The sequence below is a fragment of the Sphaerodactylus townsendi genome, linkage group LG08 (genome assembly GCF_021028975.2).
Source record: "Sphaerodactylus townsendi isolate TG3544 linkage group LG08, MPM_Stown_v2.3, whole genome shotgun sequence".
In the NCBI taxonomy this organism is placed as follows: Eukaryota; Metazoa; Chordata; class Lepidosauria; order Squamata; family Sphaerodactylidae; genus Sphaerodactylus; species Sphaerodactylus townsendi.
In genome coordinates, this window is record NC_059432.1 from 47059237 (window position 1) to 47131325 (window position 72089).

A 72089-nucleotide genomic window follows, 5' to 3' on the forward strand; every position below is an offset into this window, starting at 1 on the left:
GGCTTGAGGCCTGCTGGACATGAGTTTCTAAGCTCCTCCTCTCACTGCAGCCCAAAATGCTCCCTGAACCTCACCGGGGGGCATTCCAAGCTGCAGCAGTAATGGGGAGGCAAGAAAGTCATGCCTGGGGGTGCACATCCTTCAATTTACAGAAATGTTTTGTTGAATTCAAGCCCTGGTCTCCCACTCAGTCAAATTACGATGAAAGAAACTGCCAGGCGAAAAGATGAACAGATGGCTTGCTGAGATGCCAGCAAGCATTTATGACTGTCATAGTGCCCCACTGTGAACAGGGACTTTAAGAGCCTTATTTTGGGGAAAAATATTAATATCTCCAAGAGATTTTTTATGAAGCAGGAAATAGGATCTTGTGAATTACGCCACTCCTGACAAGTAGTGCTAAATGCAACATCATCACCACCACCACATTATAATGGGCTACAAAATATGGGCAAAACCAGATCTTCACAATTGTTCCCAGTTCTAAGACTGGCAGGAAAATTTGTATGCCTGAGCATAGGATTTGTGCAAATGTGGGAAAGGATTTGCATAGGCAGGAACATGGCAATAATAGGCAATATCACACTCCTCTGTTTGTAAGTAAGTTGTCTTACATAGTTATGTCATGGGTTCATGATGAGATAGACATTCTAAAATCTACTGTAAGGCATTTAAGTACACATTCACTGCATTGTGAGGCATTTGTTTCCATGGGAGAAATAGACTAGTTCTAATACACTTACAGTGTCAACTTATGCAGGGTTACTCCATCCTGAGTCCATTGATTTCAGTGGATTTAGTCTTACATAACTCTGTATAGGTTTGTACCACCCAGAATGTGTCTCTTCACCTTAAAAAAAACAAGGTATGCTGTGTCTGAAAATAGGAGGGATAAGCAGTGCTCATAGTTTCAGTCTTTCAACAGCTACTACGAAGCATGCTTACACAGCTTGGTCCATATTTAATTTAAGAGCCAGGGATTTTAAGGTCATGTATTTCTCTAAATTTCAAATTAATTACGCATGTACATTTCATCTTAAGTGAATATTTGGTTACTACAATTCTTGGCTTTATGTTAAGCACCTCAGGCTGCAATGCTAGATATATTTATTTGGGAATGAACTCCATTGAGTAAACATGGAAAGGATTAGTCTGTTTGTCCCATTTCTATCCATTACTGAAGAAGTGAGCTCTGACTCACAAATGCTTATATTGGACTTTGGGGGGTTTTTTTGTTCCATTTATGCTAACAAGTATTACACATGTTTAACAGAGTAGGCTCAGATTTTTATAACCAAACTGAGCATTTTATTATGTATACAAAAAGCTGTAGCACATTATGCTGCCCTATTTATATTGGCAGAGGAAACTTCAGCACAAGGACACTTGTTCACAAGGATGCGGGTTGTCCTATCCTTTGAAATAACAGGGACTTTTAATGCACATGACAGTTTAACAGCTGCAGGAGAGCACACATGGAGTTCCATAGTGAGGCATTAGTATTTCAATTTGTCCTCTGCACATATGATATCCCTGTTGACACTCTTCCACATATCAGTCCCATTCCCATCCCTTCAGTACTGAGGTTCTCACTAACAAAACCTTGTCCCAACTTGATATTACCTACAAATCATTTATATTGAAAGTGGCACCGTCCACTCCAGGCAAAACATTGTTTTCAGTGGCATAAATGAAAGGAAAAGCATAATTTTCCAGTGAGATTAAACAGAGTTTGAAATAAAGCCAGCATAGCATAGTGGTTAAGAGTGTCTGACTCTAATCTGGAGAACTGAGTTTGATTCTCTACTCCTCCACACAAAGACTGCTGGGTGACCTTGGACTACTCACAGTTCTCTCCGAACTCTCTCAGCCCCACCGACATCACAAGGTGCCTGTTGTGAGGGGACAGGGAAGGTGGTAGTAAGCTGCTTTAAGACACCATAAAGGTAGAGAAAAAGTGGAGTATAAAAACCAACACTTATTTTAATTTAGGTTGGTTTCAAGACTTCATAAATCTAATAAGCTTACAGAAGTGATTGTTCACTGCCTTTCTCTTCACTTCAACAGTTCCCAAGTACTCTCCAAGTCAGGATCGGGAACTCTCCAGAGGAATGGGCTACATGTCATGAATGGACTACAGTCATCCTTCCCCTCATTTTTGTATAGGCACCATCTATGAAAATCTTAGCAGCTTACCAAACAATGAAAGAGGTCATTCTGGTAAATCCTTTGTTGCTGCTCTCCCCATGTCACGCTGCTTATTGTTTTGGAGCATCCATTACCTCAGCAGTGAGTTTTAAGGGCTGCGGGTGGCTACTCAGGAGGAAGTGGTAAAAATGTTTCTGCAAACTCACAACTTGATCTAGCCCTTTGGTCCATGCTGCACAGCACAAATAAGACATCCTGAAGACACTTTAAAAAGAACTGTTTTGGTTTTTTCCTACTGTACTGCACAAATAAAATATCCTTAGGACTTTTGAAAAAGAACCCCTCTTGCACAGTGGACAGTCTTTTATTTCTCCTGCCTTCCACCCTCCTTCCCCGGTTGGAATACTTTCATTTGCGACTGCTTTTTTCTGCAGGTGGAGATTCCTTTTTTTACCTCCATTTGCTGCATTTGTTTCCAATGGAGGTTTCCTCTGCTTGCAGCTCATCTGATTACATACATTTCCAAGAATGTAAAATGTTCATGAATAAAGTTTGTTTTCCCTAGTGATCCTGTGCACTTATCTTTTTTCCTTTTCCTTTTTGTTTAGGGGGAGCTGTATTTGAAGCTACAGTGACACAGATAAGAGAACTGCAGTCGCTTGGGAGACTGGTCAACCTCCCATTAAGAAGCAGTGGGTAGACCCAGCTTCCGAGGACCATCTTGAAAAAACAAACAGGCCAGGTCTGCCGAATGCTGCTTAATGAGAGGTAGACCAGTCCTCCAAGTGGCTGCAGTCTATTATCTGTGTCATTGTAGCTATGAATACAGCTCCCCTAAACAAAACAAAAAAGGAAAAAAAGCAGGAATCACACAGAAAACAAACTTTAGTCATTTATACAAGACAATGGCAATCTGAGCTGCAAGCAGAGGAAACCTCTATGGGAAGTAAATGCAACAAATGGAGGTAGCAGAGAATCTCAAGCTGCAGAAAATGGCAGACACAAGCTGCTGTGAAAATGGTAGTAAGTGCTCTTACAGGAGAAGAGGGGTGGAAGGCAGGGAGGTAAAATGTCTCCTGGAAAACAAGTCCCCATCATGGCTATTTTTAAATAAATTGCACTGAGCACAAATAAAATGTCTTGATAATGTTTTTGGGAAAAGCTGTGTGGAATTCTTCAAAATGCTTCTTTTAACATCCTCAAGACATTTTATTTGTATTGGACAGAATGGATCCATGTGTTTCTTCACTTGTAAATTTCCCATTGTGCCAGATTTGATAGTTTTAAACCACATCCTTAGAGGCATTGTAGCAGATGAAGACTTATGGGAGATTCATTTGAGAGAATATTTGTTATCCCTTGAGCAGGTTTATCTTGGCAGAAGGCTACTTTGGCACCAGCACCGGGTCAGAACCGAGATAGAGAAAGAGAGAGAGAGAGAGAGAGAGAGAGAGAGAGAGAGAGAGAGAGAGATTTCTGATTAAGTTCTGTCTTGAAATGACAATAGCAAAACTAGATTTTAAAATATAGATTGAAAGTTTTCTTTCCATCTTATTTAACAAGCAAGAAATATTGGGCATGGACACCATCTCATCTAACCTGTAACCTCAGGTGATCAGAAGTTGCTAGAAATGAATATTAGGCATAAGCTGCACAGTAAAAAAAAAAGATGAATAAGGGAACTTTGGCCCAAATTACTGGAAGTGGACTTCAGTATCAAATATATAAAACAATTTAATTATGAAGTCTATGTTAACCATAGATTTGATTGGACAAACAGTGAAGCAAAGAAACAAAGAAATATCCATGAACTGGAACTGTAAGCCATAAATTTTAGACTGGTATTCTACCTATTGGTATAGTTGCAATAGTACAGTATCTTTAAAATACTGTCAACAGGAATATTATTTATGGATTTAGAATGCCAAATTGGTAGCAAATATATTGTTAATGGAGGCAGTAATTCAATTAACAAATTAGGTATTGCCAGAAAGGATGCCATTCTTGGTCAAGGATTTGGTAGATGACAGTTTTGCAAATGGCTAGATATGTAAATAGGATCCCAATCTACAGGAGTCTCAATGTGCTTGCAGTGGCCATGGCACACCTTTCAGTGGAAAATGCACATGTTTAAATGGGTCTACCCATATATGCAAGAACTTCAGAGTACAGTAAAGTTTTTGGGGTTCTGGATTGTGAAATGGCATTCAGATTCAGCTGCCAAATGATACAATTAGGGGAATGCTATTAACAGAATTGATTAGTGAAAGTTATTTAGTCAAATCATTTCAGAACCATGACCTATTGTAGCTGTGCAATGCAGTGGTACCAAAGAATGCAATAAACAACTTCTTGGTAACAACTTTGTTTAGCAAACACAAATACTAAGGCAAAATTATTCCCTCCCTTTTGATTCAAGGCATATTGTAAAAAGGCAAATAGGCCAAGAACCTTTGCTCAAAAATCCCTTATGTATTAACATATGAAGAATCAATTGATGGTACTAGAAATAAAAATGTGGCAACAGAATTAGAACACAGAAGGCAGTTCCTATTTCATACACTCTACAGCACTGTGAAAAATGGATGTTATTTACTAGTGTGTTTTTTTACAGAAACATAAAAAGAGGCATGTCTCAAAGGGACATTTTTACTTGGATTTGATGCAAAATTATTAATTAATAGTTGAATGTTTCCACAAGCATACCACTGGGTATGCCCTGCATTCTATGCTGTAAAAGGGCTGTGGATGGGAGAAGAAGGATCAACAGTCCACTGCTCCATGCAGAACCACAGAACTGTGCACAAAGGAGGGCTGAACCATTCCCTTTCATTCTGCTTTCTCAAAACTGGGTTTTATCTTCCCATTATTGGAGGTTTATAAAACAGCATTCTGGTCACAGGAAACATTTTTTTCATAGTTTTTAAAATACATTTGGTTGTAATGACTATTTGATGTAAAATTTTTCATGACAAATATTTGTTTTTAAATCTTAGCAGATAATGATTTTCCTAATTTTAAAAATAAAAGCAGATTCAGCTAACTGTTCTTTTGGCATGAGTACAAACCCTTTTAATCAATTATGAGCCTTGATTCAGGACATCTGTGCAATTTTTTCTAAACATGTTCTTAGAGAATCCAGAAAGGACCTTCATTGTCCTCTGGAAAAATATGTTAGCTATTGCATTGTGAAGAGCATTACATTCCAGACTGCTCAGCTGGCTAAGCAAGCCAGAGCACTGCAGACATTAGACACCTATGCTTTGATACAGCAACACTATAGTTATTTTCACAGTCAGAGAACCATTGCAACATGGAAACATTTTGATTAGGAAGAGATGATAGCTTTCTACTTTCATGGTATTGTATGGTTGTACACAGTAGGAAAGGATAGCAAGTGTCCTGGGGAAGAGCTTTCTCTCAGTGCAGCATCTCCTTCCCTGTAAAAACCCACTGATGGACTCTGTTAGCCAAGGCAGTGGTGGTCCCTGTCAACCATCTGGATTGACAATTATCTGAAGGTCACCAAAACCCGCATGTCCAGGGAAAGTGGTCATATTGGAGCAGTACATGCAGTCCCTGAAATGAGAATCATTTGGGTATGTCACTTGTGATGCATGAAGCAATTGCTCTTTGGTATACCAGAGATAAGCGCATCACTAGACAAACATTAAACTAAACCACAATAAGAGGTTCTGTCTTTCTGTTTGTACAGAGACAGAACAACACATATCTAGATTAGAAGTGGGATGATGCTAAATACTAGTGTTCAGATGTCCCAGGTTTACACATAATCAGGTATACCCAAATGAACGCAATCTCAAAAGAATCAAGAATGACTACTTGTTCTTGATTATTCTCAAGGTCACATACTAGCAAATTATTAATTTGCTGTCCCACATCAAAACCAGCACAGAAGTCCAAAAATTCTTGAGTCAGGGAAAAATAGTTGTCTTTGGACATATAACATACCCTTCATCATTACCATACCGATGGACAACCACTATTGGATAAAGACAGGATTTTGCCTTTATGGTCGTACACATTTCATGAAGCTGGTAAAAATTTTGTAGACAAGACTGAATAGCAGTTTTGAACGGCAGCCAACTTTTCTATGAAATTCATTACCCAGGTCACTGAAGATTTCAAAGGCAAGCTTTCCAACTTTTGCCAGCTGATGATATTAAGAGGCACCTGCTACTCTTCCTCCACCTCTTCTCATGATTATTATTCCATAATTAACAAGTGGTTCAGACTGAAGTCTACTCATTTGCCTGTAAAATATTCCGACTTTGTGATTCACTTGTGAGGGCTGATGAATTTATTGAACTTCTTTTAAGGATTTTGTTTATGATGTCCTTCCATGTCTTCTTGTATTGGTGTCGTAACAAAGAGTACACAAAAGGATCTGAAACAGCTTTGCTATATGCCAGACACTTGGAAATGACTCCCCAATGTGCATTGATTGGGACTATGGACGACAATTCTACCAGTCTGTCAAGAAAAGAGGAAATAATGTTACTGTTAGAGCCAGCATTTGAATTAAAGAATCAAGAACATCAAGTATGAGAAGTGACCTCCTGGACTTTTACTCTTTTCAGGGACCAGTCAATTCCTGGAAAATTCACAAGCGAGGCACTGGCCCAACACTATCTTTCCCAGTATCTGGTATTCAAATAAATACTATCTCAGATTTATTGTCGAAGGCTTTCACGGCCAGAATCACTTGGGTGCTGTGTGGTTTCCGGGCTGTATGGCCCGGATATAGCCCGGAAACCACACAGCACCAAAACTATCTCAGATTGTTGAGGTTCCATTTAATTGCCATGGCTTCAAATATACTGATGTGGAAAAGAGCAACCCTACATTTATATCTGCATATTGATATCAAAAACACTGGGAGGGCCAATATATACAAACTAATAGTGCAGGTTGTCTCCATGGTCAATTCCCCACTTCAAAAATAAAAGTAGATACAAACTGGTTTGGTTAGATTCGGGACCTTTTGAGCACGGTTTCATGGTCCCCACTGCAGCTTCTTCCCCCTTGTTCCCAGAAATGCAGCAGCCACGCAGGAGTCGTCACTGTCGGCAGATCAAACGTGTGATCTGCTCAGGGGCTATCCTGATTGGCTGCTGCATTGTGCTGGGGCGGGAATTTTTTTTTTTCAAACTGATGGATCCACATCTCTGTGAGCATGTGCAGAGATGACCCTATGCAGGAAAGAAGAAATGGGTGATTAAAACAAAGCCTCGTTTCCGTGTTGCTTTGTCCCCTCATATCCAAGTGGATACGACGTTTAACATTTCATTGTATTGCCTTTTACTCAGTGGAACATTCAAAACTGGCCCTGCATTGCCTTGTATCCATGTCGATTTCAGGCATGCGCAGAGCAACTCTACGGGGAAACGGGCGATTAAAGGCAAGTCCCATTTCCGTGCTGCTTTGTCCCCTCATATACCCGTGAATATGACATTTAGTGCTACTTTGTATTGCCTTTTACTCAGTGAAGCATTCAAACTGGCTCCTTGTTGTTTCATATAGATGTGGATCTTAGCTCCCCCAAATTTTTTTAAAAGGGCTGTGAATGCTTCGCGCACAGCCCGCTGCGTCCTGATTGGATTGGAGACTCCACGTCACTCGCAAGGGCGGGTAGTTCGAATCTGGATTCAACCCCCCCAAGTTCCCCTCTGCTCCAGATTGACCGCACATTTTTTGAAAAGGTCTACTTCCTTCCAGGGTCTGAAATAACACGTGCTGGGGGGGGGGGGGGAAGCGGCAGAAATGGGATGAATGTGCGTTCAGCACTGGTGCAGTGTGGAGTTCTGCTGGAAACCTGGATATTTGGAGTGACAAGCACACATTTAATCATGAGTGGGGAATCGACCCATATATCCTTGGATACACAATTGCATAACAGAGCCATTGTATGATTTGTTCACTAAAGACAAGTTATTGTTCAAGCCACCACTATCTGATAATTTAGTCTGGATAAAGAGGGCATTTGGAATAATTCTCATAAATAAATAAGTTTAATTACTGATTTAAAATATCCTGCTCATGTCCCTGAAATTAGAGCAGCTTTCAACCATTAAAACAATCTGAGTTTAAAAAACAATAACAGTAAGATAACACAGCTCAGTTCGCATAAAGTTCCTATGAGAAATGAAAAGCTTCCTCAATATTGTATTTTGTTTGTTTTCAGAATGTAAGCAGGCATATGAGACAAAATGGTTTGTTGAAACTGGCAGTTCATGTATATATTGAAGATCAGCTACATGATCTGAAATAGACAGTATTTCTCTTTCTGAATCCTTCCTGAAATTGTCCTAATACACACCAAAAAAAAAAAATTAAAAATGAGAATAATTAAGTTGTATTTCTCTTCTAAGTACTAAGCTTGCTTATCTTCTGAGATCTGCCAGGATCAAGCTATACCAGGGGTAGGGAACCTGCGGCTCTCCAGATGTTCAGGAACTACAATTCCCATCAGCCTCTGTCAGCATGGCCAATTGGCCATGCTGGTAGGGGCTGATGAGGAGAACAGATCCTAATTTATCTGGAAAAGAGAAACTACCATTGTTTCTATGCCACCTTCCTTAAAAGGTGATGATATATGAAAGTAAATGAACAAAAGCAAAATCATAATACAGAAAACACACCTTATGTCACAATAAAAATCTGTACACCACAAGTAAGACATCTTGGGAACATCTTTAAAAAAAGCGTCTCATTTTTTGTATTAACAGCATGGACAACAAGTCGTCAGAGGAGAAAAGGGGCTTCCCCCTCTCCACACACTATTTCCTTCTGCCTCTCCTGCCTAACATTTTATGGTGGTGCAGTGATTCTCCATGCCTGCAGCTATTTGCTGAAGAATTCTCTAGGGATTCCCTAGGGATCCCATGCTCTGCCCCAAAAGTTCATGGTTGTACTCAGCTTGTCTGGCTGATTCTGGCAATATCCAGTTTTTCCCTTCAAAAATTTTCAAGGAGCAGTCTTTGAAAATATGCAGACATGATTTCAGAATCCTTGCCAATTTTCTTGTTGTGTCTGTGTGTCTTCAAAGACAGCTCATCAAAAAAGTTAAGAAAGGAAAAACTATATATTGCTGGAATTGGCAGGATGAGCTGAGTACATCCATCCACTTTTGGGGTTGAAAAGGCACCAATGGAGCCTGCAGAGTAAACCTCCCCAAGAAACCTTCTGCAAATAGCTATGGACATGGAGAATCCCTGCAGTGCCATAAAATGACAGGCACGAGCAGCAGAGGAAACTGTCAAGAGGCTTTAATGGTTGGGCAGAAAAAAAATAAGATATCTCCTCAGCTCCTGAGCTCTGCACAGCAAGAGGAGATGACTTTCAGATGACTTGTGAAAAAAAGATAAGTAGTTTTGCATCCACAAAACAGAACAGTTTGAGCTGAAATAAAGCGTTCTGATGACTGCTTGGGGAAAAAGCTGTGTGGAGTTCCCCCCCAAGATTCCCCCCCCCATTCTGTGTGGAGTTCCCCCCCCCAAGATGCTCCCTCCCCCAAGATGCTCCCCCTCCAGCCTTATTTGTGATGTGCAGAATGGACCATAGTTAAAACAAAATATAATTCCTATAAAATCCCAGTACAGGAATATTTTAAAATAAAATCCCAGCACAGGTGTAAACAAAGCCAAGATATTTGTATCCTTTTATTATGCTTTATAACTGAGTGAACCCCTCAATGGAAAAATTTAATGTATTTCTTAACTATGCTGTGGTAATTGGATCTGTAAAAATGAAAATTGGATACACTTGATTTATTGGGACAGCTGTAGTTTAGCAGCAGTTTTTAAATTTTGTTTTGTGGGTAATGTCTTGCAAGATCTATTGAAGACACACTTTCCCAGTGTATGTATACAGATTTACATATTCTTTGATAGAAGAAAACGTTTATGGTCATTGTTAGCTGAAGGTATAATTTGAAGGCAATGGTAGCAATTATTATTTTAAGTAAACAGTTCCAGGTATTTATAATTACTTTGTGTCATTCTGTCACATGATGGATGGAGTTTTCTGTCATGTGCAATCAGTGTGACTCTTAGGTTTGTGATCTCCATTATGAAAATTTTATAGTTCTGCAGATTGCATTGTGGTTGTTCTAAGAAGGCTTTTACTGTTACCAAGCAGCAAATGAACAGGAGAGGTTGGGCTATAATATAGAAGACATAATTCATTCTATAATATTTAAGATGCTATATCAGGATGGCTTATTGATATTATGCTGAAGTGGATGAAGCTCAGAGACCAAAATGCAAAGTTGTTAATATTTTACCACTTGCCAATGGATGTGTATTACAATTAATCCTTATAAAAAATATTAAATAGGAATGTGAAAGAAGCAAAAAATCACTATTGTCTTTTTCCTGGTGATGGATGGCTATTAAAGAGCATCTAATTTCTTCACAAGAATCTTTGTGAATTTATCACTACATTTCTTTAAATGCATTTATAAACTGTGTAATTTTTTTTTTAAAAAAATGTTGATCTTATAATTTAACTGTACATTTGACAGTTGAGGGTTTTCTGGGCTGCATGGCTTTGGTCTGGTAGTTTTTGCTGATGTTTTGCCCACATCTATGGCTGGCATCTTCAGAGGCATGTCACAGTAAGATGTGTTTCTTTCACACTTCTTACTGAGAAACTCATCTTACCATGCCATACCTCTGAAGATACCAGCCATAGATGTGAGTGAAACATTAGGAACAAAAGCTACCAGACAACAATGGCACAGTGTGGAAAACCCACAACAGCCAGTTGCTTCCAGCTGTGAAAGCTTTCAACAATACATCAAACTGAAGAACAGCTTCATAACGAGCATGTTCCTGGTCTGTCAAGATTTTCTTTCTGTAGGTATTGCAAATTGGTAATTCCTTAACCTAATAATTTGATTTCTTTAAGTACTTCTTGAAATCACATTGAAAGAGTTTCAAGAGGCAGCAACCAGTGAAAAGAGCTCCATTAAGGTTTGACTAATTTCATTTTTATGGCATTGTTTATGTTCCCAAGTTGATAAGTGAACAATTTAGCAGTACTGAGGTGTCCTTGGGGCTGTAACTTTTAATTATGGGTCATAAAAAAACATCCAAGGGAGTTGGAAGAAAACTCCCTGCCCCTTGCTAAACAATAAAAAATAATGGATTTTATTCAAGTAAATACTGCCAATCGTTTTGAAGTTCTAATGGATAAAGACTTAGAAAATGCCTCTGTTATATCTAAAAGTAATGCGAAAGTAAACAGAAAATCAAAGGAACACCCTAGAGATGTAATAAGCAAACTGAAAGAGAAGATAAACATCAAGAAAGCTGAGGAATGTATTGTAAATGAACTGAAAAGTAGGGAAGAATTTTCCAGTCTCTTATCCCTTATAATTATCACAGTTGAATACATATATAAGGAGTTAAAATTATTAAATAGTAAAATGGAAGAAATTACCAAACAGAACGGGAACTCAGAAGAGGAGGCTGTAGCACAGAGGTAGTTAAAGAAACAACCTAGATCTGTTAAAGAAACATGCTCTAATTTTTTTTTTGAAAAAGAATTTAATAGGGGACTCTAGCAATCTGATATTGGCTCCAAACAAGATATGCTTAACTGTGTGCAACTACAGAGGAAGGATTCCAGACTAGAGCAATATTACAGCTACAAGAAGAAACTTGAGAGAACTGTTAAAGAGTGAAATAAATTTTGTGGAAGCTCTGGAATCCACAAAACAACAACCTAGAGCAGGGGTAGGGAACCTGCGGCTCTCCAGATGTTCAGGAACTACAATTCCCATCAGCCCCTACCAGCATGGCCAATTGGCCATGCTGACAGAGGCTGATGGGAATTGTAGTTCCTGAACATCTGGAGAGCCGCAGGTTCCCTACCCCTGACCTAGAGTAATCCTGACATTTAACTCTAACATGTCTTCAATAATGTTATGCCAAAGGATTTTTTTTAGCTTCTAAGGGTTTCTGGCCCGGGTTTTTAAGGACACTCTTATTTACCCACTCTTTTCCAATGTAAAACATGATTTAAAAGGAAATACACAACTACAAAGGAAGCTAAAAGATCTCAAATTAATCCCTTGGAGCTATATAAGAAAATGTCTGATTCCTCTGGTCAGAAGAAATTCTTGGGTACTCATAATATTAGTTCTCCAATGGAAACTATTGATAACCAAATATTAGATGAAAACCTTAAAGAATCCTTTCTATCCTTTACCAACAGAAGAACAAGAGGGAATTATAAACAGACTAGAAACACTAAAGCAAAAATGTGTGAAGAATAAAAGGTCTTCAACATCAAAAAAGCAGATCACAATTCAATGAGACTGTATAAACAGTCAGGATGATCCTATCATACTTGACTCACCTCTGTTGAAGAATTCAACAATGAATCTCTGATACCAATACAAATAACTCAACACCCAAACTGTAACCTGACCATGGAAATGGAAATAGATAGATGGTCTAATCAAGTTCTAACAGGAAATTTAATGTGATAAAATAGGAAACATGGATGCAGGAACTGGCCGAACTATCCCATCTATGTATTCCCTCAGTTTTAAGAACAGAACAACCATTGTTGGAATGGACAGATGTAGTACCATCTACAGAAATCAAGGACCTGAGAAATTACGAGAACTTTTTGATTGGTGAAGCTCAGGTTATACTTGTTGCCCAACAAGTAGGAGATGTTGATACCTCTCTACAGACAATGATTCATTAATCAATGCTCAGGACGAGTTCCAACCTAAAGGAGTTGAAATTGCGAGTTCCTCTATAAACTCAAACCCAACTATGGAAGCCCAAATTCCAGTAAAAAAGACGAAAGAACAACCCCACAATAAAGGCTCCTTCCACGCGGGCCAATAAACACGGGCTAACTATGGTATAAAACCCATGTTGGGGTGGAATTTCACATGGATCCTGCTCCTAACACGAGTCTGTTCCACGTTTTTCCCCCCAACCCGGGTTTTTCAAGAATCGCACTATCAGCAATTCTTTAGTTTTAATATGGATTGCAGCCACAGCTGAATGGATGGCTGCCCTGGGAAGCACAGGGATGACAACATGGCTGTGAAGGTGCATGCCTGCCTGGCTTCATAGCTACACAGCAGAGGGAGGTGACTGAAAAAACACACACTTCCATGCAAAGACCAGCATTGCCTCCACAGGCTCCATTGGCTGCCTGCATGGAGGCATGCGAACAAGCCGATGGCAACGTGGGTTGCTTAACCCCAGCTGCAACCCATTGTACTTTGCCAGTGCAGAAAGGGCCAAATAGAAAAAATGCCAAAATGTCTCTGTCTTCATAGAAAAAGGAAATTCATTAGAACAAATTACAGCAGCAACTACCACTTGACTAAAGAAATTGAAGACCTAAAACTTATTTCATGGAAAGTGGCGGGTTGGGAGAGTAAATTTATGGACACCTCTTTTGTAAAATTTATCACTGGACATGATATTATTCTTTTGCAAGAAACATGGTGTCCAAAGTATATTTCCCTATATGATTACAAAGTTTATGATCTTAAAACAGTACACTATAGTAGAAACTTTCGCCCTAGTGGTGCAATAGTTATCTTCGTTTCCAGGGAGCTAAGTAGTTACATACAGAGAATTGAAGATTTTGATTAGGGGGCATGTGGTATAGTCTTTAAGCTTGAAAGGAAAAAGTATATTATTGTATCAACATATATACCTCCATTGAAGTCCTTAAAAACAATTGAAGTAATCTGGTACAAATTCGAAGAGTTTGTTCTGAATATAATCTCAAAATATATAAATCATGATTTTATTATCATGGGCAATTTAAATGCTAGAATAGGACCAAATGATACATTTCTAAAAGAAAAAATTCATGCTTTATCAGAACCAGAAACTGAAACGCCCTTGTTGGACAGAAAATCAAAAGATCAAATTGCTAATTCTGCGGGCTCTTGCTAGGTTGTTTTTTGGAATAGATTAGATGTAATTATTTTAAATGGTTCAGTATCAGCAGATCAAAATGGTGAATACACATATGCAAATACAAAGTGTTATACACTATATATGGTCTGGTTTCTAAAGATTTAGTTTGCAATATTGCAACCTTTCAGGTTAAACCTAGAACCGAGAATGATAACCTTTGCCTTATATTAAAAATTGCTTCTCATGGCAGATCACTCCATACTAGAATTTAAACAAATTACCCTTTGTGCCGAGGGTTCAAATTAAAGGAAAATCTACCATATATACTCGCATAGAAGTCGAATTTTTCAGCACATTTTTTGTACTGAAAAAACCTCCCTTGACTTATATGCAAATCAGGTGTATTTTGAAAAATATTTTAGGGTTTTTACTTTGTTGGCTGCCAGAGGGTGCAGTTTTTTAGGCTAGCAGCACCAAAATTTCAGGGATTTTTCAAGACACTCTCCTGACGATACCACCCAAGTTTGGTAAAGTTTGGTTCAGGGGGTCCAAAGTTATGGACCCCCAAAGGGGATGCCCCATCCCCCATTGTTTCCAATGGGAGCTAATAGTAGATGGGGCTACATTTTGATGGTCCATAACTTTGGACCCCTTGAACCAAACTTCACCAAACCTGTGTGGTATAATAAGGAGGGTCTCCTAAAGATACTCTGCAATGTTGGTACTGCTAACGTAAACATTCCTCCCCTGACCAAAAATCCAGTTTTGAAGGATTGTAACTCTTGTTTTTTAGTTTGGTTGTGGGTTGAGCTAAGGTTTTTGTACTTTTAAAGTTATTGTTGAGACCATATTGTTTTTGTTGATCCTATTTTCCACTTACAGAGCTAGTTTACTGTTTTTCTTTAAAATAAATATTCAGAAACATTTAACCTATTGATGCCTCAATTAATGTAATTTTATTGGTATCTATTTTTATTTTTGAAATTTACCAGTAGCTGCTGCATTTCCCACCCTCGACTTATACGTGAGTCAATAAGTTTTCCCAGTTTTTTGTGGTAAAATTAGGTGCCTTGACTTATATGCTGGTCGACTTATACACGAGTATATACGAGTAAGTGAACAACTGACAGAGAGCCTCGGCACAGACCAGATACAAAATTTCTTCTAGTTGATTCCTTTTTATCGTTTCACTCTGCTTACCACATCCCACAAGCATCCCCTACACTCAGAACAAGCTGAGGGGGGTACAGAGGATTGCTGTAAGAATGAATATACATTTCACTCCATTTATGACACTTACAGTCTAACCCTATTGGGGGGAGGGGGGTTCCAAGCACTTCTGAATGTACTCCAAAAATTTATAAGGGAAAACTGGTGAGTGACAAACTTGCGATCATTGTCACTGAAATTCCTTAAGAACATAAGAAGGAGCCTGCTGGATCAGACCAGAGTCCATCTAGTCCAGCACTCTGCTATTCGCAGTGGCCCATCAGATACCTTTGGGAGCTCACATGCAGGATGTGAAAGCAATGGCCTTCTGCTGCTGCTGCTCCCAAGCACCTGGTCTGCTAAGGCATTTGCAATCTCAGATCAAGGAGGATCAAGACTGGTAGCCACAGATCAACTTCTCCATAAATCTGTCCAAGCTATCCAGGTTATTATTAAATGTTACTTAGCAATATCTATGTTTTGTTACATATAATTATGGCATTCATATATATTATCATCATTAAGCACTAGCATAATCTTTAATGCTATCTCCCAAGTATTGACTGATTGTGAGCTGCCACCTCACTCAGTACTCTAGGCTGGGTGGATTCCTTTCCTCTTATCCCTTCATGGTGGGTGTCTTTACCGTCCTTGCCTTGAGTGGTTGCAGGGTGGTTCATTGCCTGCAATCCCCAAAGCCACAGGATGGACCAAAAGCCTGTCCCTGTACTTTAGGACCTCCTCAGCCCCTCTTCTGGCGGAGCCCCTCCACCCGGTCTTTCCCTGAGTTTGGCTCTGGCCTCTAGCAACCTTCAGTTCTTCCCTACTTCCTCTTCTTCTCACACTCTCTCTCTCCTCTGACTCTCCTCTGTTCTCCATTCCTTCCGCTTTTACTATCCTGCCTCCTCTCTCTTCTGCCCCCTCCTCCTCTCCTTTCTTTTCCCCGCAATTGTCACCATGCCCTTTCCATTTAAACCCCCTGCCACTGCTGCCTCCCAATCCCTGGGTGCAGTTCTCAGGATTGTAGCCAGGCCCATCCCGTCTCTGGCCACCAATCTCCACCCTGCCTTTTAAGGTAGGGGTGAGGCTGCCAGCCAATCTCTGAGGGCTGGTTGGTCATTGGGACCTGCATTGGAGATCTGACCTGCATGCTCCTGGAGGCCCCCATTCGGGCAGGGCTGGCCTGGGGCTGCTGACCCCTGTCTTGTTTCGGGGTGCTAGGCCAGTGACAGGGGGCTGAGCCAGCCACCTGCAGCCTGGCAGCTGTTGGCTCCTGGGAGGGGTGGATGCCCCTTCCTTGCCAGAGAGGGGCCTTGGGATGGGGCTTGCCAGGGGGCCTTGCCCTCCACCCCCGGTCACTGATCTTCTGATATGAAAGGAGACAACGGGCAACAATCCTATGAAAATGTTCATATTTTAAGAATAACACACAGATTATCATTTTTTCCATTGGTTAAAAATAAATGTACATATTCCAAATGTTCTGAAAAGCTAACATAACCTTTCAGATTGTTCCCTCTTATGCAGCTTTTGAAGCACAGTAATCAACATTTCAATAATTCATTTCCACTAACAATTTTGAGTGATGTTTTTGAATGAAAATTTTGCTTTTTGTTTCTTCCCAGCAACTGTTCATAGCAACAGTATAGGAATTCAGTGAACCCCCCCCCCCCCCCAGATATAAGCCATTCATTAGTATTCTGTGTACTGTATAATCTAATGATTTATTTGAACTATGATTTTTTACTATTCTCATTCCAAGTAATTTTTTTGTTTCTTTTAACATTTAATTGGTTATGAAATGGATGATTAAAATTTTACTCATTTACTCATAAGTCAAAGGACTGGTTGTGTAGCTCTAAGTTAGAAAAAAACTGTGAAATCTTGTGTATGACATAGAATTTCTTAGTTGAGCAATTTAAATGATACAAATTAAGTGGGAGTTCTTGGAATTTTCAAGTTTCCTTTGAATTTAAGAAACCCAAGTATTTTCCCCCTTTAGTGCTTTTTCATAAAATCCCCCAAGTTTTGCTGTTCATTGATTTTAGTCAACTGTTCCATGCTTGTCATTTTTATCCTTTAACCTTGATCTCTTTTCTAATTGATTGTAACAGTCCCCAGTGTGCAAATTGCACCAACTGTTGCATAATTAATAACTGAATCATTTTCAAAATGCATGTGTCTCCACAAGTCTTAGGAGCAAAAGATATTTTGCGGTCAAAAAGAGGTGACAAACACCAATCGATTTAATGCCTTACAGAAGTTGGCCAATTTAAACCCTCAAACTAGCCTCTTAAAAAACAAGCCAGATAGGCATGTTTGCTGCAACGTTCTCAGGGTATATATAGAAAATAGTCAGGTGAAAGACTGAAGTAGCAAGGTTTGTATATGACAGCATTTTTTTTAGAGAAGTGTAAATCTCATGCTGATTGCAAAGTGCTTTCTTTTAAACCAAATATTTCCAGGTTATTGAATCCCTTCTCTTCCTATAGCTCATATTTCCTAATATACAACCATTTTGAATCATTCTCTGATCATTCTGATTTCCAGTAGATAAATTCAAACTAAATTGAAAAAAAGCCATGCATTCAAAGAGAAATGTGGTCTATATTGTACACATCAGTATAGATATGTAGTTGGCCAATAAGAATAAATCATATGTGATCTGAAATGTAGGGAGAAGATATTCTTTCCTGCTTTTCTAAATAGTACACCTGACCCAAAATACTGACAGCTTCTTCACCCTAAGGCTTCCAATGAACTTGATAATTTTGTATGAATTGAAGTAGCTGTGCTGCATCAAAACGCTTATGTTTATTTTTGGTCCAGTCTGATTTTCTAGGACCACGAGAGTGCAGCTCTATGCAGTTACTCTAGTTTAACATCAGTGAATAACTCCCAGACAGGATTGCTGTGTGGCTCAACTCCTATTAAAATGCCTGTATTGGAATGCAGACTGCCTTCCTTTTCATTAACATTTCATTCATGGGATTACTTATGCCATTATAATTCAACAAAATATTAAAAATCCAGTAAACAATCTGCTGTCAGATTTATTTAGATGCAGTTCAACTGGCTAGTTTATCCCTTACCTTGTGATTACATATGGTGCAAAGCAAAGTATAAAAGTGCCAATAAAGGTGCTGATCTTCTTTGTTGCTCGTTGTCTTCGTCTCTTCTGCTCTTCTAGACATCTCTCTCTTACACTGTGTAGTATTTATCATAAAACAAACAAAAAATGAATTACAATTCTGAATAACATTTCAGCATTTTTGTTTGTAGCTTTAGTTATATGTGTCTTTCTAACAGGTGCTCTATTTATCTAGAGCATTACTAGATCATAAAGCATCTAATGTCTTGAGTACAAATCATGTTAGGAAAACATTTCCTTTAGTGTGTCAAATGGTAGGTACATCAAGGCAGAGTTGAAGTCCTGTAGAAGACTAACAATACTCCTTAGTAATCATTAATATTTATACTGGAAAATCAAGAATGGAAAATACATTATATATGAATTAAAGTAGCTGTGCTGCATCAAAATGCTTATGTTTAAATACATGTGTGTGTGTGTGTGTGTGTGTGTGTGTGTGTGTGTGTGTGTGTGTGTGTGTGTGTGTGATACAAAATACAGCTATTTGATTATACAGTCCTCATACAAAGAAGTATATACTTTCAAGTTCAGTGTTTAAAAAGGCCACAGAGTAAAGAAGGCTTTTAGAAGAAGAAGAGTTTGGATTTATATCCCCCCTTTCTCTCCTGCAGGAGACTCAAAGGGGCTTACAATCTCCTTCCCCTTCCCCCCTCACAACAAACACCCTGTGAGGTGGGTGGGGCTGAGAGAGCTCCGAGAAGCTGTGACTACCCCAAGGTCACCCAGCTGGCATGTGTGGGAGTGTACAGGCTAATCTGAATTCCCCAGATAAGCCTCCACAGTTCAGGTGGCAGAGCTGGGAATCAAACCCGGTTCCTCCAGATTAGATACATGAGCTCTTAACCTCCTACGCCACTGCTGCTCCAGCTCATGGATTGCAGTTCATTAAGACAGGATGTGCCTTCATCACTTGTAGGCCATCTCGTGGGTCAAGACATAAACAGCTACTGTGAGGTGGTGAAGCAGTATGGTGCAGTGGTTTAGAGCAGTAGACTCTAATCTAGACTCTAATCTGGAGAACAGATTCCCTTCTCCTCCACTGAGTGATGGGCTCAGTGAGCCAGCATGGTGTAGTGGTTAAGAGCAGGTGGATTCTAGCCTGGAGAACCAGATTTGATTCCCCACTCTTCCACCTGAGTGGCAGAGGCTTATCTGGTGAACCAGATGTGTTTCTGCACTCCTACATTCTTGCTGGGTGACCTTGGGCTGGTCACAGTTCTTCAGAAATCTCTCAGCCCCACCTATCTCACAAGGTGTCTGTTGTGGGGAGAGGAAGGGAAAGGAAGGGAAAGGAGCTTGTAAATCACCTTAAGTCTCCTTACAGGAGAGAAAGGTGGGGTATAAATTCAGACTTTCTTCTTATCTGGTGAACTGGATTTTGCCTTCTCCTACACATGAATCCTGTTGGATGACCTTTGCCTTAGTCACAGTTCTCTCAGCCCCACCTACCTACATCACGAAGTGTCTGTTGTGGGGAATGGAAGGGAAGGGGTTTGTAAGTGAGACTCCTTACAGGACAGAAAAGCAGAGTATACATCCAAATTACTCTTTTTTTCTTATGATTGGGACAGTGCTTTCTCCAGCCGGGACACCCAGCTCCTCAGCCATCCTCACTTTCCCATTCTTGGCGGCAAGCATCCTTTCCTCTCTTTGGTCATAACTGGAGAGGGACTCAACTATCTTCAAAAAGCACTAAACACCAGCTTGTTCACAGTGGAACCACAAAATATGTTTAAGTGAGATTTTGTGGGACCACAAAATATGTTTCCATAACTCCAAAAACTACTCTAATATCTATACAATATTATAACGGAAAATTTTATTTTAAAGCTCTTTTAGATTAAATTTTGAAGGATGTTGTATCATATCTAATGCCCTACTTCTTGTACAATATGCTTCCTTAATCTTTTCTCACCTCATATGAATTACATCAGTTTCAAATCAATTTCAAATCCTAAGCAAAACCTGGTTCTGACCTCATCCAAGTTAGATTAATGTAATGCACTCTTCATGAGGCACTTTTGAAAACAGTTCAGAAACTTCAACTGGTCCAAAACAAGGTGGACAGGCTACTGTTAGACATTGGGAACACAGATCATATCACTGCTGTGTTGGAAGATCTGCCTTGGCTACCAGCCTATTTCCAGGCACAATTCAAAATGCTGGTTCTTACCTTTAAAGCCCTAATGGGTTGGGGCCAGGAGAGCTGAAGGACTGTCTCTCCCCACATTAAGATCTGTGGTTCCAACCCTGCTCTGTAGGTCTATATACCTTCAGAGGTGAGGCAGTTGGCAAATAGAGATAGCACTTTCTATGGCTATACCTTGCCTTCAGAATACTTCCCCCTTGAGGTCTGACTGGCACGCGCTTTACTTTCTTTCAAGTGACAAAACAAAACATTGTCTACTCTGGCTTTTAATCAGGAGTTTTATATAGTTAGCTTTTTAATGGTCTGCTTCTGTTTTATGAATAGGGTGTTTTTCCCCCTGTGATACACCTCTGAAAATGCCCGCCACAGATGCAGGTGAAATGTTAGGAAGAAGATCCACCAGACCACAGCCACACAGCCCAGAAAACCCACTACAACCAGTTAAATCCGGCTGTGAAAGCCTTCGACAGCACAGGGTGTGTTTTGTTTTTGTTTTTGCTGCTTATGTGAAATGATTTGTTTTTAATATTGCAAAATGGTTTTAGTTGTAAGCAGCCTTAAACAGGTCTCTAAAGAGGAAGCATGGAAATATCCTAAATAAATAAATAAATAATGCCAAGTTTTCTTTCTTTAAAAAGTTGTTGTTGTTGTTGTTGTTGTTGTTGTTGTTGTTGTTGTTGTTGTTGTTGTTGTTGTTGTTGTTGTTGTTATTTCATAGACTGCCCGATTCCCACAGGGCTCTGGGCGGTGTACAATAAGCAATCAATGCACAATAAAATACAAATCGTGAACAATAAACATTAAAATCCCTTAAAACACACTAGCAGCATTATCAGAAAACCTATAGCAATTAATATAATCATTAATATAGTAGTAATAGCATCTGATCTTAAGGTCAGGAGGGGACCAGCAATGCCAGCAACAGAGATGGAATACAAGGCAGTGTCCACGATGGTATAAGGCGTGTTACAGGGCGTCAGGAGGGGGCAGGCAATCCGCGGCCAGCCTCCCCCAAAGTGTGGTGGAATAATTTGGTTTTACAGGCCCTGTAGAACTCACCAAGGTCCCGCAGGGCCCTAACAGCAGATGGAAGAGCATTCCACTAGGCAGGGGCCAGGGCTGTAAAAGCCCTGGCCCAGGTAGAGGCCAGCCGCATCATTGAGGGGCAGGGGACTGTCAGTAGATTAGCCTCTGCAGATCACAGAGGCCTGCTTGGGAGATATGGGGTAAGACGGTCTCGAAGATATTAGGGCCCTAGGCCACAAAGGGCCTTAAAGGTTAATACCAACACCTTGAAGATGATCTGGAATTTTACTGGGAGCCAGTTCTTACTACAGATTTAATGTTAAGTGTGAGCTCCGCTATACATCTGGAATGTATTCAGTGGTGGCTTTGGTCATTTTAGACTATGGTCTAATGGATGGTCCCTTTATTTAGATTTGTTCACTTCAAAGTTGCAGTCTACTTTTGAATTCCCTGCTAAGTCTATGAGCTGGAGCCTCAGATATGCCATGAAATCCACCCCTGACAACACATCTGAATCTATCATTTTGGTTTCCCATATCCTATTCCTGGCTGCTTGCCTCCCAAGCCACCCATAAGTCTTTCAGAATTACCTAAGATGTTATGCAGCAGTTTGCCGCTCTAGGTGGAAAATGTCTCGTTGGAAAGCATGTTTGAGTAAAAATGCTTTGCTTTGCACTCATGTAAAGACTGATTCTGATCCAATCCATTATGAAGTATATGTAACTGTGACAAATGGTGACTTTAAATGATTACCTTCTTGTAATAGTTAAATATAGATCTCCTAGAAGGATGTGCTGTTCAGCATTACTAGTTTTGCAGTCCTAAGCAGGAGGGAAGTTTACTGAGCCCCTGATGGAATATCATAAATAGCAGGTGGGCAGGTTGGTGGTAACATTGGTGTGCAAACCTGCTGTAAGATGATTGGAACACAGTGTATTCTGAATCAATGCATAACCATGAAATGTTCATATATTGTGCTACCAAATGAATATCTTTTTGACAGTTTTTTAAAAATAAATTTGTCTTAGTATCTTTGCTAATGATTGCTGAATGACATGTTAGTGCCTGGCTTCTTTCTCTGCAGGTTCCTGTTCTTTGCAGATCCACATAGTCTTATTGACAGTCCCCCCACCCTTCCTAAACCACACATAGCAGATACAGTCACTATGTCCTTGCATGTTTGGTGCAGAAATACTGAATATACATGGCATGAAATTGGCCCTGGGGTGCTCCAGATTTGAGCCAATTCTAGGCTGTTTTTGAGCCATGTGAAAAGCCATTAGGGTCTTAAAATAGCTATGTCCTGATAAAACACTGCACTGAAATCACTTCTATTTCGGTACACAGACAACAAAAGGAGCTACACAGAAGCAAGGCTTTTAGTTCAGGTTGCCTTTGACATTTAATTGTGTTTAACTGGAGCTGCTCTGTAAGCTCACATAGACACACAGATACTAAGCCATTCCTCTAGATGTGATGCCATAATGGCTTGCACCTATGAACTGCTCCTTTCAGCTCTAAATCTCAGTTTTAATAAAGGGAGAAATAACTAAATAGACTAACTGTGAAATGTGGACAATTTTCAATGTCAGTGCAGTGTACAGACTCAATAGCCTTCTTCTCTGAGTAAAACAAGAACTACATGACTGATAAATCTTTACAATGTATGCATTCTAGGAGGAAGTAGAGATGTGTTATGCCTACTGTTTCCAAGTCGGTTTCAGAGCAGTAAAGTACTGAACTAATGAGCTGCATAGTTTACAACATTCTTTCTTGTGTGCTAGACATTTGTGTAAATTATCCCTACATATCTAGGGGGATGTCTAAGTGTTGATAGGTAAATCCACTCTATGGAGTCAAAGAGCTACAATTTTGGGGTTTTCAAATTTGAGGGAGATTTGCAGAAAGCCATGATTTTTTAAAAAGTTCATAGTTATATGAGAGCAGGGGCATAGGGGGGAGAGAATGGAACCCAGAGCAAAATGGCTCCTGGGTGCTGCCCCCGTGACCACCCCCTGCAACCCCACTCCCACAGCCCCACCCCACGTACCTTTTTCTGATGGCTGAAAACAGTTTTCTGCCAGCTAAAAATAGGCCAGACTGGTGGGGCGGGGCCAGGCCTGGTGAGGCGGGGTGGGGCGAACGAGGAAGGGGGGAAGGGGCAATTTTCCATCTCCACTGGTGTGTGCCCGGTGTATGGCGCGCCCCCATGCATAAATGGCAGTAACTAGGAAAGGGGTGGGGGAAGTTATCAGGAAGCTGGAACTGGTGAAGGTGAACCAGCAATGGTGAGCTGGCAGAAAGAAGTTAAACTTAGAAGGACCAAACCAGAATTAGCAGTGGGGGAGCTGAAGCTGCCAGGAATGAACTGAAGCTGGTGGCAAAAAGAAGAGGTAACAACTGGAGATTTCCCCTCCCCCACAAGTCCTCTTGTATTGTCTACTGCCTAAGACCCAGAATGCTGCAAAAATGTACTAAAGCTTTTGTAAATGGGCTCATCCTTGTTAGTATAATTCTGTTCAAAACTATATATCTTTTCTTCTCCCTGGGAGAAAATGGGGTTTGCCATAGGGAGACACCATTAAAACCCTGAGGAAACTCTAACCAAACCTAAATGTTGGCCCAGATCCCCCACACAATCTACACATAGTGGTGTGGTGACCAGAACCAGGCATGTACAAAAGGCCAGCCCAGGGGAGATCACCCAGCATGCAAAATTCAGGTGGCCCAATGCCTGCTGAATCGCAGGCCGTTTCCGCACGTCTGCATGGACGGTCCCAGAACCGGCTGGGATGACGGCGCGGCAGAGCACTGTCGCCCGGCCGATCCGGCATGTCCCCGGGCCTCCGGCAGGTCGCCGAGGCCTGAGGACACGCCCCGCAGGCCCTGTGCGCCTGCTCCTGCGTCGCAGGGCAGGGGGGCGTGTCCCCAGGCCTCGGCGACACGCCAGAGGCCCAGGGACGAGGTAAGTGCAGGGAGGGAGTGTGGGGGAAGCGCCGGGAAGCCGATGCCGTTCGCACGGCAGCGGCTTCCAGCCGGCGTTTCCAAAAAACCACGCTGGGGAAGCGTGGTTTGGAAATGCTGGCTCGGCGCTGGTCGGGCGGCGCGAGGGCGGCGCGGCTGCGATGCAGCTGCGCCCCCTGTGCGAACGGCGGCCTGGGGACAGCGTTTTTGCCATCCCCAGGCCGCCATATTCCGCCCGTGCAGAAAGGGCCTCAGAGTGCACTTTTTGCTGCTTGATAACTTGGATGAACCATGGTGACAAAGTTGGCTAGATGATGTAGGTTTCTCCTGCTTGAGAAACTCACTTCCTCCTCCTTGGGAAACACCCACCATGCCATCAGCCTCTAATGGTCCTGCCCTGAGGGACCATGTGACTGCCCTTTCCAGCTGCTCCTTCTCCTGCCACCTCCTGGCCAGCATCCAGCAGCTCCTAAAGTAAACACTATTCATCATACTGAACTTCACGCTCCAAGTTTGTGCTATGCAAATACGTTATAGCAAAATATTCATATATTTTAATGGTCATGGCCCAGGGAAGAATAGTGGAGTTGAACAACTGGCATCATCGGTGGCAGCACCAGGAACGTTTTGGCTTCTTGTACTATGATCTGCAGTTTCATGCAGATGAACCACTGCACTGGCAATGGTTGGGTTGCACCTCACAACTGTAGATTTTTGCTAGAAGGCTCACAAATCAGGAGGGCCTTAAACTGAGTTATATTGGGGAGGGAACAGTATTCAAGTGAGCAGGAGTTCATCAAGTGCAAGAGATAATAGAAAGTTATAGAGAGAACTGAGTGAATAGTCAACAGTGGGAGGGGGAAAAACGGAAGAAAGTAGCCAGGGGGGAATGAACCATTGTCTTAGATGTCGCTACACTAATGCGCAGAGCATGGGAAATGAATGAGACGAACTTGAACTCTTAGTATGGCAAAGAAATTTGAAATAATAGGCATCAGTGAAACCTGGTGGGATAATTGTCATGAATGGAATGTAATAATTAAGGGGTGTAATTCAGAGAAATAGGCCGACTACAACAGGAGGAGAAGTAGAATTTTACATCAGGGATTATTACACCTGTGAGCACATCCATGACTTAAATCCTGGAAGTCAGTTTGACAGCAAATGGGTAAAAATTAAGGGGGAGAGAGGCAATAGTGATCTCATTGTGGGGGTCTATTAGAGACCCCACAAGCCAGACCAGAGAGTTGGATAATGCCTTTCTGGAGCAGATGACTAAACTTTCACAAAGGAGAGTAGTAGTAATGGGAAATTTCAATTATCCTGATGTTTATTGAAAGTCAACTTCTGCCAAGGCTATAAAGTCCCTCAAATTCCTCACTTGCCTTGCAGATAATTTCATTGTTCAGAAGATGAAAAAGGCAACAAGAGGATCAACTATTTTCAATTTGCTCCAACCTACAATGATGGTTAAGTTAATGCAGTGGAAATGGTAAGATCCTTAGATGGGTGTGACCATGTTCTACTGGAGTTTCTTATACAGTGGAAAGGGGATGCCAAGATAGACAGACACACATCCTAGACCAGCGATGGCGAACCTATGGCACGGGTGCCAGAGGTGGCACTCGGAGCCCTCTCTGTGGGCATGCGCACACAGAGTTGTCATGTGGGGGCGGAAAATCACCCCCCCACACACACACACACATTTAGGCTGGCCTGGGCCACTGAGCACGACGTGCCCACATCGTGGTGAGCAGGGAGAATTTGGCTGGCAGGCCTGGTGCCTGAGCTCCGGTGGCTGCTGCCCAACCCCGGGGGGGCACAGAGGAGGCAGAGATGATAGACAGACACAGAGCAATGCGCACGGGACTTGCTGGAGGCTAGAGCAGACTGGCTCCTGCTCGAGCGGGTGGGGCAGAGGAAGAGGGAGCCAACCGTTTTTTCTAAACTAAAACCTTCGCATTCAGGTTAAATTGCCGGATTGGCACTTCGCGATAAATAAGTGGGGTTTGGGTTGCAATTTGGGCACTCGGTCTCAAAAAGGTTCGCCATCACTGTCCTAGACTTTAAGAAGCTGATTTCAGTAAACTTAGGAAATTGCTGGGTGTGATCAAAATACAAATACAAAATACAAAAAGAGAAGGGAGCCATGATGGCTGGGAGTTTCTTAAAAGTGAGATCTTGGAGGTACAATTTCAAACAGTTTCAATGAGGAGGAAAAACAGCAGGTGTCTGAGGAAACCAAGATGGATGTCTAAAGAACTTTCAACTGAGTTAAGATTTACAAGGGACCTGTACAAGAAATGGGAAAGAGGGGAAATCACCAAAGAGGGATTCAAACAAAATAGCCAGGATTTGTAGGGGAAAAGTCAGAAAATCTTAAGTGCAGAATTAGCTCAAGCATGCCAGTGAGGTTAAGAACAATCCCTAGCGAAAGGAAGAAAAAGTATATGACTATTTGGAGAAGATGGCAAAACAGAGAATAGAGAAAAGGCAAAACTAATCAATACCTTTTTTGCCTTGGTCTTTCCTCAAAAAGAAAACTGTGTTCAACCAGGAAGAAATGGAACAGAAGACACAGTAAGGGAAATTCAGCACAGAATATATAAAGAAGTAATAGAGGAATACCTGAATACTTCAAATCTCCAGAGCCTGATCAGCTACATCCTAGCATATTAAAATAACTGACACAAATAATCTCAGAACTTCTTACTATAATCTTTGAGAACTCCTGTAAAACAGGAGAAATCCCAGCAGACTGTAGGAGGACTGATGTTGTCCCCATCTTTAAATAGAGACAAAAAGAGGATCCAAACAAGTATCACCCAGTCAGCCTGACATCAATACCAGGAAAGATTCTAGAGCAGATCATTAAACATACAGTCTGTAAGCAGTTAGAAAGGAATACTGTAATCACTAAAAGTCAACCTGTGTTTTTCAAAAACAAGTCATGCCAGACTAATATTATCTCTCTTTTTTTAATAGGATGACAAGCTTAGTAGACAAAGGGAAAATTGTGGAGGAAGCATACCTTAAGTTATCCCCCTGCCCCTTCTCCTTGAGAAACTCTGTGCTTTCTCTGTGTGCCCATGTTGAAAAAGGCTGCCTGCCTAGTAAACATTAAGCCAATAAAGGCAAAGTCTATAATAATGGAAGGAAGTATAATAAAATGAAAGAAAATCATGTTTTCTCCCATTATAGACCATTTAGCTGGATAATTTGTTTTGTTTTCATATTAAACAAATGAATGAATGGTAGCATTTACTGCTTATACCCAAAGAATAGTATAATCTGTCACAAAAAAGATCAATCACAAATAGTATTATCACAATTACCAAATCTAAAAGTACTAAAGTTAAAATATGTTACCCTTCAGATAGAACTTCCTCTTGTATTTGTACAGCAATACTATGTTTAGCAACACTGTCTGAAATGAGCAAGTCAGGAACTTGTTGCATTTTCATATTAATTGCAATAATTATGAAACACCCTGTTTTCATAATTATTATGATTAATGATGAAAGAAACACAAAAGTCTAGTCTTTTCGGAGGAAGATTCCCTTCAACTGCTAGTATCCTCCTCTTCTGTTGGGTTTATAGAAACAGAAAACTTTTACATATAGAGTGGATTTGCTGTATGAGAGGTGAGATGGGAAAGAAAATGAGGAAAAGTGTAAGACACTTATTCAGTGTTGTTAAGCAAATTTCTCCACACATGGAGCAGCCAGAAAGTAATAAATAACTCCTTCCTAGCAGAAGATGATGGCAGGTAAGAGGTGGTAATGCCAGCGCTCTGGTAATTACAGAAATGTTTTCTGTCTGCTTCTTTTATTTGCTCTGATAACTAATCAGCCAACAGAACATCCTAACACTCATGAACTTGAGTGTGATACTAAGAAAAATGTGTTATCAAATCCTCCTCCAGCATAATTTCTGGTAAGGAAAAGGTGCAGAGAGTAAAATATGAACTCCTCCTTTCCACCCCACCCCCATGTGTCAGCTGAACACAAGAAAGTGTTTTATACTGAGTCAGACCATTGGTCCATCAAAGTCAGTATTGTCTACTGAGGATGGCAGCAGCTCTCCAGGGTCTCAGCTCTAGGTCTTTCAAGTCGCCTACTGCCTGGACCTCTCACTTGGAGATGACAGGGGTTGAACCAGAAACAGTGTGTATGCTAAGAAGATGCTCTGTGGCTGACCAACAGCCTCTCCCAGCTCACTGAGGCTGTCCTTTGTTTTTCAAACACAGTCCCTGCAATTGCTTTATGGCTGCGAGGGGAGAACCTCTGTAAAAATGCAAAGCCTAGTTTGGTTCTTGGACTGTATACTAAGCAACCAAGCAAAAAAAAAAAAAGTGGAGGATTACAAGGCCCAGCCTGGACTTCATAAGAGTCTTAAAGTGAAGTGCAAGAGGTGCTACAGCTTAATGAACGTATGTATGTTTACTTAGGGATAAACCTCACTATTCTTAATGACCCCTACCCCCAGGAAAAGGTTTATCGGATTGCATCCTGAATTCAATGAGATTATACTTGGTGCAAAAAGATCTCATGTTGCACCATGGAGCAATAGTTGTTCTTCCTTTGACAATACAGAAAGCCCATAGTAATTTACGTATGGCTGAAGTGCTAATGAGATCATACAGTTTTTTCTCAAACAGAGTAGAAGTGGAGTAGAATTGGATATCTACTGAAATTCTGACACCTCCAGGTGGAACTCTGCTTTTGGGAGGACTAAATGCGCTCCAGTCAAAATGGTATTTTCTCCATGGGCATGGGTTGTATGGTTTCCTGTGGCTGTTGAGCTGCTGATGGAGCATGGTGGCAATGTGACTTCCATATGGCAGGTTTCCTGGCATTTATCCTGTTCCAGTCCCTCCTTAGCACCCAGACAACTCTCTGAGCCACACGGAGACTTTTCAAAAGCACAAATTGATACATTGTTACAGCTTTATGGGGTTGGTCTACCTACAATGGAAGGGACTGGAGACAATCTTTTATTCTATTCTATTTTATTTTATTTATTTTATTTTATTTTATGAAAGCTGAAATTTAGAGAAGCTGGTTCAGATTGTTTTATTGTTATAATCAGAGCCAGCATGGTGTAGTAATTAAGAGTGGTGGACTCAAATCTAGATAACCAGGTTCATTTCGCCAGTCCTTCACATGTAGCCTGCTGGGTGACTTTGGGTTAGTCACTTTGAATTAACTTGGAATGGTTGCCAGATACCACATTCTCAACTGACTGCAATTATTCAGCAACATACATAGAGCATACATGAAAAATGAAGATTGGTATTAAGAAACATCTGTAAGGAAAGAGATTGGTAGAGTAGTTTTTCAGATAATTCTAGTGCAATCCAGTTGCAGGAGGAGTGCTGCAGTAGCCAGAGGTGACAAGACAAATGGAGTGCCATGCCCCCTCTAAAGGGCCTTCAGATGGCATAGCAGGGAGGGAAAACAAAAAACCCTCCCACTGCCTGAATTGCCCCATATGCCACACAGGCTTGGTTATGCCACACTTTTGTGTGGAGTAAAGTCTGCAGATTTGGGGGCCAGCGCTCCTGGGCTGGAAGCTGACTAATGTTGGCTTTACCCCCGGGGAATGCCCCTGCCTGCCTGACCCCCCTCACACCAGCATCCAAGCAAAAACCAGGGCTACTGTGCGGCAGCCCCAACCTCTGTGTTTCACTGCCATGAAGCTGAGGAATGGGTGGCTGCCAGTGCCTTTGCCTTCTCTGCTCACAGTGGTGCCCCTGGCACTGGCGGAGGTAAACATGTCAGCATGGCCCTCTGCCACTCCCTATGTGTGTTCATCTCCCACATCTGGCTTGGGTTGTTAAAAATTTTCTGCACTCTCTTTTTGCCATTTTGCCACTGTTTTCAAGTAAAATAAAATATACAAAGATCCAGCACAAGAGTTTTCAGTAAAAGATTGCCATTGATAGGCAGCAAAACAATTGGAAAAGTAAGGGAAACCTTACATGCTCCATATAAATGAGCCATTCAGATACATAATAGCCTGCTCAAAAAGAGTCTACATGCAAAAAAATTGCTTAATGTTGATTGTGGGAAGAAACAGACTTTCATACTTCTCAACTTATTCAAATGTTTCTGATATGTACTCTTATGAATATGAAATGTTAACACCAAGAGCTGATGCCACCTTCAAATGAATAAATAGCTTCTAGCTAGTTAAAGAAAATCAGTACAGCAAACACTTGCTGATTAATAGCTGAGGGCAGGTACTGGCCAAGTTCAGTCCTGATATGCAGCCAGGTTCTTCAGTAAAGCTACTTCATGGGAAATGAATTCTGTCTATGCCTTCTTCCTTCATCCCTTCACATACCCCCTTCTCTTTCCAAACATTAGCTAAAACTGCTTTAATATGTCATGCACCTGGTCCAGTAAGTTGATCCAAGAATGTATCCATACAAATGCCATAATAGGCAACTCCACCACTTCCCTGCCATTTTCTTATCATTGTGGTTGGTGAAAGCACATATCATTTATAAGAACATCCTTGGAAATGTTACCCCCCCCCCCCATGAATATCTCTGTAGAACTTTGGAGTTTAGCCAACTTAGATAAACCTCTCACTTCAGCATATTGATTTTGTAATCAGGTTTTATTCTCTTGATCTTATTTTTATCTACCACCATTAACCCTCCCCACACATTCCCAATAGTCAACCTTTTCCCTCAAGAGCTTATCCCTCCTGATTCATCCTAGTCCCATCTTCATGCTGTTCCCACGGGATCAGCTGTTCAAACACCATTGCAAAAGTATCTTATTGTAGTTTGCAGTTTGATTCAGTTCCTAGAAAAAACATGAACAGGGCTTTAATGAACAGGCATAGATCTGTTCACTGCTCAGTGAAAATAGCAAAGATTCAGGAACATGCTCCAAGAGGAAATACATTCATATATAAGTTTTTTGATTGCCCTGCCACTCTCAAACATGTCCAAGCATTTATGGATGGCATATTTTGCTACTTGCAGTATATAATTAGCAATTAGCTGTATAACAATGAGAAAAATCAGGAATATAAACATGCAGGTTGGAAATAGGGAAGTGTTATTTTTAAAATAATGAGACACAGATTGATGCAAATTCAGTCTGATATTGAACCTTATCTTGCCATTCCTCAGGAATCCTCAGCAGTACATGCCCTTGCCAGTCAAGGACATAGGTATCTCCTTACCTGGGATGTATGTCCACCAACAGCACAAGGGTCTGCATAGTTATCACGTCAATCCTTTTACAGTGAAAGCGTGCCACCTTCAGCACTTTTAGATATGTGAAACATAGAACAATGAGGGAGAGGAGGAAGCTGAGAGAATGAAAGATCCCAGTGAAAATCATAAACTGTGTCCTGTCCTCCAGTCTCTTGTTGTACAGGGTGCAGGAAGCATAAAGATGATGGAAACCCACCCAAGAAAGAGAAGTTGCCACTATAGGGAAGGACACAGAATGCAACCACGTGTAGCTGAGTATGAGAGCAGCATCTTTGTAGCGCATCTTGGAATGATAGTTCAGAGGAAACACCACTGCTATCCACCTGTCTATGCTGAGTGCTGCCATGCTGAGCATGGAGTTGGTGGTCAAGAAAGTCTCCAGAAAACCCACAATATTACAAAGTTGTTCTCCTCCCAGCGGATGCTTGTAAATGATCCCTGCCAGGGTCAAGGGCATGTTCAAAACAGTCATCAATAAGTTGCAGAAGGTCAGGTTGAGGATGAACAATCCTGGGACTTGCTTGCGGATATCTGTGCTGTACAAAAAGCAGATCAGCACCAGCACGTTGGACAGCAACGACACGAGGATGAGCACCACAATTAAGAAAGCCAGGATCACTTCCCAAATGTTCATGGTGCCTCCATTCACAGGAGGAATGTTTCCAAAACTGTTCCCAGCTGGCATCCAGAAAGCATGGTGTGAGGCACTCTCACACCCTCCTCCTCCTCCCCAGCCTGCTCACACTCCTGCATGCCCTCAGTATTTTTAGAAGAGCTGCAGTTTTTTTCCCCCTGCTGCTGCTTCTTTCCACGTCAACGCTTTTTAGAGACATGCACAAAAGCACGGGGAATGCCCATCAAACTATGAGAAACATTTTTTTAAAAAAATCACCGGGACTGAGCCACAATCTCCTCCTGAAAAAAGCAGCATATTGTGAGAAGCAGCTCTCCTGAGATGTCTAATTATTGGTCCAAAAGCTTCCCAGAAATTCAACCAGTGCATTTATGCTCTTTACCTCTCTTCTTCTCTCTCTCTCTCTGTGTCTCTTTCCTTCTTGCTCTCACTGTTTCCCCCTCCCACCTACACGCTTCCAGGCTGACTCTAACCTGCTTTTATGATCACAGATAAATCCCCCATTAATGGATTAAAGCACACTCACTGCCCATGATTTACTAACATGATTAGATTTGACTCTCCCTCCTCATTTTAATTCTACACACACACACACACACACACACACACACACACACACACACACACACACACACACACACACACACACACACACACACACACACACACACACACACACACACACACACACTAAAATCAGGAAATCAAAAGATTGGACTAGACTTTCTTAAAAAGAAATTCCAGCTTTTAATAGTTAATTTTCAAAGTGCACATATCCTTTATCCCCTATCCCCCTAGTGCATCCTTAAAAAGAAAAGCATGTTTTATGTTGACAAACCTGACTCCAGAAGGTGCCAGATACAAATATATGCCATGAGTGTTTCTGGGATGCTGTTCTTTCAATCCTTTCATTTATGAATTTCAAAATTATTTAATAAAAGATATAAAGCTTCTTTCCCAGAAGGAAAAGCAAATGCATGGAGAATGGTTGGATATAATTTATTCTTATCCCCACCCACTCTGAGTGCATTGGTAATCCTGTTAGAACACTGAGATTATCATGCATTTAGGTTATTTGTGGAGATTAGCATTTTCACAAAAATTAGACTTTTTCTTCTACAGCGTTGAAATATAAGAAATTGATATGATATTACAGGTGGGAAAAAATGAAGGCCAATAGGATGTCTCCAGGAGATTGATAGGGAGTGAAGGATATAAGGGAGAGAATTTCTATCCCCTGGTCACTGAAAGTCCTGTAGAAAACTACCCATTGACTCAGAACCTCCAGCAAATGTTTAATGACCACACTTTTCCTTACAGGTACAAGGACTAAAAACATTGGTATTTTTTATAATCAGAACTCAAATGTTGCACTTTCACAGTTTGCTTAAATATGTATGCTAGGATATTATTCTCTTTATAGTCTTCCGTTTCTCATCATGGAATTCAAAGAGGCACACCTGGGCTTTCAGGAAGTCTCCCATCCAGGTCCTGATCAGTCTCCATTGTCTTAACATCAACATGCCTCCCACCCTATCAAAATAAGTTAGTACAAGAGCTAGGCAAAGATTTAAAGATGTGTGATCATACTTTGTATTTTCTATACTTCTCCCCAAAGCAGTATCTGATATTTACTCTGAAGGCTGAGAATTCTTGTTTAAAAAGGTATAAGCAGTGATTGTTTTTGAACATTGTTCAGAGAAAGGGTCCAAATCCCACCCAAATATAAGCATCCTCTCTTTTTCTGACATCAAATTAGCCCACACCAGCCAACAGAAATGGCAGAGAGACAGTGAGTGATTTACAGTGAACATAAAATAGTTATGCTTTTGATATATCACTGAACTACCGAGGGCATATTTGAGGAAGGATATCTGTATAAGGACAAGAATAGATGCTGACAGATAGAATTGATTATTTTCCATGTAGTTGTGATAACAAACTTCACTTTCCAAGAACAGTCAACCCGGCTGCTTATTCACTGGTGATCTGCCATGCAGCATGGGTAAGTTTCCTCTGGGGCAGAGATTTCTTTACTGATGCAATCCCACTTGCAGTGCCAAAAATACCAGAAGCCCCACAATTAGCCAGAGCAGGAAAACCCTGATGTTTCCCCCACACTTCCAGGTTTCAATCCTTCCAGGTCACACTTCCATCCAACATAAGACTGAAGATTGCTGGCTTTTTTTCAGCCCTTCCTCCCCTTCAGCCCTTGCACCTCTTATTTCACATACCATAGCACAAGATTTTGCTGCTTTATCGGTCATTTCAGTAGAGCTACGAATTTAGACAGAATTGGAGGAGTAGAGGCAGGTAAGGATTATATATACTATAGAAAGTGTTGGAAGAAAGACTTAAAGTTGTGTACATGTTCTAATGGGTGAGTGAGTATGCATAAGAAAGAAAGATTGTTGGATTGTGAGTGTGAGTGAGTGAGAGAGGAAGATGCTGCATGTGTAACAATGAAGATATGTAGCTTCTGTGCATGGGGTAGAAGGAAGCTTGGGTGTTCTGCAGAGGCGTAGCTCCAAGTGAACAGGGGGGTACAGGACACACCTGGCATGCACCCCTGTGGGGGCATGGTGTGGGGTGGCGTTCTGGGGTGGGATGGGGGCAGAGGACACACCAGTGCACCAGGCGCGTTTCCCACTTGCTATGCCTCTGGTGTTCTGGAGTTCAGTTAATAAGAAAGAATTTTAGGCAGAGGTAGATAAATAGTTTATTTCATTAGGGAGAAAGAACTAGTTGAGCCATATGTATATGAATGGGGTTTGTTGGTATGTGAGATAGCATAGACAGAGACTGGGGTCATGATAAAACCCAATTTTCTGCTTTGATTGATTAATTAATTAATTGAATCAGGCAATATACAGAATTCAAACTATGTGCCACTGAATGTACTGATGGCTAAAAGCACAGATGATTTCAAAAGGGAGTAAGACAGATTCATGGTGAATATGTCCATCAGTGTCTACTAATCATACATATAGATGTTCAGGCAATGCCTTCCCAAACTGTCTATCATCCTGCTACAGAATAACACTGTGGTGTGTAACAGTTTCAGCAAGGGCTGAAATTCCAAAAAGGTGCATTGACGTGTACAAACATAAATGGAAGCAAAATTCCTCTTTTCAAAGAGGGAAAAAAGTGGAATTAATGGCTGTATACTTTCTTACAAACCTATCATTGGCTATGTTCTTCTTCTAACACCCTATTATGGGTGTCCCTGCCATCTGAGATTGAGCAGGTAGCAACTTGGAAGAAAGCCTTTTTGATACTGGCACTGAAACTCTGGAACCCCATCTCCCGAGTGACTTGCCTGCCCCCTTTTTTTGCCATCTACTGCCAGGAGCTGAAGACTTTTTAGTTTCTTCGGGTGTTCCCTCAATGATCCTTTCTTCCTTCTCTGTTTTTAATAGTTGCTATTATTGTGTTTATGAATGTGTATTTTATTGGATTGTATGTGTATTTTAACTTGGTTTTAGTAGTTTTAAAGATTTGTTTGCTGTTTGGTTTTAATAGATTTTACAATGTGTTTTTTATTTTATTATGGGTTTTTTTCTTCCAACACTAGAACTGGAAGGAGGGGAGGACTGAAACTTTTTGCATCCACTTAATGGGATGGAGACATCAGTGATGCTATGAGGAAGTTGGGTCCTTTGAAGCTAGACTCAGGATAATGTTTTGCTGCTTTTGAGAAGCACCAACATCAATAAGGGGCTTTCTTTGTGTACACCAAGGCCCATCAAAGTGAGGAGCAGTTTGGAATCAGAAAAGGAAGTGTTTTTTATTTTTATTTTTTGTTTTGTTTTTACTACTAGCTAAGATTGGCTAGTGGGGGCGTGGAGAGGAAGAAGGCTGGATGTGTCAAATTCATGTAGCCAATCTGATTGTAAAATGAAACATAGCAACATATCTGCAGGGGTCGCGGGAGAGAAGTAAGATTTTGTTTCAATACTCTTTGGAAGGCAGGCAGATTCAGGTGAGAGGAAACAGAAGTAGATGCTAAATCATGATACCTTTAGAAAACCCAGATATGACTAATTAAAGTTTGGAAGAAGTAAAAGCCACTGGAATTTTTACTGATTTTGAACAAAATGCAATTTACTAACTAACTTATGATCTTGACTATGGAGGTGAGCTTTATGAGATTGTTATGGGGACATAGCACTAATTTAACTGCTGAATAAGAGAATGGTTTAAATTCTGCTTCTAGACAGTACTGACAGAGCAATATATCAGCAACAATGAACATGCTTCATACAGAAAGAGCAGATGAAAACTGGGCTTTTTTATTGCTTATACACTGCTGTGAGCAAATATTGACCTTTCTCACTATATCTCACATCAGAGAGGGGAATGTTTGATTGTATCACTAGTGTCTGTAAGTAAATTACTCTCTCGAAATCAGTGTTCTCATCTTTACAAAGTGAACAATAATGACCCATCTCACACTATGAGGGCTTTTCATTTTGTTGCTCTCAGCCTACCTGTCTTCAAGACTTAGAGAATGCCAATGTCATGACTGTTGCTTTTACAGAGTGTTGCTCTTTTTAGTGATTTATTTATGCCCAGATTGTCACAAAGTCTTAGTTTGCTTCATTCAATTAAAGGAATACGAGGCTTTCAGGCATACCGTTGCTGTCTCTGGCCTTTCTGCCCTTTTGGACAGGGTTTCTTTTTAAAAGACAGAAAGAGAGAGAGAGCTTTTAAGGTAGTCTTAAAAATCAAATCAATCCAGCAGCAGCAGCCCACGCAAATCTTTGACTGGAAAATGTTCTGTGGGTGGATCTGTGGGGGTGGAAGGTACTGCTCATTCTGTGGACAGTTTCTGAGTTTTATTCCATATGACCAATTATGTGTTGAACTGTGTTCATTGTCGACTGTTATGCATACATACAGGGCTGTTGCAAGTACATTCACTCAATAGTACCTATTCAGATAAATAAATTCTCTCTCTCCACATGATATAGTTATCAGAATTTTTGAAAAGCGTTTAATATATAAACAATCACTCCTGTTTCCAGGGTAAGAATATGGTCCAGTTAATAATGGACCCACGGATTCATATTACATAAATATATAATTCTCCTGAATTTAAATTCTTTTATTTTACTCAGTCATTTCCTAAAGTGTGCCATTTTTGATAGGCATGACTAAAAGTGTTTCCAGTGGCAATGCCAGAATTGCCTTTTGTAATTTTGTTTGTCTTTTTATTTCACCATTAGTATGATGCAAACTTGGGGTCAGTAAGCAGTTGCAGATGATGGGGGATTTAGAAATCCAAAATTTTCTGTCTGTGATTCTGCATACGTTAAGGAAGTTGAGCACATTTATCTATTTTTCCCTTTAACTGAAATGTAACTGCTATTAACTCTCTTGCATTTTTGTGGCATTTTCAGTTGTAATCAGGACAAATTTAAAGAGATTTTCACCTCTTCTTTAGTCCATTTTATGAAGTTATATATTTTTACATATCTAGGGAGTTCTTCCAGTAGATGTCCTTCCAGTCGATGTCTGTATGTGGTCTTGTTGGTGTGCTGACATTGTCCATACAGTTGGCTGCACTGATCTTTCTCTAGACACTGAATCAGATCTTTCACAGCAGCTGTTTTCTATAGTATTCTTGATAGTGTTAAAATTTAGGAACACTGGAACAGGATATTGCAAACCCTTAGAGGAAAAGCAGTGTGTGATTTGATCCCATGAATCTTCTTTCATAAGGTAGTAGTCAAACTCTACGTGTTGCCCCCGGGCGCCACCCCCTCCCACCGTACTCCTCCATTTTAAATTGATACCTATTGTTCAGAGCAGCAGTGGCATAGTGGCTAAGAGCAGGTGCACTCTGATCTGGAGGAACTGGGTTTGATTCCCAGCTCTGCCGCTTGAGTTGTGGAGGCTTATTGGGGGAATTCAGATTAGCCTGTGCACTCCCACACATGCCAACTGGGTGACCTTGGGCTAGTCACAGGTTTTCGGAGCTCTCTCAGCCCCACCCACCTCACGGGATATTTGTTGTGAGGGGGGATAGGAATGAGATTGTCAGCCCCTTTGAGTCTCCTATAGGAGAGAAAGGGGGGATATAAATCCAAACTCTTCTTCTCTCTTCTCAGAGTTGGGGCATTAAAAGCAGTTTTATTTCAAGGGGCTGATAAATGACCATTTCTTTGTTGGGCTGATGACTCAGAATATTCCTTTGATGTTTCCTTACTGGTGCCAGTTGTTGGGAGATAGTCTTTGAAAGCTAACCCTCCCTATTAAGGACAAGATGCAGCTTTATGTATGAAGGAACAGTAGGTTTGGTTTGAAAGACCCAGAAGTAAAGAGAGAGGGATACTAGGTCTGTTGTGAGTTACACTCTATATATTTCAAAATAAAACAAATACTGTATATACTTGTGTATAAGTCGACCCGCATATAAGTTGAGGCACCTAATTTTACCACAAAAAACTGGGAAAACTTATTGACTCACGTATAACTCAAGGGTGGGGAATGCAGCAGCTACTGGTAAATTTCAAAAATAAAAATAGATACCAATAAAATTACATTAATTGAGGCATCAGTAGATTAAATGTTTTTGAATATTTATTTCAAAAAACCCCCAGTAAACCAGCTCTGTAAGTGGAAAGGATGGCCAAAAAGAACAATATGGTACTAACATAAACAGAGTATCTTTAGGAGACTCTCCTGATGATACCAGCCAGGTTTGGTGAAGTTTGGTTCAGGGGGTCCAAAGTTATGGACCCACAAAAGGGTAGCCCCATCTACTATTAGTTCCCATTGGAAACAATGGGGGATGGGGGCACCCCCTTTGGGGGTCCATAACTTTGGACCCCCTGAACCAAACTTTACCAAACTTGGCTGGTATTATCAGGGTTGACACTTGATGATACCCTGAAATTTTGGTGCTGCTAGCCTAAAAAACTGCACCCCCAGTGGCTGACAAAGGGAAAACTCTAAAATATTTTTTAAAATATACCTCAGTAGTATATAAGTCGAGGGGGGCTTTTTCAGCAAAAAAAATTTGCTGAAAAACTCGACTTATACATGAGTATATATGGTATTACAAAACTACTAGTAGACTTCAGTGCATCATCTTCTAATATGAACCAAACTTGGGTTGAATTGCATTGTTCTCCAAAAACTGTAATGTCCTTACACTTCAAAGACTGGAAATGACTCTGTCCCCTTCATCCTTTCATTTGAAATATGAAATGGTCTTCTCAGAGCAATACCTCAGAGGCTGAAATAAAAAGAGCAACTGGCTAACAACAGGAGCAAAGGTGCAAATTGCATTTCATTTGCATTGAAGGTGATCAATTACATGAAAGGCAGCGTACCTCTTACCTGCAGAGATGTGGATAAAAGGACATAAAAATAGACATCAAATAGTAATTAAAAAGACAACAGCAAAAGAGCAGCAATGACTTACCGCAGCTTCCATTGCTGTTGGGGAAGGGACAGCCTCCTTGATGGCTGCTGCCTTCCCTGTGGCCTTGCAAGCTCACAATTGCTCGCAAGGCTTCAGGCTTGCTGTGCCATGTATGCATGGCAAGTCTCAGGGGCGCCAAGCAGTGATGCTGGGCGCCCTGACGTCACTGGGGAGGTGGGTCAGGGTGGCCTAATAACCTTCCCATTTGCCGGAGCAAACATGTTTCCCACCCACCTCTCCCTGTTTTTGGCCTTATGTTAATGCATGGTTGTTATGTTAGAGGGTTGGTGGATTGCGCATAGGGGACTGATCTTTAGCTTGGGGTCAGCGGGCGAAATACCTGCTTTATTGGAACCTCCTTATGAGGTTTGGGGTGGAGCAAGCCAAGGGGTAACCTGCCCAGACATGGGCTTCTATGGCTTGCGCCTCTGGCAGCAAAGAGTCTTCAGGAAGTGGCAACCGCCCATCTGGAATCTCACAGCTGCTCCAGCGTGTGACAATTTTTCATCAGCAGGCATGCTGTAGAAAAATATAGGTGTCTGGGGGACAGCAATCAGGCTGCCCAGTACACAGATCAGACCCACATGCTGCACCTTACGCTTTGAACCAATTTTTACCTTGACCCAATTTTTGTTAATAAAATGGCTATGGCCAACTTTTACCACACAAAAAGAATGTTGTACTCACATTTATTCATGGAAAGGCTAGGAGGGTTATTAGCTACTTCCCTCAAGCAGCAAAAGAAACCACACAAATTGCAGAATTAAAAAAGTAGGCCAGAATAATAGGCCATTCATGTAAAGGAAACTTCAAAACCAGAAATCTTAGAACTTGCCATACTCATTGCACACAGAGAATTGCACAGCATTGCAGTTTCTCAGAATATCTGTGTCATTAATATGGACATAAAAGCCACAAGATTACTACTGCTCCCATCAGTCCTGATGTCCCGGATTTTTCATGGAACATCTTAGATTCTAATAACTCCCGAGTCACAAATCCCTTTGTGGCTGCCACTATTCCCACATTTAAGTCTGGTGAAAGGATAAGAGCTCAGTAGGATGTTTTGATCTTCAGACCTCATCATCTTTCCCTATGAGTAATGGTTGGAGCTGCCAGCATGACTCACTTGCAGGTGCTGTAATGACATCACCAGTGACTAGAAGTGTTGTTATCATATAGTCTGTGATGTCCTAGCATTGCCCAAAACTTCATGGCTTAATCATAGAATCTTGACTGAATGAAAGAGCATTATCAATGACACACTGATGCCACTTCTAGTCATGCCGGAAGCATATGGGGACCCAGAGAAGTACTAGGGAAAATGGAGCCTGGGACAAAATCTGAATATGGGCGGCCACCCTCCCCCACCATGACCAAACAACATTTTTTTGCACCAGGTCATCTCAAAGTCACCATCACATTATAGAACATGCCCTAACACACAAATCTGAACATACCCAGGGCTCTCTAGTTTAAACAACATTGAAAGTGATGCTATTTTTGAAGGGGGGAATCCACCCTGAAACAGCATCACTATTAATGTTTTTTAAACTAGAGAACCCAGATTCTCCTTTTAAATCCACCTTAAAGTGAGACTCTGGGCTCCCTAGTTTAAAAAAACATTGAAAGTGATGCTGTTTCAGGGTCGATTTCCCCACCCCCACCCCCCAAATAGCATCATTTTTAATGTTGGTTGTTGTGGGTTTTCTGGGCTGTGTGGCCGTGGTCTGGTAGATCTTGTTCCTAATGTTTCACCTGCATCTGTAGCTGGTATCTTCAGAGGTATATCACAGAGAGAAGTCTATTATACACTGGTTCCAGACTTCTCTTATAACAGGCTTCTCTCTGTGGTACAGCTCTGAAGATACCAGCCACAGATGCAGGTGAAATGTTAGGAACAAGATCTACCAGACCATGGCCACACAGCCTGTAAAACCCACAACAACCAGTTGAATCTGGTTGTGAAAGCCTTCAACAATACTTTCAATGTTTTAAATCTAGAGAGCCCAGATTCTCCCTTTAAATCCGTTCCAAAAGGCGTGGATTTAAAGAGAGAACCTGGGGAAAATTTGAGGGTGCATGTCAGGGGAGCAATGTTTCAGCTAACAGTACCAAAATGTTAGGCTATCTTCAGGAGACCCTCCAGATGAAACCACCCAGGTTTAGTGAAGTTTGGTTCAGGTGGTCCAAAGTTATGGACCCTCAAAAGGGTAGTCTCACCTACCATTAGCACCCATTGGAAACCCAATGGTATGGACTCCCTGAACCAAACTTCACCAAACATGGCTGATACAATCAGGAATGTCTCTTGACAATTGCCTGAAAAATTGGTGCCACTACCCTAAAAACTGTGCACCCTGCAGGCCAACAAGGTAAAAACACAAAAAATACCCCCCCAAATTAGAAATGAGCACAAATTTTTCTCCGCCTTCAATGGTGGGCACCTGGGACATTTGTCCCCGGATGTCCCCATTGTATCCATACCTCTGGTTAACAAAAGGGCAGGGGCTCGGGCTTGCCTTACTGTTACATTGAGTTCTAGGATGCAGTCCAAGAATAGGGCTATGCTCAGTTCAGGTTTTGGGGTTTTGCCATAACGCTTGTCCTTACTTGAACCCCAAACCTAACTTTTTATTTGTATTCTATTTATTCAGTCATAAATTGTTCTGAAAATTGTAACAAAAACCTGAAACCTAAAACTGACCATAACCCTATTCTTGGACTGCGACCTAGAACTCAACGTAACACAAAGGCAACTCTGGGCCCCTACCCTTGCCTTAACCTTAACCCTAACTTCTTATTTTTATTTAATGTTTTCAGACATAAATTGCTCCCCAAATTGTAACAAAAAATAAATTAAATAAAAATAATAGGTTAGGTTTAAGGCAAGGGCAGGAGCTCAGGCTTGCCTTAGTGTGACATTGAGTCATATGGCCCAGTCCGAGAATAGGACTATGGTCAGTTTCAAGTTTTGGGTTTTTATTACAATCTTGAGAACAATTTTTGATTGAATAAATTAAATAAAAATAATAAATTAGGTTTAGAGTTAAGGCAAGGGCAGGGACACTGGCTTGCCTTAGTGTTACATTGGGTTCTAGGGTGCAGTCCGAGAATAGAGCTATGGTCAGTTTTAAATTTTGGGTTTTTGTTACAATTTTGGGAAGAATTTTTGACTGAATAAATTAAATAAAAATAATCAGATAGGGTTAGGGTTAAGGCAAGGGCAGGGGCTCAGGCTTGCCATAGTATTACATTGAGTTCCATGGCGCAGTCTGAGAATAGGGCTTTGGTCAGTTTTAGGTTTTGGGTTTTTGCCTTAACCCATGCCCTTGCTTAAACCCCAACCCCCAACCCTAACTTCTTATTTTTATGTTTTCAATCATAAATTGTTCCCAAAATTGTAAAAAAAAATCAAATAAAAATAATAAGTTAAGGTTACAATTAAGGAAAGGGCAGGCACTCAGGCTTGTTTTAGTGTTACATTGAGTTGTAGGGCAAAGCCTGAGAATAGGGCTATGGTCAGTTTTCACTTTGGTTCTTTGTTAAAATTTTGGGAACAATTTATGACTGAATAAATTGAAAAAAATTAAAACATAGGGTTGTGGGTCAGGCAAGAGTAAGGGTTACGGCAAAACCTCAAAACCTGAAACTGACCATAGCCCTATTCTTAGACTGCACCCTAGAACTCAATGTAACACTAAGGCAAGCCTGAGCCCCTGCCCAGGCGCTAACCGTAACCCTGACATATTATTTTTATTTTATTTATTCAGTCACAAATTGTTCCCAAAATTGTAACAAAACCCCGAAATCTAAAACTGACTATGGCTCTATTCTTGGACTGCGACCTAGAACTCAACGAAACACTAAGGCAAGCCCGAGCCCCTGCTCTTGCCCTAACGCTAACCCTAACTTATGATTTTAATTAATTTTTTCAGTCATAAATTGTTCCCAAAAGTGTAACAAAAAATAAATTAAATTAAAATGAAACGTTAGTGTTGGGGATAAGGCAAGGGCAGGGGCTCAGGCTTGCCTTATTTTTTCCATTGAGTTCCAGGGTGCCGTCCGAGAATAGGGCTATGGTCAATTTTAAGTTTTGGGTTTTTGTTACAATTTTGGGAACAATTTATGACTGAATAAATTAAATACAAATAATACATTAGTATTAAGCTTAATGCAATGGCAGGGGATCAGGCTTGCCTTAGTGTTAGGTTGAATGCTAGGGCGCAGTCCAAGAATAGGGCTTTGATCAGTTTTAGGTTTCAAAGTTTTGTTACAGTTTTGGGAACAATTCATGATTGAGTACATTGAATAAAAATAAGTTAGGGTTAGGGTTAAGGCAAGGGCAGGGACTCAGGCTTCCCTTAGTGTTACGTTGAGTCCTAGGGTGCCATCCGAGAATAGGGCTATGGTCAGTTTTGGGTTTTGGGTTTTTGCCTTAACACTTGCCCACGCTTGAACCCCAACCATAACTTTTTTTTGAATCAGGGTTAGGGTTAAGGTTAAGGATAAGGCAAGGGCAGGGGCTCAGGCTTGCTTTAGTGTAAAGTTCAGTTCTAGGGCTCAGTCCGAGAATAGGGCTATGGTCAGTTTTAGGATTTGGGTTTTTGTTACAATTTTGAGAACAATTTATGAATGAATACATTAAATTAAAATAATAAGTTAGGGTTAGGATTAACGCAACGGCAGGAGCTCAGGCTTGCCTTAATGTTACATTGAGTTCTAGGGTGCAGTCTGAGAATAGGGCTATGGTCAGTTTTAAGTTTCAGGTTTTTGCCTTAACAGTTTCCCTTGCTTGAACCCGAACACCAATATTTTATTTTTATTAAATTTATTCAGTCATAAATTGTACCCAAAATTGTAATAGATACCTGAAACCTACAACTGACTATAGCCCCATTCTTGGACTCCGCCCTAGAACTCAATGTGACACTAAAGGAAGTCTGAGCCCCTGCCGTTGCATTAAGCCTAACCGCAATGTATTATTTGTATTTAATTCATTTAGTCATAAATTGTTCCCAAAATTGTAAGAAAAACCTGAAAGCTAAAACTGACCATAGCCCTATTCTCAGACGGCGCCCTAGAACTCAACATAACACTCAGGCAACCCTGAGCCCCTGTCCTTAACTTAAGCCTAACCCTAATTTTATTATTTTTATTTAATTCATTCAATAATAAATTGTTCACAAAACTGTAACAAAACTCCAAAACTCCAAAACCAGTTTTCATTTGCATTGTTTTCCCAGCTCTGTACACCTAGTCCTACTACACTGAAGGTCTTTGCTATCTGATTGAGTTGTTTTTCAGATCTGGCAATCTTCCATGGATCTCAGGGACAAAAATGGATTATAAATGATGATGAAGTTAGAAAATGGGATTTCTGAATCAAAACTGTAGCATCCGTATCAGCATATTACTCTATCAATAGCTGTCCTATTTTTCACATAACATGTACTAGCCACTGGCCTCAGACATCACCTCTGCAGAACAAGTAGCTATTCAAGGGTCCATCCAAATCCATTAAAAGGAACATTAGCATTAGTGTGTCAAATCCTGGACTCTAATCAGACAACACTTGCGGGCAAAATTATGTTAAAAGGCCCTCTTGTAGTAATCAGACAGCAAAATTACAATGATGCCTTTCTTGATTTAGATGCTCACTTGAGCAGGTTAAGAGTTTGTTCACTAATGCATCCTGTCCAAAAGGTTTACTTTGTCTTGCTTTGTTTTTCATTCCAGTTTCTCATGATATGTGTGCCTTCTCTCTCTGAATGATGATGCAAACATATACTTTCCCACATCACTCTTCCTAATAAACTGCTTTCTTTTTCATGTATTGTCATTTCTGTGTAATATTGTTATCTCTTTTGTTCATTAATGGATACAGCTACTTGCTGTGAGACCTTATTAAGTGTATTGTGAATGGCTTTCACTGTTGGAAACTCTATTGGATTATGTTGACAAGAACAGAAGAGCAAAAACCCTGAAATTAGAAAATTGAGCTTTTAATCCTCTTTAAGAATATCTGCTGCAACTGTTAAGCAGCCACTATATACAGGATAATAAATGTCTTAACAAGCAGCAAGGCTTGGATGAGGAGAAAATAAGAAATCCTATGGAGGGTGGAAGGAAGAGGAGGAATAGGATTACATCAAAAGGAATTGTCAGGTTGTGATAATTTTACCATCTGGAAGAGCTTTCACAAGATCATTTTAATCCTTGGACCTAGGGTTGCCAGTTTTTAAACTGGCCCATTGTTTTAGTGAGAACATCTGGCCTCTGAACTTCTGCTGCCTACGGAAGAGGAGGAAATCCAATGCTTGGCTGGCTATCACCACAACTATTCATAATAATGAGCAGTGGATCTGAGCTTTGGATTTGGAGGTCAGGTCTATCTTCCACTGAAAATAATGGATGTTTCCAAAAGTCAGGTCTATCATTATACAGAGCTGTTCAGCAGTGCATCTGTCCTTTAAATGTTAAAAGACCATCATTTTCAGTGAGGAGAGATCTGGCATCCAGAGTCCAAGGGCAGGTCTACTGGCCACTATTTTCAGTTCTAAAATTTGAAGGGGCAATATTCTACGAAACAGCTGGGGGCCAGGGCAAGCTTCTTCTCCCTCCTAACTTCTGCTGTCTCAAGGATGGGGAGGATAGGTACCAAACATCATTTTTTTAAAAGGGCATAATTTACAGATCCTAAAATCCTGAAACTCAAACTTGTGTCCTAAGCCAATTCCAAAATTTAAAACATCACACACATTTTCACTATAAACAAAAATCATGCTCTTTTTTTTAAAAAAAGCTAATCTGTAGTTAAAACTAAAATTTTGAGATACACAGCTCTACTAAATTGCAACTATTTACTAATAATGGACATCCATTTCTGTAAAGGTAACAAAACATCCAATGTTCTGCAAAGAATTATTAGCTATTGCACATTGCTGCCATTTTCATCGAAAGTAGACATTCTATTCAACAGGTCCAAACTTTACTATGATGAAAACCTTTTCCTTGTCTCTTTTGACATTCTCCCAGCTTGCTCTTTCTTTTAAACCAGACATGTTATTTTCTTCTTCCCCAGCCAGAATAAAGCTTTGAAGACAGTGTTAGGGAATGGTCTATATAAAAGTAACTTTCCCTCTTGGATACACTATATTAAATGACAGAAATCCCCCCAAAGGCATATGAAAACACAGTGGGGAAAGTCAGCTTTGAAACCAAGCTTGCCACGGCAGGAGCATGTATCCTGAATAATCACCCAAGAGACAGACAGAGACCAGCTGCCACACTAGCTGCTTTCAAACACGGAAAGACAATGGCAGAGCTCTGCAAGTTCTGCTTCAGGAGAAACCTATGGAAAAAGACAAATCAAATATCCTCCTGCTATGTCCAATTTATATTGGAGATCTCTGGGAAAGAGAGTGTTCGGTGCTTTTTGCCCTTATGTAAAATATGGATGGTTTCTTGAAAGTATTAAACTTCTCTATCTCCATCCAACAAAAATTATCTGCATGTAGCAAAATAATTCCTTTGATGTGGATCTGACTTGCAGATTAGATCCTGAGTACAGTAGGGATGGGGGTGTTGGAGGGAGAACAATTATACAATATGGGCTAGTATTGTCGAAGGCTTTCACCGCCGGAATCACGGGGGTGCTGTGTGGTTTCTGGGCTGTATGGCCGTGAAAGTTCGCGAAAGATTAGCAAGCATTCTTCTTCTGCTGAGCATTTTTTGCCCTGCCAACCACAGAGATGCGTGAGCATGGAAACGTCAGGGAAGAGCCGAATAGCAGCCCGAAAACTCACATACAGCAAATCTCTGAATATGGGCTATAGATCGCTTCCTACCTAAATATGTATAGCTACTGCTGAAGGGATCCCTGGGTTTAGTAATTTACTTGCATTTCAATATCACAATATCTGTTTTTTTCATGTCCCTTGGGCCCATGATGCTGGAAAATTTAATGCACGGTTTTTCTCTGGATTCTTTATGGCCCCTTCCGCACACGCAAAATAATGCATTTTCAAACCACTTTCACAACTGTTTGCAAGTGAATTTTGCCATTCCGCACAGCTTCAAAGAGCACTGAAAGCAGTTTGAAAGAGCATTATTCTGCATGTGCGGAATGAGCCCTAGTTTAACGAGATGTCTGGTTTAACTTCTCCCCGTCCAGCTATTGACTGCATCAACCAGGTAATATGAGGGAAGGCAGAAAATCACTAGCCATCTCTCCACTGTGCTTGCATCTAGGTTCTGTTGAGACTGGAACCCTCCCCTCCCCAATTTCCTGTTGCCATTGCTGAGCCTATGAAAGAGAGGCAAGGCAGCAACCAAGCACCTCTCATTCCATCATGCCAGGAGCCAGCTCAGCTCAGAATCCCCTTCCTGTAAATCTGTAGATATTTTACTTCAATTGTCATTTATATCAGAGTTGTGATGCCTAAAGAGCCAGTTTGGGAGTCATGTTTTGGCTTAGAAATCGGAGAAATTATCATGAATAATTTACAAATAACTTGGATGACTCAGGAACTTAAATTTGTCCTGATACTGTTGGCTCTGACCAAAGACAGCCCAAGACATTTTGGTGCCTGAGGCAAAAAAAGGCACCCTTGATGGCAGAAATGTGATGATAAATTATACAACAGACTATACACCCAAGACTTGCTCTTTTGCTCAGCTTAGCCCAGTATATATTGTGTGTGGAGTTTTTTGCTCTTGAAGGACAACATTGGAACAGTCACTGCATTACCTAAAGCATAAGCCATATGTTATATAAACGCACATGCACAAATGAGTATATGAAGGATATGAAAAATGTGCTCCATTTGGCAATACTGCAACCAGCCATAAAGTATGCTCTCAATCATCCAGCATTATTTGAGATGCACAGATCCCTTTGAAGGCAGGGAAAGCAAAACATAGAGTCTCTTGGTTGCTAAAACTGCAGATTAGAGATGTGCATTCAAAATGTAAGTAATCAAAATCCAAATAGAACCTATCCTATTTGTTAACCTTGAAAGGCTAACCAATCCATATCCAAATGAAATTACCCCTGACTAGGAACTAGACAGGGCACATCTAAATATTATGTCTGTGGTTGCAAGCTGTTTTCCACTTCTGTTTCCCCTGTAACTTTCTGTTTTCCTGGGGCATTTTGGCATAGGTGAAAGGCAGTGTAGGGAAAAGAGTGACTCAGCATATCATGTGTGCCTGACATATAGCAAACACAAACTGCAACTCAGAGAAGTTCACACCAAACAAAATCCTTCGTATTATCACTTGTGGGCACAGAAAAGCTTTTTTTGTGAAACACTCCACTGAAATGAAGGCTTGAAAAGGCTTTCTTGATTGGGCATACATGTCTGAGGTATCCTCTTATTTCTCAGATATGCTTGCAGGTAAAGACAAAGCGTAGCTGGGAGAAGCTACAGTCAAAGACCAGGTTTTGCCCAGTTATATCACACCCACTTGCTTTGAAGCCAGGAGAGACAGACAGAGCGATTCTCAATAGCAGTGCCAGTACCAGTTGTGGGCAGGATTGGGCAGATGCCAAGGGCCAGCCTTGCTGTGAAATAATTGTGGGTTTTCTTTCTCATATTGAAAATTTTATACCACAGTAAAGTGAAAAATGGCTACTTTATTACTTTATGGTGATGGATGCTAAATTGTTACCAAAGTATCAAGAGACTATTTGCCCAATTTAATGACACCCCCCTCTTTTGTTAACAGAAAATTAGTGGACCAAGGAGAAATTTTAAAAATTTCCACATGTCACAGAGACACCAGGAAAAAGATCTTGCAAGCACTGTGTTGGGCAGGATGACAGAAATGCATGGTTTGTTGGTGTCTAATATATGTGCCCAGAACTGTGATAATGGTGTCGAAGGAGTGGAAGAGATGACAAAGGAGAGCAAGATACAAGGATGATAGTTTATTTAGCTCTTCTAGATGTGTTTCACAATTTGTTTCATCAGGGAATCTTCTATAGAAATGTTTCAGTTCACAGGTAGTAAATTTATGGTTCCTTTGATTCAGTGCTCAGTGATAAAATTAAGTTCCCCTCTTTCTACCTGATGGTCCCAAGTGAACATCTTCAGTATGTTGGAACTGTTCAGTTGCATAAGCATGTTGGATGGATGTTGATTGACCTCCTCACTTTAACCGATGACTGTGGAAAAACTTTTCCATAGACCTTGAGGTTCCTCCAGAACACTATTTGTAATTGCTTTTTTACAAATTGTGCCAATTTTATTGAATAGTGCACCAAATAAAATCATGGAAGGCATATTTTCTTCTCTCTGGTTTTATAAATAAAAGTAACTAACTAATGTCCCTTTCAAATTGCCCTTGTCATCTGTTTCAACAGCCAGTTCCTAATGGATATTTTTTGTCATTTCAGACACAGTAGTTATGGCTCCTGACTTCTAATAGATTTTTAAAAATCTTTTCAGAAAAACCTGCTTGTGTCCCTTTGCCATCCCAGGGCTCATTCATTTTTTATGAAAATTGCTTTCTCCCATTTTCAGTTGTTCCTTCTGAATTGTTGCCGTGTGCTGCTTAAAGTGTTGGAGTGCTTCTGAAAAGATTGCTCCCCCCCTGCCATTTTCCACAGTGCATTCTTTTTCAGGGGGTTTTATTTGCGGGGGGGGGGGGCATTCTGAGATTTGTACTATAGTGTTATAACTGCATAGCAATTCAATGCATCCAAATACTGGTGATATAGCACTGAATTACTATATCATCAGAATTTGGATGTCTTAAAATGCCATAGTGATGTCTCAGAACATTTTTTTTTAAAGCTGAAAAAATATTGCACGATGGAAAATGTGGTGCCAGGTGGGGGGGGGGGGGTGGAAGAGCGGGAAGAGGTACTGTTTGAAATGGCCAGAGTGCTTCAGAATGCTTTAGAGATGGTTCAAACACATATTGAAGTGAGCTATATGAAATACTTGTCTCTGTGTTGCCTTGCTCAGAAATGAGCCAACAATGGATGGCATCCAGTTTAGAATGATAATCTGAAAGAGGTCCAAGAAAGCACAAACTTCAATGATGAAGCAAATTGAGATGGAAAAGAGAATGGTTGAAAAAAAAGGCAGAGCGAGTGGGAAGGGTCAAATGGAAAGGGTGCTATTTGAGGAGAAAGAGGTCATACCAAAGGGGACCCATTTATACGGTTTCACCCAGGACTCATGCAAACCTGGAGCTGTCCCTTCTCAAGAGAGTTAGTGGTGGTGGAAAGTGCCATCAAGTTGCAGCTAACTTATACTAACCCACAAGGCTTTCAAGGCAAGAAGAAAACAAAAGGCCGCTTTCCGGGCAAGACGTAAAAGCCTCCTTGCGCTCCCCACAATGCCGCCAAGAGCGTGCGGGCGGCGTAGGCAAGATTTGCGCAAGCAATATGCAAGCATGCTAACGGGAGAAGCGGAGGCTTCGGCAGACGGGCAGGCGGCTCCAAGCGACGAGCCGCTTCTCTGCGCCTTCTCCCCGCCCCACTCATGAGTGTCCTCCTGCCGGCTAAGCCTGCGAGGCGTCGCAGCCCGCCCATTTCGCTGCCCCTCCGACCCCTGGAGGTCGGAGGACAGGTGTGGGCTGGGCTGGCGCTACCTCGCAGGCTTAACGCAGGAGGACACTGTGAGTCAGGGGGCGGAGACGGGAAGACAGCGTCTTCCAGGCCTTGATTAAGCGCAGCGCCCCGCGGAAGACGCCTTCCCAACAAACAACCCTTTAAAGCGTTGGTTAGTTGTTTAGGGCGGCTTCTGACGCCGCTTCCCTGGGGGGGAGGGAAGAAGAGCCGTCAGGTAAGCAGCATTGCAGCAGCGGGCCGCCTTCGTGCGAAGCGTGGGCGACCTGGGGGGGCGCCTTTTTTGGCGCCCCCAGGCAGTCATAAATGGGCCGTGCGGAAACAGCCAAACAGAAGTGGTTTTGCTATTGTCTGCCTCTGTCTACCGATCCTGGGCTCCTTGGTAGTCTCCTATCCAAATACAAACTGGGCAACCGTGCTTCGTTTCCAAGATCTGATGAGACTGGGCTAAACTGGGCCTGGATGTTCAAGGAGTTCAGTACAATTACAGTCTTCTAAGTTCAAGTCAATGAATTTAGAATGGTATAGTTCAGTTTAAGGTTGCTCTGTTTTTATTGTAAACACAAACAAAAGAGATGAAGGATCATTTGAATCTTTCAGATTCAGAATCTTTCAGATTAAGTTTCTTTTCCTTTCTCCCTCAGAAGCACCTTTATTTCTTAAATCTTGAGCAGCATAATTCTAAATCTATTGTTTAAGGCTATAAGGACTGAGATAAATTTTGCCACTGCCAACATAACCTTAGGATAAATAGGGAATTAACTCAGGCACAGAGCTATTAGTCCAATCTGTTAGAGGAAGAAGACTATAACTTCTTCTTAGTTTTTCACAAAAATGTTATTCCAGGAGCACCTGTGCTAAAGAATAAATAGAACCAGAAGAACATGGTCAGGTTCTTTTCCAAATACTGTAGGTTCATATATCTACCTTGCATAACCATAGAAAGATTGGCAGTAGTATAGCAAGAAAGAAAAAGCTCTAAAGAAATGAGTTGTCAAGAAATAGGTATGAGTAAACAAGCAATGTGGAGGAGGAATTCCAAAGAATTAAGACAAGCAAATGTGATAAGTACTAAACGATGAGCTAATGTAATCTCCTTAAAATGCTTTTTTTTAATTTCAGGGAAAGTCTATGATTTCCCAAGATCTTTTTTATGTCCCATGATATGCCAATCAATTACATTCCTAGGGTGGAGCCAACTTTGGACAGGCCTTCCAACCCAAGAACACCCCATTTGCTGATTGCTACTTATGCCTATTATACCTATTGGGCTGCATAGAGCCCTTTCAGAGCAAAAGGTAGGCTTCTATTTTATTTTACCTTTATGCATCACTGGGAACCTTCATGATGATGACACACCTCATGCATCATCTCACAACTACAACCTCCTCCCCATGGATAGGGCTTACAGTTACCGAGAAAGAAGTTGAAAGACAGGCAGGGACTTTCACATGACCGTTATGGATAGAAATGACAATAGACCAAAAGACTGAGTTGCCATTCTTATTTTTAACTGTAATCAGATGTATTCAGTTCTTTTATAATAATCTTACCTTTTCCTCCAATTAATTAAACTCTTGTAATTACTCTTGAGATTGTTTTTTTAAGGAGACTGCACTCTCTATTAAACCAAGAATTCTGTCTCGTTGCAACGAAAGGTTCTGGAATAATTTCTTAATAAATAAAGATTCATATAAACCAATTAAATTGAAATGCATTTAAATCAATAACAAATACATTTAAAGTCAATAACATTGGCACCGTTTTGTCCCAAAAAAGTAAAATCTCCATTTGGATTGACCTGTGATCATCCATTTTACATCATTAGATTTCTCTGAATAGCAAATTGAACCAAACATAAACCAGCAGAGTTTATTCCTGAATTCTTAGTAGTTCTACTGTAGTATAATGAGCTCAAAAGATCTTCAAAGGTCTCTATCAGGCTCCCATGGCAGAGGGATGCTGGCGCAGCAGCTGTGTTGGCACCCAAGGGACGTTGAGCCTCACAGCTCCCTGATGCTAGAATAAGTAGCTCCTGCATCAGCATAAGTGTCAGTTACATCATGTGAAATGGCAATGACGGGTCCACAGCCCTTTCACCCTTCTTCCCTATTAAAGTGACCAGCCATAAGGATTGGGGTAGTTGGGTAGCTATTTTTAATGTTATCAGATAATTCTCCAAATTGAGTCCAGTTTCATGCATCACTAGAAGAAGAGAAACTTGGAAGAAAAATCTCATTGGTAAATTTCTCATTGGCTCAGGTTTTCTGTGCAAAAATAACACAAAAAGCTGGAAAAATGACAATACATCAGAGCCAGTAATCCCAGCTGACCAACCAGCAACATTCCAGCACAGAAATTTAGAAGGAAAGTCAGTCCTCATCAGGAAGAATTATGGGAGATGTCTCTGAGGGTGAATTTGAATTTACAATAGGAGTATGTACTATTATTGTTGGTTCAAAAGGATTTGGAACAGAGCCTTTAGGTAAGGTGGAATCCTGGGAAGGAATGTTATTACCCACTAGGATGGACTTCGATCGATATTCAACTCTGTTAGAAAATGTAGGAGCTTTTATTTTAGCTAATAATATTTGATCCTGAGCACCTAATCCAGGTGAGGTTGTCCTTAGGGTTCCCCAGCCTATCAGTTATATTATTTTGTTCCTCCACTGGCACAGCACAAAAAGTGTGAATTAAATTTGAATCTTCATTATCAGATATATAATCATTTGACATAGCTGACAGCACAGGGGACATTTAGAAGTTGCTAATAGTCTAGATTTATACTATATCGATTCAGTTTCTGACATCTTTTTGACATCTTAAAATGTAGTTAAAAAATTGATTGTGAAAAAGACCCAATATGCATGAGTACACCGACTGAAATAGTCAGGGGAGGGGGCTTTTTATTTACAAGTGGGACATGAGGGCTTCTGGAAAGTGAAGCATTTCATCACAGTTAATTGAAATCTGTAAAAGGTAATTGGCAGCAATTTCTTTTCATAAACCCATAGAAGCGTCACCCAAATACAGTAAAGACTCCAAACATGTAACATAATGATACTGAAGCATCCAAAATAAAATATTCATTGAACAAAATGAGCCAAACTTGAATAACATTTCTGTGCTCATCCTTATTAAGGATGCTCAAACACCTGCCAGTTGGTTGTGACCAGGGAATATTTTTTTTTGTTAAGCAGTTTAGTTGTTCATGAGCCACTGGAGGCTGATAGTAGGTTACTTTCTGCATATCCAAAACAGTTTGGTGCAGTGCAGCTAACAGCATTTTGTAGCCCAATGGGAGTTAGTCCCTTCTCCCCATAATCCCTGTACACTGCTCAGCGGCTAATTATTTGCATGAAGAGTGAGCAATCCAGCCAGTCTGCTACTCATTATAAACATAGTGTTCATCTGAAGTTTGTTTTATTGATATTAATTCATACACTTGTGTTTTCACACCGCTGTGTGGGTGCTGTAGTTTTTTCCCCACCTGTGTAATTTAATTAACTGACCTGTTCATCCATGACCCTGGGCAAGAGTTGATTTCACCTGCTGTGCAGATGCAAAAACAGCTGAAACTCCACCACAGTTAGTGAACAAGCTGCCTAGCAGCTGCTCAAGTCAGAAAGCACTGAGGTGATCTAAGGCTCAGCTAGGGATGCCTGAACTCTTGTAATTTCAGATTGCCTCACAGTCACGAATATGCCATCTATTTTTCAGTGACTGGATCACTAATCATTGAGTCATTTGTAGGAGTTTGCTCCCCAGCAGCACACACACACACAAGGTAGGCTCAGCCTGATGGTGCTGCCATAGTACAGGCAACATTCTTTTCCTTGCAAACAAATTTAAATGACTTCCACAACCTGGCCTCCTTCTAAAAGATGACATTAACCAGCCCATTGCTATGCACATTGCTTCATGCCGGTGGTGTGTCAGTCGTCCCTGTCTCTGTCCATGGCTGAGATAAAACAGCTACTGCCCAGCCACGAACAGAGACAGGGTCAATGGAGGGGTGGAACTATAACATGGCACTTCCCCACATTCACTTTGTATGGCTGCAACAATATTGTGCAAGAAAATACAGGTGGAACACAAGTGGAGTATATGAGTTAAACTGTTTCATGAACAGATAATCTTGAAATGGCTAATGGCTAAACAGTTAAATATTGCTCTGTAAGCCTGGGAGGAAGCCAGGCAAAAGCTGATCATTACTACTTGTACCTTGCAGTTGTGCGTCATACAGAATGAGCTGTCTGTACCCACAATATGGCTGGCGTTTGGGAAATCATGCTATCCCTCTCTCTTTCATCTCTAATAAAAGCCATTTCACTTTTGCTGACGTCACCTTGAAGGTTTGATTTCTTTATGAAGGATGCATTCGACTAGGTGTAGAGCTGCCAGCTTCGCATTTCAAAAATTCTGTCATGCATAGGCAAATTTTTCTGAAAGCTAAAATTGTCTTATATCCAGGTGGGGCCTAGAGTTTTCCTGGGATTGCAACTGATCCCAAGAATACAAAGATAATCTCCCTGGAAGAAAATGGCTGCTTTGGAGGTTACAATCTGAGGCATCACATCCACATTGAGCTCCCTCTCCTCCCTAGACTCTGCTTACCCACAAATCTCCAAAAACTTTCCAAGCCAACGGTGGCAACCCTACTTCAATGTAGAAACGATTTTTTCCCAAAAGAAAATGTTTCTTTTCCCTGGGGTGAAACGAGAAGAGGCAAAAATGTGCTGTTCTGAGAAATGTTAGGGTTATTTAGAATATTTTTTCCACATTTAGAATCAAAATGGAATAAGTTGTGCATTTCAACATTTATTTAAATGTTATTTTTTAATTCATTTTTCATTCAATTACTGCTACTGTTTTCAGTTGCATTTAGTATTGTACGGTTCCTTGTGTCTATCCATTTTGAAAAGCTGTCTGTTATTTGTAAATATAAATTGCCTTACAATTATGTCTTTAGAAGCAACAGTAATATGTTTACCTGAACTGTCAGTTTTTTTAAAAAAAATAATGTAATAAAAATGTTGTTTGCACATATGTGCATTGTGCTCAGTTGAGAATTAATTATATTTTAACATTTTTATTTTGCAGATTATTCCATTTTCTATCAGGCATTGGATGTGTTGTATTCTAACATTGAAATACTTTAAAAAAGTAAGTGTGGACTATTAAAATTTAATAGGAAGTGTATTTCAAAGAGAATTTTAAACATAGCTGGATGTGTTTCTAAGGTCATTGATGCAAGACACACTTGTAAGAAAAACTCTATAACAGGAGCCACTTTAAAGGGCCTCTTCAAGTTTCTTTGTTGCCTGTTTTTATAATGAGACTGTACTTCATCCAAAAACTATTTAAAACTATTATTCTTCTCACCAGGGCCATGGTGGCAGAGTGCTGTATTCAATTCATTCTTCAGCAACAACATTCACTGTGTTATCTGGGACTTGTCACTATTTCTCAAGCTAAACTACCTTAGTGTTGTTGTGAGGGGGAATGAATTTTTCTTAAAAGTCTGTTTTGCACCAGTGTCCTTCAGAGGTTTGTTTAAAATCCTTTCTCAAATGAATATACCACTAAATTCTTCGACTCCACTGTTTTGACTTGAAAATCCCATCTGTACTTTCTTTTGTGCAAATCAAAGATGTTCCTTTGTTCTTGCTTCATTTTCTGACTCTTCACACCCACTCCATTAAACGCATCTATAGATCGTAAAACTTTTTTAAAAAATGTAGTAAATGAAACAGAACAGAATTGGGTGAAACAAAATAGGCCAACAGCATATGAAAACAGTCAAAAGTGCCTTATTTAGACATCTGTATCCTTATTCTTGGCTTCAGTGTGATTTCCCCCCCCCCCCCCCCCTGTAGAACAACCCTAGCAAAACCTGTGGGCAATATTCTCTGTAAGTCGCATGGCTGTGCAGTCACTGTACTGGTGCTGCATGGATTGGGTTGCTGCCTGGCAAGGGGAGTTCTCCCAGGCAGGTCAGTTCTGCTCAGAGGTAAGGAACTTTCACACAGCACTGTGGAATGGTTAGAGGGATTACTGCCTGTTGGATAAAATAACAACATTTAGAATATTCTATTTTAAAGCAAAAATGAACTTATACTGCCACCATCACTATTGGAAACAAATGGACAGTCTTTGATGGGTCTCATTCTCTAGAAGAGAGTTGAAGATATGGCCTCTCAGCCCCTGATAAAAAGCAGTTGACAGCACAATCCTAAACAGAATTATACTCTTTTATGTCCATTTGCAGTCATTGGTCTTAGAAAAGTGTACCTCTGCTTAGCATGGTGCCAGTGGCGGAGCTACAAAGGGACAGGGGGTGGGCTGTGCACTGGGTGCACACCTGGGGTGTGAAAAATTGCCCCAGGCCCCTCCCCCTTTCCCCACCCTCTGCAACACTCCCCCGGCAGCACCCCCCCGCTCTTCGCACACTTACCTTACCTTACCTTACCTTAGTTCCCAGGAGACCTTGGGACTCTAAAGGTCTCCTGGGAAGTATAATTCCCATCAGGCCATTTTTTACTGAGAACAGGCCTTTTGCAGCCTGAAAAAGTTCTGGAAAATAAAAGGAACTAAGGTAAGTGTGAAGAGGGGAAGGGGGCACCGCGGGGGGCACAGGGGCAGGGGGAGCGGAAAATACAGAATGCGCACTGGGTGTGGTTTGGTTCAGCTACGCCTCTGCATGGCGCTGTGAGTCAGGCAGCCTGGAATTTCCTCTGTCAGTACAACATTGTCATAGAGGCTCATCAGGGATCCCCCCAAAATTCATGGCAATGAATTTTTCATTCCATGTACATTGTGAGTCTTTTCATTCATTCAGTTTTCCTTGCTGATGTTCCCTATCTCTTTGCTTTTTTTTTACACCCTTTATATGCAACGGTAATTTCAAAAAAAAATGGGCAATTGTGCCCAGTATTGGCTTTCAGCTGGACAGCTGTTGGACAGCTTTCTTCAAACCCTTCCCCAAGCTAGCTGCACAGCTAAGGGAGTTTGGCCCCAGTATGCATGAGGGCGACAGGCTCCACTTAAATTTCTTGTCCAAACTTAAATAGAAGGGTCTTCAGGGGCACAGGCATTTGCAACCTTTTGCTAGCATAAAGGAAACACCTTTGATCCACAGCAGACCTCCTGTGAATAAAACAATGATTCTCCTCAGTAATGTGTATTTATGTCATTCTTCTCTCTCCTCCCCTCTGTGGGCTCATCACTACTCCAGGAACAAACTCAGAGGTTTGATTTACAAAGGAAGAAAAATGTCAAAATGAAGATTTCAGGGCCAAAGCTGTAGGAATGAGAAGTCCAAATACATGCCTATATTAGAGAACCAACTAACAGAAAAGAGTACTGTGGAGAGAGAAGAGAGAGACTTCTTTCAGGATCCTCTTCCCCAACTGCCTAGCTAATAATGCTGATCAAATGCTAGACAGAGAACCTTCCTCTATTTTAGATGGATAATATTATTTCTAGCTGTGATTTAAAAATATGTGCTTTGAAAACATAAACTGGCATCACAGGTTTCCAAAACCATTACCATAGAGGCAAGTTTCTACATAAAATAAAGTTCAGTGGGAAACTGTAGAGCAGCTGTCAGTGAAAGATTTAAGAAATGCCCTTTGGTGATATTGTTTCGCAAGGACAGTAAATATGAGCATTAATTAATATAATTATAAAGTGAGAGTTGTCATTTTCATAATTCTATTTGCAGTCAGAATGGCCAGCGTTTCTTAAAAGGTGAGCACAAAGAAGCAAAGCAAATGAAATTTGCATAATTATCTGTTTATTAACAATGAAAACCTGTGAATTCAATGGCAGATTTAATGGAATCGTTTGTTCAAGGCAACAGTGTTCTCAGTAGAATACAATAGCAGCTCTTTTTACCCAGTGATATTGTTCATCTCATCATATAATGCTTGCTTTAAATTTTTAAAACTTGCAATTAGCATAAATTAATAGAACAGGATCAAGAGAATTCCTTATCCTAAATAATTGTCTCAGCAAACTCCCCCAGGTACCAGTCACGTAATTAAATGGTAATGTTAATAAGCTGCCTTTCATTATTACAGCATGCTATTTTATGCAGATTATATTTGCTTAGTTTCTTAACAGATGGCAGTTAAATACTAACTCTGCAAGTTAAGAATATTTAAAGGCCTTGAAAGCATGATAAAGATTAATCAATTAAAAGTAGTGTACTCCATTTGTTACTCTGCATCCTAAGTGAAATTAAATACCCACTTTTGCAACTAGATTTATTTAGAAAAAGAAAACTGGAGCCATTTCCTGACTTCAAATATATAACTGAGAAATGAATTTTTCTACATCATAGCTAATTTGCAGTGATGTTTGAAGAAGTCTTCTGCATTGACTCAGTCTGCATGCTGACATCATTGGCTGTTGCATTTTTGTTACAGTGCAGTGACTTGGGACTCACCAAGGGGCTCATGTTTTACTTGTTGGTGACACACAGGGAAATGATACTTCCCTGGAGCAGTTTGGCTGTTGGTGAGCAGCTCGAGCTTATCTGATGGTACTTTCCACATAAACAGTACAGTCAGTCGGGGTGGAGCAAGGGAAAACTGCACCCAGGGCGCGCGCATACCCTGTGCCCCTGCTGTAACGTTGCCCACCACTGCCCCACCCTGGAATGCTCCTGGAATGCCATGCCACACCCCACCATTCCCCCTTGATGGCCACATATATTCCGTTTCCCAGTTAATGACCTGACTTCAGGAATGAACTGATTCACATAGTGAGCAGGTGCAAAGGTGACTGCAAGGTCAAAGGAAATGAAACTATACCACCACAATGACTGCATATCTTACCTTCTTATCACAGAAAACCAATGTTCCTAAACATACATTTGCTTAGGCAATGGGAATGCTGTGGTGGAGTACAGTTATGTGGATAGGTTGGGAAGCAAAAGAGAATGGTACTTAAACCAGTTGCACCAAGCTGCATTTTCCCATGAAGATCAACTTACCATTGAGTAGCAACCAACTCATAGTGATTCCAGGACCCTGAGAAGTTTTAAGCTAGAAACCAGGAGAGGTGCTTTGCCATTGTTTTCCTCTGCATGGCACCCCAAGCCTTCCTTGGTGGTCTCCCATCCAAGAACTCACTGTGACTGATACTGCTTAGCTTCCAAGCTCTATTGAGCTTGCTAAACTGGGTTATTCAGGCTGCATTATTCTGAGCCAGACTTATTTCTGGTTCTGAAGTCAGGATAAGAAAAATGATTAAAAATTTAAAAGGGGAAAGGTTAAAGGATGAACACCTGCTGATACTTTATTGCTATAATATATTTATTTTATTTATTATTGCATTTATAAACCACCCCATCCCCTAAGGGCTCTTTATTACATATTTATTCATAAACTTGGTTGCCCACAGGAAACCTAAGGTAGCTGTGATAATGTTCATTAATATTCACATGAAAATAAGCATCTTTCAGGTCTGTGACTGCACACCGATTGCCTGTGTCCAGAAGGGACATGATATCAGACGTGGATAGCATGTGGAATGTTTTAGGGAAAGTACCTCCTTCAATGGTCCTGCCAGTGTAATAAGTACCCTCCATTTAGGAGTTTTAGTCTTCACACTCAAGTTTAAGTTTTCCTCCCAAATATCCATCTCCTTGAAAAAAAATCCTCAAATTCTTTGAGTATCACTGTTGTCATCCCCGTGGCAAGCTGAATCAGTTATTTGACTTGAATGGCTCTGATTCTTGCCTCCTGGACTCTTAAAGAAAGAGTCCAGGAGACAAGAAGCAGAGCCATTCAAGTCAAATAACTTCAGCTTCTCTGTTAAATCACCTCCTGCATATTTCCCCTCACTCTCTATTTTCTCCGGTATCTCCTATCCTAACTCACTCAGTTCCACATGCGTTGACACAGGCAGCAGTGGTATTTGGCCCCGCCCCAACTTTCTGTACATTTAGATTACTGAAAATTAATTTTGAAAGTGGTAAACAGCCATTAGTCATGTCACTGCACACTGATGGGAGTGGAAATTTTCCCATATTATTTCTAAAAGCAGTGTTGAGATATCTCTAAGAAGTTTAAGAAAGTCAGTCATTTCATTGTTGGAAAGCTGTTTTAATTGTACAAGCCAACTTTTAATTTAAAAAAGAAGAAGATTGATTTGAGATGTAACAATCTTTGCTAGGGTAGCCAACAAGATTGCAGGCTTTACATCTGCTGTAGCTTGTTATTCATAAGTTAACAGGCTAGACCCATGACCCCAGACTGCAATTACTAGAGAGATTTCAGTTTCCTCTAGTGAAATTTGAGAGTATCTCACAGCAGTTTCCATTTGATCTGAAAGAATTCAATGAGGTTGGGCTTAGCAATTAAGAAAGAACAAGAAAAATGTGACATTTCCAAACTTATAGAAGCTAAACTTGCGTTAAGATTACTTCAAGGCTGATAATGATCAATAGAATTAGCTGTAAGATATCTTCCTCGGATATTGAAGAGGAGTAGGAGTAGGAGTTTGGATTTATATCCCCCCTTTCTCTCCTGTAGGAGACTCAAAGGGGCTGACAATCTCCTTGCCCTTCCCCCCTCACAACAAACACCCTGTGCCATGTACTGTTTATTTTTATTCCATTTCCAAAGTTTATATATTGGATTCACAACAAAATGTATTTCATCTGCCTTTCCCCCAGTGAGGATCTCAAGCAGCTGACATCATGCTCTTCTATTTTATCCTCACAACAACACTGTGAAAATTGGTTAGGCCGAGAATGTGTAACTGGGCCAGGGTCATCCAATAAGCTTGCATGACAGACTGGAGATCTGAACCTAGATCTCTCAGATCCCAATTTAATATTCTAACAACCACATCGCCGAAGATCCAGACTGAAAAACCTCCTTACACCAAACAATGGCACAGTTTTTTAAAAGGCAAAAATCAATTGATTGAAGGAGTTGTTCTTTCCCTGAAAAATAAATATTAGCTTGAAATATAAAAGCCAAATAGATATTGTAGATTTTTGTTCGATGTTGTTCAAAGTCCTTTCCAGAAAAGCTGCATGGATTGAACATGTAACACAAATATTTGCATAAAATTCCTTCACGCTATATTACAGTTGGCTCTAATAGAAATAGCTGGACAATGACAAGAGGTCTGAAGCTAAAGATGTACTTAGTTATTTCAAATCAAGATAAGAAGTTCAACATTCCTCATTCTTTGTACCACATGCACTAATCCTTTGTGTCCCTTTCCCTCACATCTCTTCAGTTTCAAGGTCACCTTTTTGGATCTCTTCATCTTCCAATTTTCCTCTGCTACTTCGTCTACATGCTCATTGGTAGGGTCAGAGCAGGTTATGTAATAGCAGATGATCATCACAGCTCAGCCAATGGTCATGCAAATGCAGCGAGAGGTAGAGGTATGCATTTCGATATTCCCACACCAAAACAAAATCCAACATTTCCTGTTTCATTGAGGGAATATCCAAAATATAGCAAATCCTAGACTGGAGTGACGTCACTTGATTTTTTTTTTCTAGAAATGATATGATGAGATCATGTCAACACACCCCATGCCCTTATCCCTACCCCCCTCCAAGTTGCCATTGCCAATGTCCACTGCAACTTCATTTTGTCCCCCTTCCCCATTTCAGTGGGTGAGAGAAACAGGAAGAGCTGGCCCACAGGAAAAGACTCTGGTTTGAAATTAACAATAAGGCTTTGGGAAGGATTTAAAAAAAGAAAAAAGAAATCAGCAATTACATTTAATAGAATATATATAATCTGGTTTATTTGTTGTCTCACAGGTACCTTGGCCACAAAACTAAAACTTAGTAGATAAAAAATAAGGCCAAGGCTGATGAAGCAAAATAAAGTAAAAATATATTTTTATTACTCTGTTAAAATTCCCTATGCATTTTGCCAATAGACTTCTTGAGCGGAATCTGTTAGTCTTAAAGTGACTTCCCAAATGGGAAATCACTGATTGTATATTCTTTTTGGAAAATCATTTCAGGACTGATTCCCTTGAAAAAGACTCTTGGTGATATGCATAGGGAATTTTGGGAAATTTTCCTCAATGATAAGGTATGTATTTACTTTATTCTGCACCATCAATCTTGGCCTTATTTTTAATATTCTAGCCCTTTTATTTCTCCTTAAAAATAAGACTTACCCATAGTTGTTAAAATCTACAGGGTAAAGAGTAGATTTAAAAAATATTGGCCTTATTTTAAATATTTTTAAATAATGGTCTGACAAGAGCCTCTACAAGGTTGGAAGCACTGTACCCTCTGCTAAGGGGTTATTTATAATATGCCCTATTCATTGGGTCCATCTCCCTCTGGCAGATTTAATCAGCCAAAAAGAACAAGGATCAAGTAAACGGTGGGGTGGTCCAAGTGTCCTGCTGATATTCTCCAGATTGTACCAACGGAAAAGTATATAAAAACATGGTAAGCAAAAGCTTTGGTAGCATTCATTGCATCAGCTAATTAATGTGACGTCAAAGTCACACCACATACAATGGATTATATCTTCAAAGTGATTCACAAATTGGTATGAATAAGTGACTGAGAGAATCACAATTTCTCCTGTCCACCAAGATTGAAAAAGCCTGGGAATAGTATCATTGAATGGCTCTGAACTGATAAAATGGTGATGGTGAAATATGATTGTTACTTTATTACACTGATTGAAGCTTTAACTTGTTCAATTCCTGGTCCATTTGCAAATGTTCTTGGCTTTATGAACAACTGCAAAAAGACAAGTAGAGATGCTCCAAATTACTTTTCATGGCATGGAAGTTTAAAAAGGTGGACATAAATCTGAAGTTATTGTACCTGCAAACCTCTTTTTGAAGGCATGGACATAACTGTATGGTTCAAGATGCTTCTGCTGAATATTATCGTGCTCACAGCTACCAAAGGTTGTTAACTGGGCAAGTGTAGTGGCTGATAACATCTAGTTTAGGACAGTAATCTGAAAGGGATCATTGTCTCGTGCTCCCTCCATACTCATCTTGCATGTGGAGTCCACTTGAAAGTCAAACCAGGATAAAATCAAGTTTTGATTCCTGTTTGTTAGAGAGGAAAGAAATCCCCATATCCTCAAGAATATAGATTCCGATGTCACATCAAATTGGAGTTTGATTCAAGTTTTCCTAAACCAGGATGTGTTCAACTGTGCTTGGTTCATAAGGGGAGGACAAGGGAGAATGTGTACAACACAAGTTGCATTTGTGCCCATCTTCATTAGTAGAGGATTGTTGCAATTTCTTAAGGTGAAGTGATTTGAATATTGAAAACACTATGTTGCTCTCACAAAACTTCTGTACTGAGCCAACTTAACTCTTCACTACACTACTGTTCCTTTCTTAAGGTATGTTCTGAAGTAGAGTTCTGCATGAATATTTCCTACTCTCTGATTTTTGTGTCTTGAATTTTGTGACCAAGGGCCCAAACTTTTAATGCTTCTTCTGTTCTTTGCAAGAAGGAAAAGTGGATAGCATCATAGCACTAAACAAAGGAGAAGCAAACCTCAAGGGAATGTTTTGAATGGAGAACTTCTTGAATGGTATAATAATGCCCAACATGTTTCAACCCTGTACCTACAGTATTGAGAGAACCTTTAAAAAGAATAAAGTCTTGCTGCAAATGCCAAGTCTATACTCATAACTTGCACTCCATTACAACAATCTCTGTGGGACATAAAAGAATTTAAAAAAGAATAAAAGTGTACTTTCTTTATGCCCAGTTAGTTTTCTGATAGCATGAATCAAATTGCCACTGAAATTACTTATTAATTTTAAGTCTTCTTATAAATGACATTTTTTACACAATGCAATGGGAAAATCTTAATTAGGAACTGCTGAGATCTTGCCAAGCTTTCGAACTGTTAGATTTCACTGAAGCAAAAATCTGACCTTTGATTTGCTGGCTACAAGAGTAGATGAAATGGAATGTGTGATAAGTTCATTATATCTAGTTATTTTCCTCATGGTGGGTGTTATAGTGATCCATGCTGGTCACTGAGATGTTCTTAGATGCCTTATATGCTGGCAGATGAAGGACACCAAATGTGATGCTCGATCAAGGACATGCATCCTCCAGAATTGTCAAGGGGATGTTTTCAAAGTGTAAAAATATCAAATCCATCTTTGTATGGGTGATTGCTGGTTTATACCAAATTTGGGCACAAAGTATCCATTACTTCCTCCTCTTCAAATCCTTGCTAATTTCCCCAGTGTTGTTAGTTCCTTCCCCCCCCCCCCCGCTCCATTTTAACTGCAAAGAGGGAGCATACCATGCCACTTTCACACTCCTTTTAGTGCTAGCTGATCTTAAAGAACAACAGATCTGGAATCCATTGCCCTTTTTATCACAAAATGGGAGATTATCCCAGAGGCCCCTGCAAAAATTTGTCTTTTCCTTGGGGAAAGATATTTGAAGAAGTCCACAGAGTACACCATTGTCTTGCACTGTGCCTCCTACACTACCACCAGTCACTTACCACTTATCTAGTCCTGTTCTACTGGTTCACTAGGGTTCTTTGTGGCCCTTACAAACTGCTCCTGACAACTAGTCAGCAGTCTCTTAGAAATGGTGTGGCATGTGAAACAGACAGAATCTACAAAAAACTGTGGAAATTCCCCCACCTTTTAAGCAAAAGAAATGGCTAATGCAACCAGAGTAGGCAACCAATTCCTTGCCTGTTTTATAATCTACATCTGCACTTCAAAAAAAAAAACACGCAGAACTATATATCACAGTGGAATGACTGATAGGTGTAAACATTTAAGAGGTGAGTAAAGCACAAGAGTGTTGATTCAGCTTATTCTGGGTGCCAACACCCTGGCTTTTGTCATGCCAAATCAAGTGACCATTTAGTAATATAGCAAACAGAAGTCTCAGAACTGAAAAGGAGAAACATGTGATGAGGTAGCAGTTCTGCTCCCAGCATCACTTAATGTGAGCATCTTACTAAAAGCCTCTCATTAGATTTGTTGTCACTCAGTAAAAAGTGTGCCAAAAATAATCTTTTTAAAAAATCAGCCACTGAACATAGCAAACAGCCACTCACATGTTTCCAAAGAGTTCCTTTTGGCACTTTTGCATGCACTTAATCTCTGCCAATCCATAGTTTTGTTTTTATTTTTTAAAATGCATGTATGTTTTTTGTGTTAGAACTATTGCCATCTAATTAACCCCCAGCCCTGGTTTTTGCTATAATCCGTAATGCTGTGGCTCAGCTATTAGCAGGAGCTAGATGGTGCATGCATATTACTTCCATTCTGCAGATGCTCCACCAGCTGCCTATTTGTTACTGGGCTCAGTTTAAGGCATAGGAGATCCCGTACAAAGCCCTTCATGACCTTGGCCCCTCTTATTGGTAGCACTGCCTGTTTCGCTGTGCTCCTCCATGACTTCTCCCGTATCAGCCAGAGCTTTTGCAGGTACCAACCTGCAAATGGTCAAAGTCAACAACTGGATGTGCACATGCTTTCTATCCTGTTGCTCCCACCTTGCAGAATGAGGAGGTCAGTGAAGCTCCCTGGCTTTCTACCGACTATGCAAAACTGAAACCATTCAAAAGGGCTTTTCTACACAGGCAATAGTATCACACTGTACCAAACAGTTCACAAATATACCTGGATAAATGACTGGGACTGTGGTCTATACTATGGTCTACACCTTCTTGTGGTGGAATCCTATTATGTAATCTCTGTACCACATATGTGGCAGGTGAATACTGATGCTATGCTTCAGTTGTTTCTAAAATCCTAATGCATTGGTTATTGAATGTCCAATTTTGTTGATTGTACTAATTCACTCTGTGTAATTTGTTTTGAGTCCCTGTGAGAAACTCAGAATGAGTGGCATAAATGGGTAAGGGTTGTTACTGTTTTTGCTATAATTCAGAAAAGCTATGCAAAACCCATGCTTGATGGTACTCTTACAAACAGTTATGGTGACAAGGAAGTGTAGGGAAAAATGGGAGGCAATTTGGCACCACACTGACATGTGATGTTACTTCTGGCCTGAAAACAGGAAATGATGTCATGTCAGCACAACATGCTTGGATTCATCTGAAACTCTGTCCCGTACTATACAGTTTTGGGTGAATCCTAAAGCATCACCCCAACGTGCTGATGTAACTTTCAGTTTTGCACATCGGGGCAAAACTGAATAGCTTGTTGCAACACCCCAAATTCTCCCAGGGTTTTAGGCAGAACAATCCAACAAACAGGCCATACAGGGCAATTCTGTAAATAACCTGCAAAAGGGAAATGGAAAATGAAAGCAACACAAACACCCTCCGTTTTGAGGCTGAGCAGCCCTGAAACCTGAGTTGCAGATACTATTCCACTATTCTATAGGATACAATTGGTTTCCCAAGAAGTACTACTCCTATTGGTTCTGGTGGATTTTCCGGGCTGTGTGGCCGTGGTCTGGTGGATTTTGTTCCTAACATTTCGCCTGCATCTGTGGCTGGCATCTTCAGAGGTGTATCACAGAGCCAGCCACAGATGCAGATGAAACTTTAGGAACAAAATCCACCAGACCACGGCCACACAGCCCGGAAAACCCACCAGAACCAGTTGAATCCGGCCGTGAAAGCCTTCGACAATACATTACTACTCCTATGGTTTTTTTCAAGCTAGTGTCATAGTAATAGCTTCCTTTAGACTTAATGCTTCAAATACTGTAATAGAACAATGTAAACTATTTCAATGCAGTGATGTTGTGTACTTGTGCCATCCAGAGAATACAGCAGATGTAGCTGAGGTAAAGGGAAATGACTCATGCTATTGCAGATGGCTAGATGCTTGAATGAACAGGGAAATGTCAGCTAGAATGCAGACTGGGAAACGTGTCTGTTCAAAGTAACTATCTGAAAAAAAGAATTTACTAAGCAAGGCCAGATGGGGTGGTGCTCTGCTAAAAGCTTGGGGCAGGCCAGAGTAGCTTTTCTAAGAAGCAAAACTTGCTTTTTCTCACATGGTTCTTGCAGCAGCTGTCGGTCTATCCCCACCCCCTCCCACCTTTTGAAGTCCACAGTTCTAGTTGAGTAGGTCAGGAAGGCTGCCATGCTCTGTCATTGTGTAAAATGAAATTGCTCAGAAGTGCATTTTTATACATGGAGGATGCCCCCATTTACACCCAATTAGGTATCTCAAGGTAGCAAACAATTAAAATATATTTGAAAGGATACTTTTAAATATGCATACATATAAAACCAGAAATTATATTCCAGACAAAACAAAAAATTGTCACCTGCTGATCAATAGTTTTATTTTTACCTCATTGTTTTCTTTTTTTTTTGTAATCCAGGATTTTTGTTGGTCATGACCTATCTTATACTACTTTTTCTTGTATTGTTTTCTGCTTTTGTAATTGGTAAGTTTAAGATATGAAGGTGGATGGACCATATAAACAAAGTAAATAAGTGACAGCAGACATGGATCCATCCAGTGGCTGTTGGTTCTGTACTTGATAAAGGCATGGGGGCAGCAAGAACTCCTGGGCCACCATGTTATGTCTTCTGGGGACACAATCTGGTGTCCCAACCAGACTGGGGTAGTAATTTTTAAAGAACAACATGTTCTTTCAAAAAGGTGGCAGCCATGGGATGGATTCGTGTCCAACATCACTTATCATTTGACTCCCAGAATCGTATTTTGTTTTGACAAAGACTTAGAATGAGTGACTAGTGTTTAGCTAATTTTTGTAAATATTTGGAAAGGATTAGTTAACTGGGCAATTATGGGATGCACATTCTAGTGTCTGCAGTTCTTTTCTTTTACTTTTGTTTTGCAGTATGGTAAGTGCTGAGTTGTATCATTTGGAAGCTGCCTGCTTGTTGCCTGAAGAAGCATAATTCTTGTTAAAATTACTCTTGCTGAGCACCCAACTAGACATGATCCTAAATTATGTCCACTTAGTGGAGTCATGCTTGTTTCTAAGTGCCTCTGCACTGGCAGAAACAAAGGCTGTCCCTGAGCTGCTGTTTGCACAGGAGGCGCTGTTGCATCGCAGCAGTGCCATCCTGGCCACCCGGGAGTGGCATGAAGCTGCCGCTGTTAACCTCGCTCAATGAATGAGGTTTTTGCAAAGTGACGGCTTCCTGTCGGCACGGTGCAACCACACCGCTTGGAAGCCGCGACTTGTCACATCGCCTCCACTGACCTCATCTTCCATTGTTGCTCTGGAGGGCTGTAGAGACCCATCCACGCTGCCCTCCGACCCCTGGAGATCAGACGGCAGCGTGGGCGGGTCCCTGCAGCCCTCCAGAGTGATGCTGGAAGATGAGGTCAGTGGAGGGGGCCGACCAAGAGGCATCTCTGTGCAGAGCCGCCTCTCCAGCTGAGGGGGAAGTCGGGGCCGTTTGCACACTTGCTTGCGAATGGCCTTTGAGCCTCCACCAGCATAAAATATGCCGGTGGAGGCTCGTTTCTGTGCATGTACGGAAAGGGCCTCTGGCTGATTCTTCATGGGCCAAAAACAGCAGTGTGAAAACGATGTGAAAATGGTGTAAAAGGGCTTTAAACGGTGTAAAAGGGTTATACTGTTTTCACACCGTTTTCACACTGCTGTATTTGGCCCATGCGGAATCAGCCACAGATACAATGACTCCACACCAGTTTATCTTTGGACTTTATTGACAACCTTCTCACATTGGAAGAGTGAGAGGATCATAATAGAGGAGATGACAGCCTATTGTGCATGCAGTGCTTACCACACAACTCTTTTCCTTGCTGTTGTTTTATCCCATGGTTGTCTGTTTAAACTGGGGATTCTCCTGCTGAGATTCTCCCACTGCAAGGCATCCCCAGCTGAATCAGCCACTCCCATGCTGCTTCCCATGATGCCTGCTTCCTTTTTTCATTTGTTTTTGACTGTAAAAACGTTTGATTGTAAAATGTATTGTCGAAGGCTTTCACGGCCGGAATCACTTGGGTGCTGTGTGGTTTCCGGGCTGTATGGCCGTGTTCTAGCAGCATTCTCTCCTGACGTTTCGCCTGCATCTGTGGCTGGCATCCTCTGAAGATGATCCTCTGAAGATGCCAGCCACAGATGCAGGCGAAACGTCAGGAGAGAATGCTGCTAGAACACGGCCATACAGCCCGGAAACCACACAGCACCCAAATGATTGTAAAATGTTTAAAAAGATGACTCTGCTGGTCCAAAGGCAACTCTGCTGGCCCAAAGAGTAGTAGGAACTGCTGTTGGGTGGGTGGGGGAAGATAAGAGAGTGAACAAAGCCAGGAGGGGGGGGGGGAAGTGTGCAACCAAGAATACGACCCAAAGGGAATGTATGTTCATTGTGCGGCAGAACACAAGTGCATAAATGGCTTATATCAGTTGATACCCTTTAACCAGTATGACAATATGACATCACCAACAGAAAAGATGGGGAAAGTGGGCAGCATAGGTGTGTGATGCAGTAGTATCACAAGTTAAAACATTTCCAAAAATCTGTTCTCATTCCTTCTGGTCGCACAGCTACATTGAAGGATAAGATTTTGACAAAGGCCCTTTCCTGCACAGGCCACTTAACCCGGGCAGGGCCGGGACTTACAGCATTTTGGTTGGAAAATTCGCATGGCTCCTGCCCTTAATTTGGCTCTGCCCCAGGTTAAATGGGTAAACCAAGGATATTCGAGAATCGCACTATCAGCGATTCTTTTACAACATCCTGGGTTGCAGTCACACCTCTGCGAAGAGCCCTGGGTGGGATGTGCCACTTTTGGGCATGCTTTTTTAAAAACTCACCTTCTCTTTTGCACAGCTCCGCAGGAGAGGATGGCCACAAGGCCTGTCCCCCCATCCCTGAAGCTGTGCAGGGGAGAGAATGTGTGAAAGTCCCCGGGGCTGCACTGGGATCACATATCCTGGTTTGCCCCCACATCCCCAGCCCATGCAGAAAGGGCCTAACACTGTAACCCCTCCCAGCATCAGAGGCAGCATCAGAGGCATCCCAACATCAGAGGCATGCAAAGCATGCAGCTACATCATTTTGCCTCCATGGCCAGAACTGTGAGCACACTATTAGGAACTTTGGTGATGGCACACTTTTCACAAAATGTGTAAGTATCTGACTACATGTAAGCTGTCAAAATCTTGTAACAATCAAGTTTCAGATACAAAATTCTGGACTGACTTACACATTTTAAAAAAGGTCATACTGCTTTCTTGGAGCTCAACCACATCAGAATGGAGGAATGCATGCGTGAACATTTGTGGCAGATGTTCAAAATGTGTAACTCAACCCATTGTTTTTGTATCTGAAGCTTGACTGTTATTGTAGAAAACAAATATATTAGGGGCAAAGCTGTTGTCTTGAATTTTCTCTTTTACAGAGCCAGTCAAGGCATAAGAATCCTACGATTCAGAATGATTCAGAAAGCCCTATGAAAGCCTCACAGAAGCGCTGCACCTGGAACATTCCAATTATCTTGCCTTCAATTAGTTACGTTCTCTAGTTCTACCTCAGTGGTTCTCATATAGGTCAGGACCTGAAAATGGATTGTGACTCTCACAGTTGAGTCACAAGCCCAGGAAGGATCAGAAGGAAAAGATGTTTCTGAGAGACTCGAAGGCAATTACAGTTTGTCTCTGTATTTCCAAAATGG

General features: G+C 40.9%; 1 protein-coding gene across 1 annotated transcript; it reads right to left on the minus strand.

Annotated features, from left to right (window-relative positions):
- Positions 1–3110: 3110 nt before the first annotated feature.
- GPR26 (G protein-coupled receptor 26) lies at positions 3111–32833 on the minus strand. The gene is made up of 3 exons (XM_048506186.1): positions 31778–32833; positions 18377–18490; positions 3111–6642 (listed from the first exon to the last, which is right to left on the minus strand). Exons 1-3 carry the CDS (start codon positions 32494–32496, stop codon positions 6411–6413), a joined length of 1065 nt encoding a protein of 354 aa, XP_048362143.1. The 5' UTR covers positions 32497–32833; the 3' UTR covers positions 3111–6410.
- Between the last annotated feature and the right edge of the window lie 39256 nt (positions 32834–72089).

What these genes read in the sequence shown, in the direction of transcription:
- GPR26 (XM_048506186.1), bottom strand. Translation starts at nt 32,496, where the DNA reads ATGCCAGCTGGGAACAGTTTTGGAAACATTCCTCCTGTGAATGGAGGC. An exon ending in TTGGTGGACATACATCCCAG is followed by an intron (nt 18,491 to 31,777) that starts GTAAGGAGATAC and finishes AATACTACACAG; the next exon opens with TGTAAGAGAGAGATGTCTAG. An exon ending in GCACCATATGTAATCACAAG is followed by an intron (nt 6,643 to 18,376) that starts GTAAGGGATAAA and finishes TTTTCTTGACAG; the next exon opens with ACTGGTAGAATTGTCGTCCA.